The following is a 58,975-nucleotide window of genomic DNA, read 5'->3' as shown; positions in this document are numbered from 1 at the left end:
CCTGTATAGGAGAAATGCCCATTTCAAAAGGACAGGGAGGAATGGAGGTTTGTGAATGGGGAAAGTTATTATAGAAGAAGGTCTGGACCCTGCCTCAGTTGCCTGTCAGCCTGGGGGTGAGGTTAATTGCCTGAGGCAAGTGATCTCACTTTCCTAGCTCTGTCTGATCTAGTTGGGGCCCAGAGAGGTGAGAGGGAAAGCACTTATGACAATCTCTGCTCTTATCATCTTAGCCATCAAGCTGTGAGTGGGAGATAGTGACGATGTGACAGGAACTTTCCCTTGGCCCTTCTGGGCCACCATCCCTGGTAGAGAGGAGGAGGAATGAGATGAGCACTTTCTTCACTCCCAGGGCCATCTGGTAGAGCTGCTGCCGCACCTCCTTCTGCCTATAGGCATAGATGAGTGGGTTGAGCAGGGAGTTGCCCACACCAAGCAGCCACAGGTACCGTTCCAGCACTGGGTAGAGTTGGCACTCCTGGCAGGCCACCTGCACAATACCAGTGATAAGGAACGGGGCCCCAGACAGAGTGAAGCTCCCAATGAGAATAGCCACAGTCCTGAAAGCCTTGAAGTCGCTGGGTGTCCATGGAGGCTGGTGAACTCCAGCCACAGCTCCCATGTGCTCCATCTTTCGGATCTGCTGGTTGTGCATGGAGGCAATCTTGAGCATGTCACATAGAAGAAGACAAAGAGGAGCATGGCCAGGAAGAAACCAACATAGGACACAATCAGTATGAAGCAGGGGTGAAACACAGCGAAGAAGCTGCAGGATGCTTGGTAGGTGGTCTGCTGGAATATGGGGACTACAAGCGGGAGGAAGCCAATGAGGTAAGACACCAGCCAGAGCCCGGCAATGCAGGCCCCCACCAAGAGCCCACTCGTGATCTGGAAGTAGCGGAGGGACTGCTTGATGGCAAGGTACCTGTCAAAGGCGATCAGCATGACCGTGAAGACCGAGGCAGCTGAGGAGGAAGTGACAAATACCATCCGAAGTCTACACAGAGTCTTCTGAGTGGGCCGAGCTGGGCTGGCTGGAGAGGTGGTCTGTGACTAGACCAGAGATGGCCACGCCAATCAAAGTGTCAGCCACAGCCAGATTCAAGGTGAAGCACAGACCCACACCATCATTTTTGTGGATCAACAACAGCACAGCCACAGCCACTAGTGCATTTGCAGCAATGATGAGGGAGGCCAGGACAGCGAGGATCACTCCGAATGGGAAAGACAACTCCATGTCTTCAAGTGACAGGACATTCACCAGGGCATGCTGGCTCTCCAGCTCAAATTCTCATGTGCCAGAGGAGAAGGAACCATAGGTTTAGAGCTCCAGCACAATTGTGGCCAGTGCTGGCAGTCCAGGCTGGGAGCTTGCTATCTTTGGGATCCTGCAGGTCATTAAGGATCACTCTTCTTCCATCCCTCACTTCTTTCTTCTTGCCTCAGCTGCTCTCTGAAGGCAGCAATACCAGTGCAGACCTCCCCCTGGGCCCTGAGCTGGTCCCTCCCCCTCCAGCAATCAAGTTACCAGACAACTCCCAAGTACCTGGTGCACAGTCTTGCCACACTCTCTCCCTTCAATGATGCTTCAGGAACTTGGTTTGGCGGACATTTGTCAGGTCTCCTGTCTTGCAGAAGGTATAATTGATTCTAAGCACACTTTTTCTTCCTCCATAGCTTGATAGCACCTCAAATTCTAATTCTCTCAAATAACATGTGCAGCTTTTTTCCTATTTCATATCCCTTGGAGCTCAATTTGTTGAGGATCCAAAGGGTGGGGAAAAACAAGGCAAAGAATTTTCAATTACTGTCATTCCATTTCAAATAGAGCCCATTTCCCCAATAAAGCTACTGTCTGTTGGGCATACTCACAGAGAACTTTTTTTGCCCCATGTCGTGTCATGTCTTTGTTCAGTGAGTAGAGGCTGCCAGGCTTGCCTTTCTTGATCCTATAGAACCGAGGTGTCTCTGGAGGAGGAGAAGAGGAGATGTGTCTGATCTAATGTTTGGCTGTGGAATTTTCCATTTTCCAGGGATAGGACTTGTTGGGGTTAGGCCAAATGGCGGCTGAGGCAGCTGACATGGATTCAAAGAGGGTGGCTATGGAGGTTAGTCCTATTTTAGGTTGTATATCCATTTGCTCAGGGACATTAGAACTAACCTTTTGCCTGCTACTCTCATCTTGGATACCAAGAAGAGAGGGGTGGGGAGAAGAGTGGTTAGAAGCTTATTTACTCAGTTCAGGTGAGAGCACAAATGGGAAAGGTTAGTGTTTTAAGTGAGGGAATGGAGAGCAAGGTGCAGAGTTCGAGGCAAATATTATATTCCAGGATGTTTTGACAGTCTGAGAGTACCTTTGGCAGATGTCTCTTCCACAAATGATCAGAAAGGCTGGGTCGTGGGGGCTTGTTATTCCGGTCGCTAGCCTGAGAACAGGTCTTACTCTTTGGTGCACCCATTAGGAGGCTGAGTCCAGTTTCTTAGCACCTGGGCTAATTTTATACCCAGACCTAAGATGTGTTTTTGTTTCACCAGTTAAGCCTCACTTAGTATGGAGTTCTGCTTGGAGTCAAGCTGGCCCTTTTCAAACCCTTGCTCACACATTAGAGTGCATCAGAATCACCTTTAGGGCTTGTTAAAACTATAGATTGTTGGGCCCCACTCTCCCAGAGTTTCAAATTCAGTAGGTTTGGGGTGGACCCGAGAATTTGTATTTCTAACAACTTCTCAGGTGATGCTGCTGCTGCTGGTTTGTGGGCCCAACTTTGAGAATCACTGCTCTAAATGCAATTTTTTAAAACAAATTTACTGTGGTAACATTATTAACATAAAATTTACCATAAAATAAAATTTTAACCATTTTTAAGTGTACAATTCAGTGGCATTAATTTAATTTACAATGTTGTGCTACCATCACCACCATCCATTACCAAACCTTTTTTTTATCACTCTGAACAGAAACACTGTACTCATTAGGCAATAATTCCCCCATTGCCCCATCCTCTCATCCCCTGGTAACCTGTAATCTACTTTCTGTCTCCATGAATTTGTTTATTCTAGATAGTTCATATAAATGAAATCATATTATATTTGTACTTTCATGTCTGGCTTATTTCAATCAGCATAATGGCATCAAAGTTCATTCATGTTATAACATATCAGAATTTCATTTCTTATGGCGGAACAATATTTCTTTTTATTTGTATACCTCATCTTGTTTATCCATTCATCTGTTGATGGACACTTAGGTTGTTTGTATCTTTTGGCAATTGTGAATAATACCACTGTGAACACTGGTGTACAAATATCTGTTTAGGTCCCTGTTATCGATTCTTTTGGGCATATGCCTGGGAGTGGAATTGTTGACTGGTGCAATAGTGCAATGGTTCTATTTTTAAATTTTTATTTTAGTAACATATACAACCCAAAATTTCCCCTTTTAACCACATTCAGATACAAAATTTCGTAGTGTTACTATATTCACAATGTTGTGCTACCATCATCTTCACCAAAACTTTTCCATCACAGTGCAATGGCTCTTACTCTTAGCTGTACACAGGAATTACTTGGGGAGCTTTAAAAAATATTCATGCTTGGGTCTCACCTCAGGAGATTCTGATGTAATTAGCCCAGGATTTTGCCTATGCATCTGGTTTTTAATTTCTAAGGCAATTTTATTGAGATATATTCACATACCATACAATCCATCCAAAGTACACAATCAGTGGCTCACAGAATCATTACAGAATTGTGTATTCATCACCACAATGAATTTTAGAACATTTTCATTCCCCCCAAAATAATAATAAATAAAAATAAAACCCCCAAATATCCCATATTCCTTATCTCTCCCTATTTCTGACACCTAGCACTGATGTGGTATATTTGTTACTGTTGATGAAGGAATATTAAAATATTACTGTTTATAAACTATAGCCCATATCCTGCAAAAGGGGCATTTCCCCCATATACCACTTTATTATTAATTCCTTGAAATAATGATGCACATTTGTACTGTCAATCAGTCATCATCCACCCCAAGATTCACTGTTACTGAGTCCAGTGCTCTAGCCTTTAGCTTTCCTTTTAGTGACACACATTACTCTAAACTTCCCGTTTCAACCACAATCACACACGTAATTCAGTTCTGTTAATTACATTCACTATAATGTGCTACCATCACCTCTATCCATTTCTAAACATTTAAATTCAACCTAGTTAAAATTTCTGCATGTATTAAGCATCTGCTCCCTATTCTCTAGCTTCATTCTTTCTCTTGGTAAACTATATTCTAGTTTTTATCTCTATGGTTCATATTATTGAGATGATACCATATTTGTCCTTTTGTGTCTGACTTATTTCACTTGACATAATATCCTGAAGGTTCATCCATGTTGTCACGTGCTTCAGGACTTCATTCCTTCTTAATGCTGAATACTATTCCATTGTATGTATCTACCACATTTTGTTCATTCATTCATTGGTTGACGGACACTTGAGTTGTTTCCATCTTTTGGCAATTGTGAATAATGCTGCTATGACATCAGCATGCAAATGACTGTTCGCATCCTTGCTTTCAGTTCTTCTGGATATATACCTAGTACGGTATTGCTGGGTCATAAGGTAACTCTATACTTAGTTTCCTAAGGAACCACTAAAATGTCTTCCACATCAGCTGTACCATTTGGCATTCTCACCAGCAGTGATGGAGTGTTCCTATTTCTCCACATCCTCTTCAACAGTTGTAGTTTTCTGTTTGTTTTTAAAGCTCCCCAGGTGATTCTAATATGCAGCCAAGGTTGAGACCCACACTCCAATGGCAAAAATGCAGGATCTGGAGTCAGAATACCTGGGTTCCAGCCCCCAACCTCCCATCTCTTTAACTTGGGTTGTGCAAATGACTTCACCTCTCTGACTTAGTGTTGATCCCTCATGTGTAAGGTGGGACAATAATACCTACATCACAGGATTGTGGGGACAATAAAATGCATGATGGATGTGAAAAAGCTTTGTAAATTGTACAATGTTATATATATATATATAATTACTGAGTGTCTTCTAGGCTCTTGTTCATCAAAGTCTGTATCAAATCAGCAGTTTTGGCATGACCTGGGATCTTGTGAGAAATGCAGAATCCTAGGCCTTGCTTCAGAGCTTCTGAATCAGGGTCTGCATTTTAACAAGTTCCCTAGGTGAGGTGATCTGTATGCACATTAAAGTTGTCATACCCTCTCTCCCACCCCCAGGTGCCTGATTCTATTAGTTTACTATTGCTGCTAAAACAAATTGCCAAAAATTAAGTGGCTTAAAACAACACAAATTTACTACCTTGCAGTTCTGGAGGTCAGAAGTCTGAAATGGGTCTTACAGGGCTAAAACAAGGTGTCAGCAGAGCTGTATTCTTCTGGAGGCTCTAGGGGAGAATCCAATTCTTGCCTTTTCCAGCCTCTAGAGGCCACCTGCCTTCCTTGGCTCCTGGCTGTATGACTCAGACCTCTGCTTCTGTGATCACATCTTCTCTGTCTCTGATCCTCCTGCTTCCCTTTTATCAGGCCTCTTGTGATTGCATTGTGCCCACCCTGATAATCCAGGATAATCTTCCCATTTCATGATCCTCAACTTGATCACATCAGCAAAGTTCCTTTTGCCATATAAGGTAACATATTCACAGGTTCCGGGGATTAGGACGTGGACATCTTTGGAGAGCTGACCATTATTCTGCCTCCCACAGCTATCTTCTCTGCTGACAGGTCTTTTCCCCTCTGTCCCTCAACAGATGCTCTTCTCAGTCTACTCTCATTTTTCTCATTCTCTAGCCATCTATTTCTTTCCTTTTAGTCACCCAAATGTTCCTGTTTTATGTCATGGCCTCTCAGGAACCCACAGCTGATTCAAACTAATCTGGGCAGCCTTGGAAAATAGTGAGCTCCCTGATATTGGAAGTATGCAAGCAGAGGCCAAATGCCCACCTTTCATGAAGGCTTTGGAGGGAATTCCTGCAGTGGTACAAAACATTACTATTCCCATTGAGTTGTCTTTCAGGCCTTACACTGTTTATCTGTTTTTTTTTTTTTGAAGATGCAGACTTTTATTGGTCACCGGTTCCCCAAAGGGCACCCTGCTTCTGCTGCCTCAGTGCCTCAGAACTTTGGTGTTGTTGGTCTCAGATACCACTTTGCCGCCAAGATGATCCTGGATTATCCATGTGGACCAGTGATGTAATCACAAGGGTCCTTATAAAGAGTCAGCAAGAGACTGGAGTGATGTGAGGAAGGGGCCATGAACCAAGAAAAAGCTAGAAAAGGCTAGGAAATGGATTTTTCCTAGGGCTTCCAGAAGGAACCAGCCCTGCTGAAACTTGGACTTTAGCCCAGTGATGCTGACTGTGGACTTCTTACCTTCAGAACTGTAAGATAGTAACTTTGTGTTGTTTTAAGCCACCAAGTTTGTGTTAATTTGTTACAGAAGCCACAGGAAACTAGCCCACTGGGCTAAAAGGTTAATAAGAAGAGAAAGTTCAAAAAGTGGCTCCTGATTATATTGCTGCTTGGTAGTGGCTCCTGCCTGATGAGCATTTGGTTGCATTACTCTACAAAGGTTCCTACTTAACAGGGAAAGAGCACCTTGCCCACCTTCAAAATGCAAGTGACCAGGAAGTCCAGCAGAGGGCACTCAGCAGAGACAAAGCCATCCTTGGAAAGCCTTTTCTCCGGTTTAGCTATATTTATAGGAAGGGTATCTAAAAAGAAAGATCCTTTTAGGCGTTTCTGGGTTGTTCTGATCATGTTGCATTTTAGCTGTGCCTTCAAGCAGGCCAGAGGAGCTCTCCAAGGACCTAGCATGGTAAGTATGAAGACCTTTTTATCTGCTATTGAGGACTCAGAACTTTTTGCTCCTTTTATTTCTGTCATTGGGAATAAGTACATCAGAATCCCCCCTTCACCTGCAGAGTAGGAGTCTGGTAATAATAAGACACACATTTTGGTTAATGTCCATGGCTTGTGTAACGGGTTGGGGGAAGGGGAGAACAATATATTCAATTAATATTTCTTGCTTTTTCCAATGAAAATCTTTCTTGAAGTTATTCTTGGGTGGGTTGCACTCAAGGGGACAGTCTATGCTGGATTTTGTGTAGTAGTCCTCAATTCTTGGACAGCCATCAACAACTTTTTCCTGAGGAGGAACTGGTTTAATTCATTAGGGGGTAAGATTTTGAGGTTGCAGAAGGGGCACCAAGGGATTCATAACAATGGCTGGGATATTTAGATCCTGAAAAGAAGTAATACGTACTACTAATAATACCTACCTCTCATCAAGCACTATGCTGGGTAATTTACATGCATGATCTTATTTTTTTCAATCATTCAATTAATATTTATTGAGGTCATTCTGTAGACCAGGTGATGTTCTAGATGCTGGAAATACAGTGGTGAATAAAACAGAACAAAATTGTTGCCTTCATACCAGTGGGGGGAGACAGACAATAAAAATAATAAGTAGTAAAATATAGAAACTATAAGAAGGGTGATAGTGCTATGGGAAAAAAAACGTACAGGAAAAGGGGGATGGGGAGTCCGGGGTTGGGGAGGGAGGGTCCCACTGGCGTAATAATAAGCTATTATTAATATCAATGTTTATTGAAGTCAGAATTCACCCGACTCACAAAGTGGTTTATCTCACCTCTCCATATGTGGCCAACTCCCGTGACAACCCAGAACTATGTCAAAATGATGAAAGGAGATGAATGATCTTATTTAATCCTCGCAATATCCCTGTGAGGGGATATATCACTATTTCATAGACCGGGAAGCCGCCACACAAAGATGTTAATTGCCCAAGGTTCCACAACTGGTGAGTGGTGGAACTGGTATTTGAACCCAGGTCTGCGAAAGCTCAGAGTCTTCTCTCCAGAATGTTAAGTTGGTCACCAGAATTAGAGTAAAAGCTGCATGGCATCATCTACAGCTTTGACAACCTGTGCCAAGCCTCATGGAAGGACCAGCCCCCACTGCACATCAGAAATATGCTGCCACCCTAAATGCAATGTCACCATGACTTGAGCCAAGACAGTCCTGCACTGTTTCATCTCTGAGGGCTTTGTGTTGCCTGTCAGCATGTCTCCCTGAATACACATCTGCTCTGGTTTATACAGTGCTGTGTCTCAATTATCTGGCTTCTCTTCTTCATGACCCACCCACTCCTTTCCCTAATCTGCAGACTCTCTCCTATTCTCTGGATCAGTGCTTCATCTTGCACTCCTGGTGCCTGGCTTCTTCATCTTGATCATTATATGCCATCCTATGGTCTGGCTCAGCAACAGAACACAACAGAAAAGTCTGGCTCAGAACAGTGAAAATGACAAAAAGGGAAAAAGTGACAGGTGACCATGCAAGGAAGCCTTTGGAAAATAGGAGGTGGGCACTCATCCATCATTGGCTTAGAGATCGACCTGCTTAGGTCCAATTGTGATGACCACTTGAGAACTCCTGTTCTAGGTACTCTCCTATCATTCCTTGAAAATTGTTTTTCCACTCAACTGTAGTTAGATTGGCCTGGCTTTACTTCTCATCCTGCCAGATGATCTGATTCATGTTCCATAGGCCTGCATGCCAATGGTAACTTCACATTTTGAATTTATAGCCAATGTGATTTGTGATTATAGGTTGGGCTCTGCTTGGACCAGAGCCATCTACTTCCCCCAGCAATTTCTCTTGAAACTCCCTTCCTTACCTGGAACTGCTCTTGAGCCAGCTCATCATGAACCCTGGCAGCTTCTGAAATTTGTGCTGCTTGAGGTATAAAAGCTACTGTTTGGGCCTGGGCAGTGGATGAAAGGTGAAAAACAACAGCCAAAGGTACTTTTGTTATGTGTCTTGTAGAAGGCATACTTACTTTTGGAAACAGCTTTGCTCCTTCCTTATCAAGAATTTGGGATTCTCTGTCCAACTCCTCAGGGTTGTACTTAAGCGTTGGATTACCTGGGAGCAAGCAGCTGTTCTGAGTGCCAATGGGGATGAAACTGTGTTTCTAATTCATCAACATCAGACTCACATAACTAATTCTAATTCTCCTGCAACAGCTTCTTGCTGAGCTTAGCAGTCAGTTCTCAATTATCCATGGATGATGGGATTTCCCAGATAATTCTTAGAAGCTCCAAGGCAGTGGTCCTTAGTTAGCTGTTGTTTTTGAACCATGGAACCGTTTGATAATCTGTTGGAAGCTATGAACCTTATCCTCAAAAATGCATATGGTCATGGACTTACCCACTGTACAAATAAATTCAGGGTCCTCATAGACTTCCTGAAGCCCATGCATGTATGGTCCAGGTTAATATCCCTGGAAGAGGTGAAAAGATCCTCTGTTAACGTAAATGCGTCATTTCTCATTCCTTTTATTCCCCCAAGCAACCTACAATTAAGGAACAGTCCTTTTAAACAAATACATTTAATCAGCTTCCTTCAACTCAAGGAAAGTGTGACCCACATCCATGCTTTTAGGCTCATGTTTTGCATCAATCAGACAGCAATACCCCTAGGTCCCAGTGTGGGAGCTGGTAAACACAGGATGGCATGTTGGTTAGATTTATGGGTCCTCTTGAATCAACTATTCCTGATGGTAACATTGTTCAGATCGATTGAAATAAGTGGGTAAAAACACTGAAAAAATTAAAGGTGCTTCTACAAGAGGAGGAATTTTCTGTGGTGTCTGACAATGTTATTCACCTTTCTTTCTCTTATCTTCTTGAGTATTACATCTTTCTGTGTCTTCATTTTCTGCTGTCATCCTCCATCTCAGTCTCCTTTGTTGGCCCTTCAGGCACTTTTTTTAAAATTCAATTTTATTGAGATATATTCACACACCATAAAATCATCCATGGTATACAATCAACTGTTCACAGTACCATCATACAGTTGTGCATTCATCACTCCAATCAATTTTTGAACATTTTTCTTACACCAGAAAGAATAAAAATAAGAATAAAAAACAAAAGTAAAATAGAACACCCAAATCATCCCCCCATCCCACCCTACTTTCATTTAGTTTTTGTCCCCATTTTTCTACTTCTCCATCCATACACTGGATAAAGGGAGTGTGAGCCACAAAGGTTTTCACAATCACACCGTCAACCCATGTAAGCTACAGAGTTATACAATCATCTTCAAGAATGAAGGCTACTGGGTTGCAGTTTGACAGTTTCAGGTATTTCCTTCTAGCTATTCCAATACCGTAAAACCTAAAAAGAGATATCTATATAGTGCATAAAAATGCCTTTCAGAGTGACTTCTTGACTTCATTTGAAATCTCTCAGCCACTATGGACTTAATATTGTTTTATTTCGCTTCCCCTTTTGGTCAAGAAGATTTTCTCATTCCCACGATGCTGGGTCCAGGCTCATGCCTGGGAGTCACATCCTGCACTGCCAGGGAGATTTACACCCCTGGGAGTCAGGTTCCACGTAGGGAGAAAGCAGTGAATTCGCCTGCCGAGTTGGCTTAGCTAGAGAGAGAGGGCCATATCTGAACAACAAGGAGGCACTCTGGGGGAGACTCTTAGGCACAATTATAAGTAGGCTTAGCCTTTTCTTTGCAGTAACAAGCTTCATAAGGGCAAGCCCCAAGATTGAGGGCTCAGCATACTAATTTTTAGTCCTTACTCTTTGTGAGAATATCAGTAATATCCCAGGTGGGGATGTCCAACATTTCCACATTTTCCTCCAGCTCCTCAGGAAAAAAAAAATATTTTTATTTTCTGCCCAAATTACTTTGGGATGTATCGCTATTTCACACTAACCTGTATAAACCTACCAGATCTCACTTCCTATTCAAAGTTCCATGTAATTATGGTATTTGAATAAACTGGTCATACAAGTTAAATTATTTAGTGTACTGTAGAAGATATGTATCTGCACCAAATAAACATCTCTTCCCTTGGTCTCACACAGAAGTTGTTGTAAAACACAGTCAGTATCGTCCTTTATCCTTTGGCCTGAGTTGTCTTAGTTCTAACCAGATCTGCTTCATTCATATCTCTAATCCTTCAGGCACTTTTGACTTCCCAACTGAATTCATCAGTTTTCTCCCAAACCAGCCTTCCTCTTGCCTTTCTTGCATCGGGAAAGGGTGTCATCATCCAACTAGTCTCTCAAACCAGAGACCTAAGAGTCATTTTCAGATGTTTCCTCACTACCCACATCCATTTTAGTCAAAATGTGCCTCTGAAATCTGCTGACTTTACTCCTGCCCACCATAGCCTACTGGTCTCCTAACTGATCGCCTAACATCAAGACCTGTGTCCATTCAAGCCATCCACCATACTGGTTCCAACATGATCTGAAATAAAATTGATCACATCACTCCCATGCTCAAGGGAGCATACTGGGATTGCTTTTTTTCTCTCACATATCTTTTCCCTGTAGAGTGAGCATATTAACCCCTGTATTCTCAGCACCTAATGCAGTGTCTGTATATAGCAGGTCCTCAACCAAAGTGTCTGGCTGGCAGGTTGGTTGGTTGAATAACTGAATGATTAAACCATATGATTACTTCTTATTGCCTACAGGATAGAATCTGAACTTCCTAGCTTTATCTACAATGCTGGCCCTTCACAAAATGGCCTGAACTTTCCCATCCTCATCTTCAGCCAGTACTGCTCTGCCTTGTCCCATCCCCTGGCCACACCATACACTTTGTCACTTTGATGCTTTTGCCTCTGATGGTTCCTCTGCTTGAATGCTCTCTCTGCATGGCACCCTTCCCCTGTCTTCCATCTACATGGTGACAGCCTTTCAAGGCCCAACTCAACTGTCACCTGCCTCTCTGTAGCTTTCCCTGACAATCTGCTTTCCACCCCTAGTTCCCTCTGACCCCCAGAAGTCAGAATTAATTGCTCCATCATCTGGTTCCAATAGCACTTAATGCGTAGCTTCCTCATGACACCCATCACTTTGTATTAGAGTTGCTGATTTATGTAACTATCTTGCAACACTGTGAGCTCCTCAAGGGCAGGATCTCTCATGGTCTTGTTCACTTTAGTATCCCCAGCATCTAGCTCAGTGCCTGAGCACTGACAAACACGGATTGCCTTTATATGATGTCATGTAGGTTCATATTTTTATTTAAAAATATAGTTTTTAGTTTTAAAGGAGTAACAGCATGGAACACCCCCTCATTTGCTATCACCCTGAGGCAAAGCACCACCATTTCTTGCCTGAATTATTGCAGTAACTTCCTAACTGATCTTCCTGCTGCTAGGCACCACCCCTCTGCAAGTCTGTTATAAACACAGCAGCCCAAATGATCCTGCTAAGAGGTGAGTAAGATCAAAATCCCTCCGTGACTTCTTACCTCACACTGACATGGTCCTGCATGATCTTCTGCTCTCTTCCCCCACTTCTCTCATGTATGGTGGTTAAGAGTGCAGATTTTGGAGCCACACTACCTGGATTCAAATCCTTGCTCTACCATTTACTAGCTGTGTGATCTATGGCAAGTGACTTAACCTCTCTGTGCCTGTTCTCTCATCTGTAAATGGGGATAATTGTATCTACCTTATAGGGCTGTTGTGATGAGTACTCAGCAGAGTGTCTGGTATGTGGTAGGCAGTAAATAAGGTTTGGTTAAACACAAATCTACCATTTTCCCCCTCGCCTGCTCCCTCCAGCCACACTGGCCTCCTTGGTGTTCCTCAAATACACTCCTTACTTACTGCTCTCTTTACCTGGAACATTCTTCTTCCAGATATCCAATGGCTTGCTCCCCATCTTTTTTTAATAATTTTTTTATTGTAGAATATAACATATATACATAAAAGTGATAACTTTTCAAGTGCAATTTAACAAGTAGTTAGCAAATTTCAAAGAATATTATAGGCTACAATTCCACACTTTCAGTTATTTCCTTATTATGAAATATAACATATATACAAAAGTAATATCTTTCAAAGAATGATTTAACAAGTAGATATATAGGAAATTTCCAAAGTTATTATGAATTATAGTACCATAGTTTCAGTTATTTCCTTATTGTGAAATCTAACATATATACAAAAAGATAGTATCTTTCAAAGTATGATTTAACAAGTAGATATATAGGAAATTTCCAAAGTTATTAGGAATTATAGTACTATAGTTTCAGCTATTTACTTACGGTGAAATCTAACATATATACACAAAAGTACAGCTTTCAAATTACAATTTAACAGGTAGCTATAGAACAAATTTCAAAGGATGCTATGTGTTACAGTCCCACTATTTCAATTCTTTCCTTCTAACTATTCTAATACCCTAGCAACTAAGAAAAAGAAAATTATGTAAAGATTCAGTATTCATAATTCTTTGTTAAATTCCATCTTGTCTTTTGTTACCATTTCCTCTAGTTTAATCACTTTCCTGATCTTTAGGGATGTCTAGGCAGTGACCACCCTAACTTGTTCATGTTGAAAAGGGTCATCAACTTTATGAGCAAAGGGGAACATCTAGTTGATGTTCCTGAAGAGGCTATTGCCTCTGGGTTTTGGGACTTAGCTGGTACAGGAGCACTCTGAAGGATTTAAGTTTCTGATGAGTAAACTTAGTGAGTGAAACTTTTATAGAGTCTCAGATAGGGATCCGGGTGTTCTTTAGAGTTTTGGGGATTACTTTTGATTTGGGCTTATCATATTGTCATTTGGCATATCTAGGTGAAGCTTGCATAGGCGTAACCTCCAGGACAACCTCTTGACTCTATTTGAATTCTCTTAGCCACTAAAACCTTATTTTGTTGGCTTTCTTTTCCTACTTTTGGTCAAAAAAGGCATTCTCAATCCCTTGATGCCAGGGTCAGGCTCATTCCCAGAATCCATGTCCCATGTCACCAGGAAGGCTCATTCATCTGGGGGGGTCATGTCCCACATCGAGGGGAGAGTGATGACTATTTACAGAGTTGGGCTTAGAGAGAGAAAGTCCACATTTGAGCAAAAGAAATTCTCTGGAGGTGACTCCTGGACATAAGTATAGGTAGGCTTAGCCTCCCCTTTACAGCCATAAGTTTCACCTGAGCAAGCCTCGATACTGAGGGCCCAGCTTATAAAGTAGGGGGTTCCTAAGTTCACATAGCATATGTTATATCTACAATTATCCATCCATATCTCACACTATCATCACTCAGTTGAACAATCCTCATCACTTTCCATTTTAAACAATTCTGATGACCCAAAACATTTTGCAGCTCTTGTCAGCCCCCAATTATTTGTCCCTAATATTTGCATAATACTAGTATGGTATTCCTATTAATTATAGTCCCTAGTGTGCAATGTATAGATTTTTCCCATGTATCCTTCTGTTGTCAACTCAATGTGCCAGTGTCATACCTTAGAAGTGTATCATGCAAGCACCTATCTATATTTGTGGTGCTGATCTGTGGGAAACATGTCTTTTAACAACCCCTTTCATTCCTATTCGCATTCAATACAATTCTGATACCTATAATCCCATTAACAGTCGTCACCCTATCCATTACCACACCTTTGAATTCACCTTCATTAACTTATCTGAACATATTAGATTATCATTTTCCCTCACTAGCTACTGTCTATCACTAGGTCCCCAATATTTTTACATTATAACACATTGATTTTACATTGTTTAGATAGTTCATAGAAGTGGTAACATCTCTCCTTTTGTGTCTGAGTTATTTCACTCAGAATTATATCTTCAAGGTTCATCCATGTTGCCATATGTTTCAAGACCTTGTTACTTCTTACTGCTGCATAGTATTCCATTGCGTGTATATATCACATTTTATTTATCCACTTGTGTGTTGAAGGACACTTGGATTGTTTCCATCTCTTGGTAATTGTGAACAATGTGGCTATTAAAATAAGTGTACAAATGTCTGTTCATGTCACTACTTTAAAATCTTCTGTGTATATACCAAGAAGTGGAATTGCTGGATCATAGGGTAATTCAATATCTAGTTTTCAGAGGAACCGCCAAACTGTCTTCCAGAGTGGCTGTACCATTATACAGTTCCACCAGCAATTAATAAGAGTTCCAATTTCTCCATGTTCTCTCCAGCATTTGTAGTTCCTGTTTGTGTAATGGCAGCCAATCTAATTGGTGTGAGATGATATCTCACTGTGGTCTTGTTTTGCATCTCCTTAAAAGCTAGTGAAGATGAACATTTTTTTCATGTGTTTTTTAGCCGTTAGTATTTCCTCTTCAGAGAAATGTCTTTTCATATCTTTTGCCCATTTAATAATTAGGCTGTTTGTACTACTGTCGTTGAGTTCTAGGGTTTCTTTATACATGCAAGATATCAGTCTCTTATCAGATACATGGTTTCCAAAGATTTTTTCCCATTGCATTGGCTGCCTCTTCACCTTTTTGACAAATTCCTTTGAGGTACATAAGCTTTTGATTTTGAGGAGTTCCCATTCATCTATTTTTTCTTTCGTTGCTTGTTCTTTGGGTGTAAGGTCTAAGAAGCAACCTCCTAACACTAGATCTTGAAGATGTTTCCCTACATTATCTTCTAGGAGTTTTATGGTACTGTCTTTTATGTTGAGGTCTTTGATCCACTTTGAATTAATTTTTGTATAGGGTGTGAGGTAGGGCTATCCAGTTCTCCCAGGCCCATTTGTTGAAGAGACTGTTCTGTCCCAGTTCAGTGGATTTGGAGGCCTTATCAAAAATCTGTCAACCATATATACAGGGGTCTATTTCTGAACTCTCAATTCGATTCCATTGATCAATATTTCTCTCTTTATGCCAATACCATGCTGTTTTGACCACTGTAACTTTATAGTAGGCTTCAAAGTCTGGAAGTGTAAATCTTCCCACTTTGTTTTTCTTTTATAGGATGTTTTTGGCACTTCAAGGCCCCTTTCCCTTCCAAATAAATTTGATAACTAGCTTTTCCAAGACTGCAAAGTAGGCTGTTGGGATTTGGATTGGGATTCCATTGAATCTGTAGATCAGTTTGGGTAGAATTGACATCTTAACAATATTTAGTCTTCCTATCTGTGGGCATGGAATATTTTTCTACCTATTTAGGTCCTTTTTTATTTCCTTTAGTAAAATTTTGTAATTTTCTGTGTAGAGGACATTTTTTATTTTTTACAAATGAATATGTAACCCCACCTAGATCAATATCTAGAACATATCTAGTTGGCAGGATCGTCCCACATGCCCCCTCCTGATCACACCCACTCCTACCCTTAGGAGTCAGCAATATATAATTTTCATCATATTCAGAACCTTGTTTACTTTATAATTATCTGCTGATTATTCACCCTTAAGTTGTTTGAGGTTTTTTTAATTTTAATTTTATTTTGAAATAAATTCTAAGTTACAGGAACAGTTGCAAAAACAATACAAACCCCATACACAGCATACCCTGACTCCCCTTCCCCAATACCCCGATCCACCAACTTCAACATACTGTCACACTGCCATTTCTTTCTTTCCCTCCCTCCCTCCCTCCCTATGTATCATCCATCATCTATTGCTCTGTCTTCTGAACATATGAGAGCAAGCTGCTACGTAGAGAACTTCTACATCCTTGGTTAAGTTTATTCCTAGGTACTTGATTTTTTTAGTTGCTATTGTGAATGGAATTTTGTTTTGATTGCCTCTTCAGTTAGGTCACTACTAGTGTATGGGAACATTACCAACTTATGTGCATTAATCTTATATCCTACTTAATTTGTTTATTAGCTCAAGTAGCTTTGTGGTTGAATTCTTGGGAGTTTTCAAATATAAGATCATATCTTCTGCAAATAATGACAGTTTTATGACTTTCTTTTCAACTTGGATACCTTTTATATCTTTATCTTGGCGAATTGTTCTGGCTAGAACTTCTAGAACAATGTTGAATAATAGAGGTGACAGTGGCCATCCTTGTCTCATGCCCAATCTTAGGGGGAAGGCTTTCAGTCTTTCACCATTGACTACTATGCTGGCTGTGGGTTTTTCATATATGCCCTTTATCATATTGAGGAAGTTTCCTTCAATTCATACCCTTTGATGTGTTTTTATCCAAAGGGGATGTTGAATTTTGTTGAATGCTTTTTCAGCATCTACCGAGATGTTCATTTGAGTTTTCCCTTCTGATTTGTTAATGTGTTGAATTACCTTAATTGATTTTCTTATGCTGAACCACCCTTGCATGTCAGGAATGAGCCCCACTTGGTCATGGTGTATAATTCTTTTAATGTTCCTTTGAATTTGATTATCAAGTGTTTTGTTTAGGATTTTTGCATCCATATTCATTAGGGAGATTGACCTACAGTTTTCCTTTTTTGCAGTGTCTTTATCTGGTTTTGGAATCAGAGTAATAATAGCTTTTTAAAATGAGTTAGGTAGTGTTCCTTTTTCTTCAATTTTTTGAAAGAGTTTCAGCAGGAATGGTATCAATTCTTTTTGGAAAGTTTGGTAAAATTCCCCTGTGAAGTTGTCTGGCTCTGGGCCTTTATTTTTTGGTAGATTTTTGATGACAGATTGGATCTCTTTACTTGTGATTGGTTTGTTGAGGTCTTCTGTCTCTTCTTGTGCCAGTTTAGCTTTTTCATGTGTTTCCAGGAAATTGCCCATTTCCTCTGAATTGTCTAGCTTGTTGGCATACAGTTGTTCATAGTATCCTCTTACAATTTTTTTTTTGTAATTTCTTCAGGATCTGTAGTATTTATCCCCTTCTCATTTCTGATTCTGTTTATTTGGGTCTTCTCTCTTTTTGACTTTGTCAGTCTAGCTAAGTGTCTGTCAAGCTTGTTGATCTTCTCAACCAACTTTTGGTTTTATTTATTCTCTCTATTGTTTTTTTGTTCTCCAGCTCATTTATTTCTGCTTTAATCTTTGTTATTTCTTTTTGTCTACTTGCTTGAGGGTTAGTTTGCTGATTATTCTCTAGCCTCTTCAGTTGTTCGGTTAGGTCTTTAGTTTTAGCTGTTTCCTGCTTTTTGGTGTATGCATTTAGAGCTATAAATTTCCCTCTTGGCACTGCTTCACTGCATCCCACAGGTTTTGATATATTTTGTTCTCATTTTCATTTGTTTCTAGATATTTACCAATTTCTCTTGCATTTTATTCTTTGACCCACTGGTTGTTTAGGACTGTGTTGTTTAACCTCCAGATATTTGTGAACGATCTTTTTATTAATATATAGTGTCCTTCTTTATTTCTTATGACATCTTTGCATTTAAAGTCTACTTTGTCCAATATTAGTATAGCTACCCCTGCTTTCTTTTGATGGCAATTTGTGTGGAATATTTTTTTCCATCTTTTCACTTTCAGTCTCTTGGTGTCACAGGGTCTAAGATGAGTCTCTTGTAAACAGCATATCACTGGGTCATATATTTAAATCCATTTTACCAGTCTGTATCTTTTAATTGGACAGTTAATTCATTCACATTCAATGTTATTACTGTGAAGGGAGTTCTTGGATCAGCCATCTTATCCTTTGGTTTTTAGTTGTTAGATCTTTTCTTCTCTCTTTTTTCCTTTAAGTTACCCATACTAAAAACTCTTCAGTTCTGTGCTCTTCTCCAGATGTTTTTTCCTTTCTTTTTTTCTCATCTGGTAGAGCTCCCTTTAGTATTTCTTGCAGGGCAGGTCTCTTGCTAACAAATTCTCTCAGTGTTTGTTTGTCTGTGAAAATTTTAAACTCTCCCTCAAGTTTGAAGGAGAGATTTACTGGATAAAGAATTCTTGGTTGATAATCTTTTCTCTTTCAGAATCTGAAATATGTCATATCACTGCTTTCTTGCCTCCATGGTGCCTGCTGAGTAGTCACTACTTAGTCTTGTTTCCCTTGTGGGTAGTGAATCACTTCTCTCTTGTGCCTTCAGAACTTTCTCCTTCTCTTCAGCATTTGACAATCTGATCATTATATGTCTCAGAGTAGGCTTATTTGGATTTATTCTTTTTGGAGTTTGTTGGCCATCTTTAATTTGGATATTATGTCATTTAGAAGGGTTGGGAAGTTTTCCCCAACAATTTCTTCGAATATTCTCCCCAGTCCTTTTTTCTCTTCCCCTTCTGGAACATCAGTGATTCTTACATTTGTGCATTTCATGTTTTCATCATATCACTGAGATCCACTTCAATTTTTTTGAATTTTTTCACCATTTGTTCTTTTGTGCTTTCACTTTCCATCAACCAGTCTTTGATGTTGCTAATTCATTTCTGTACTTCTTCAAATCTGGTGTTATGTGTCTCAAGAATATTTTTAATTTGATCAACAGTATCTTTTATTTCCATAAGATCCACTGTTTTTTAATTTACTCTTGCAAATTCTTCTTTATGCTCTTTTAGGGTCTTCTTCATGTCGTTTATTTCCTGAGCCATAATATTGATATTTGTGTGTACTTCTTTGATTAATTGCTCCAAATTTTGTGTCTCTTCTGGATTTTTAATGTTTGTTTTGCTTGTCCAAATCTTCTATATCCTTCAAGTGCTTTATAATTTTCTGCTGGCTTTGAGGCATTTGCTTGTCTTGATAGGGTTATTTTGGGAAGTGCAGAAGTAATTGAGTATTTATATAAAATTTGGTTTGCTGGAGTGCAGTTTCCCAATTCTACCAGTAGGTGGCACTCTTGAGGCACAGATAGCTAGACTGTAGTTTCCCTAACCTACTTGAGGTGGCCTCTCAAGTAGGTCTTCCCGGAACTTCTATGTGGTGGGTGCAGTCCAAACCAGGTGGGGAACCAATCAGTGCCCTGGATCCCGGTGTGTTTGGGGAATCCCGGTCCTGGGGCTGCAGTGTGGGCCCCGAGCAGGTAGGCAGGGAGCCTGATCAAGAGCAGCATGCAGATGGGACGTGGGCCTTGCCTGTCAGTTCTCTGCCTGCCTTGCACCCGCAAGTCTCTGGGGTGTGGAAGGGGCTCCCGATTGCTGGTATGGTGCCTCTCCCTTCCCTGCTTCTCACTGTTGCAACCCCCTACCTCTCCACTCCCCCTCCCCCCACTCCTCATCCCCCCACCATTTCCACTGGGGGAGAGCAATTGCATTGCCCACTGAACCTAGATCTAAGCTCTGCATATGATGGGTATTACATGAATGTTATTTGTGGAGATCACTAATAGCCACCTTGAAAGTCAAACCTTGGTCCTTCTCTCAGGTATTAAGTTCTTTGTGTCCTCTGGACCTCTGTCCCCTTTTAACTCAGACTTACGGAAATCTGCAGGTATAATTTTACAATATTACCTACTAAATGCAAGCACATCCATGGAGAATCTGACTTCTGGCTTTTTAGAAAATTTACTTCAGGCTCTCCTAGGGTGACCAACCCTCCCAATGTGCACTGGACTTTCCAATTTTAGCACTGAAAGTCCTCAGTCCTGGGTAAACCAGGATGGTTATCAGATCTCTCAGCTTCAGAATACTTCTGCTGAATCCACCATCTTGAGAGCAACTGTCTTCTCGTGTTCTCCTAAACTGTAATTTCCCTTCCCTTTGGTTGGTCTTACCCTCCTCTTGTATTCCAGCTTCTTTATGAATTTGAATGAGTGGGCCCCATGTGTAGCCCTGACACTCTCATTTCACAGTCACTTGAAGAAGCCAACCAGATAATGCTGCATGCTAGCTTACCACTTTGCAGTGACTACTTCAACTGTACAACTAAGCAACCTGAGATTCCTAGGAGGAGATAAAACCCATATGCAATCTGTCACTGTTTAGTTTTCATTGACAAGCTAATTCTACAAAGTTAATGAATAGCTGAGTGCAGACAGACACAGAATGAATGAGGAGACACTGTAATAGATGGGCAGCGTCTGTTCTGCTGCTTGGCAGTAAATGGTACATGGTGAGCCACTTGAGGGTAGAGTTCTCAAAATTGTCATCATCATAGTCAAAATGCTTTTATGAAGGGCTGAACTTTTTTGGCTCTGAGCTAGGTCTACACAGAACTACACAGAGCTCTGGATCTTTACTTTTAAATCATCATGGTCCCAGATCAGTCACTGATTTGTTCACATGCAAGATGGATTCAAATTTTCGTGGCTTAAGTTACCCATTTTATACCACTATCCCTTCTACTGGGTCCTGGGTATTTCTGGAGTGAAGTCTATCAAGCAAATATGTCTTATCTCGTCAATTACATTATTAGCTCCTCAGGGGCAGAGGACAGTCTTAACACTCCTAGCTACAGGTTTTAGTTGTACAGGACAGAGAAAGGTGTTCAGTAAGGACTGATTAAGTCAACCAGAGCTGATGGGCAGAGACAGAGTATTTTTCAAGCTAATTAAATTCTTTGAACATCGGTTCTTCACGTATAAAATGGAGATGGTAATTTTATCTACTCATGGGGTTATTGTGAGGACTGAGAGACAATACATGTAAATTTCCTAGCACATAATCCGGCATTGTTTAGCACATTATCAGCTTAATTGTTAGCTATTAATCTGGCTGAAGTAGGAGAGACTATGGAAAAGTGTGAGTGTAGCAGCTCTCACACAAATTTGGGGTATTCAATTCAGCCTTGTTGGTTGCCAACGTATTGGGATTTGAGGGACGACAAAAGATTTACCCATTCTCAGATATCTTTCATTTTTCTGCCATAACTTCTAAACAGGGAGGCTTATGATGGTGTGTGTGTATGAGTGACTGCCTGGGAGTGAGGGCCCAAGCGGGACCTCGGAATGGGAACGGGGGCTGGGACTAAAGTCGCCACGTCAGGTCCATTCTTCATTAAGTAAACATTTACGGCTAAACCAATCAGTGCCACGTATCGTCCAGGAGCTGGGGACCCTGCGACAGACCAGGCTCACACCCTCGACCCATTTCACACAGGGAAGGAGAAGGGACTAGTGAAAAGTTCTTTTTCTCTTATTGGAGGAGACAAAGACACAGACCGAGGAAAGCTGCTTCCGGGCTTGAAGGCAGGCGCCCCATCCCGGCGCCACCGAGCTCTTCCGCCGCACGCTCGGGGAACTCCTCGGGCTGCAGCGCGGGGGCCGCGCATGCGCGATATAGCCTCGGCCGGAGCCTGACGCCGGGTTCCGAGAGCCGGTGCGGGAAGATGAAGTAAGGCCGTGGCTTCCCTCTGAGGAATCGGGAAGGGGCCGCTGTTGGTGGCACCCGAGGGCTGGGGCGGTAGAGCGTCTGTATTTCCGAGGGGCGGGAGAGGCGCGGAGACTGGAGAGTCTAGTCCCCTAGTTTTGCTCTCCTTTACCTCGGTCCCGGCTGCACTTAACTTGTCCCCTTTTCCTCCCCCCCGCCCCCCCGACAGCCCTTTGACCAAGGTGAAGTTAATCAACGAACTGAACGAGCGAGAGGTCCTGCTTGGGGTGGCGGATAAGATGTCCTGGCACGCCGAGTACAAGGACAGCGCCTGGATCTTCCTGGGTGAGGGCCACGTGTTTCTCCTCCATTGCTCCTCAGCTTCTCTCCTGTACGGCTTCCTAAAGTGTCAGTGTTCCCGCCCGCGCTCCACTCCTCCTCACGTTGTTCACCCGGTTTTACCCGTCAGCTAGCCACCCTTAAACCTGTTTTCTGTATCTTTTCCCTCGAGGCTCTAAAGAGTTATTATTATTTGTCATTCACTGTGCTAAGAGTTTGTCCGTGGCTTCTCGAGACCGTTACCGCCCCCCACCCCAAGATACAGTTGAGGAAACTGAGGCGCAAAGGAGTTAACTGACTTCTTTAAGGCCACACAGCTAGTAAGCCAGAACTATGGGATTCTAGAATTCATAGTCTTAGCCACTATCCCGTATTACTACTAACCGTTCCTTTATCCCATTCTCCTCAGAATTCGTTTTCCTCTTCTAATTAGTTCCTGCCTTCTGCTCATGGCCACATTGCCAAATACATATTCACTTTTATTGTAATGAGTAATTCTGTAGTTTGTTCGGAAGGGTTATTTATTGCACCAGGCATTGTGCTAAGCACTTTATATGCATTGTTTTATTTAATTATAAGAATTAAATAACAGTCCTGTGAGGTAAATACTAATATCCCCATTTCACAGATTAAGAAAGGAACATCTGGAGGGGAATTTGTTTCCTATGAAGTGCTTAACAGTTGTCTTTTCAATGCTCAGTCTGTGTGTGTGGGGGGGGTTAATATTAACATTTAACTGATTTTGGATCTTAGCAATAATTTTGCAGGTAAAGAGCAGATAAATTTGAGATACGTTTGTGGAAGCAGAGTTTTGCACTACAGACTATCTGCTTTGTTTGTAGGATTTTGGATTTGAGGAGGACTGAGTGATCAGTTCAGCTTGATTAATGATGACCCCGACCTTTGCACTCAGCCAATCAATCCTTTTTCTGTATTACTTTTACACCTTATGTATACTTCTGTCATTTCATCAGACCGTGGGTTCTCTGAGGGCAGGGCCTGTGGCTCACTCTTCTTTGTACCCCCAAAGCCTGATCTAGTGCAGGGTCTGTAGTAGACACTTGGTAAATATCTGTCAAACTGAAATGTGTTTTCCTTTTCTAGGAGGGCTTCCTTGTGAACTGACTGAAGGGGACATCATCTGTGTGTTATCGCAGTAAGTTCCCTTTCATTTCTTGCCTCCTGGGTCGATATAGTGGTTTGCTTCCATAATGCATTTTGGGGTATCGAAATAAAGCTGTTTATTTGAATTCTAAGCTGAATGGCATCACTGCATGGGGACGACTAGAGCTTCTGCTCTAGTCTAGAGCAGTCCTAGGACATTTGATTCTAGGACTCTCCTGTGTGGAGGATTTCAGAAGTTGGATAATTTGGGGGCTGTCTTGGGGGATTGCAGTCAATTTCTATTGCTTTTTCACTGAGGCTTGTTCAGCCTGGGCCTACACTGGAATAGACTGAAACTCCTTCCCAGGAAGGTACCATGTTGGACCTATCTCCTTGGCATTGTGTAAATTAGGGGTAACCCTGATCACAGGGCCCTTTTGGGCCCACACCTGAGTGGCATTGTAGGATTAGGGGCAAAGCACGACGAATTGGAGGAATGGGGAGGGTGGGGAAGAGGAAGGTTTAGGTGGTGGTTTGCATTCTTTGTTTTTAGATGAGTGTAGGGTTAGTGAGCAGAGCTGATCTCTTTATCCAGAGGCTGATGATCACCGGCTGATGAGGAAGAAGAATGAGAACCTTTGACTCTTCATTCTGCTATGGGATGGTAGCAGCAGCAACTGTGGGAAAGGATCTGTGCAGCTCACACTGGTAGTGTCGGTGGGTAGACGAGGGCTGAGCTGTTCACAGGAGCCATATAGGGCTAAGGGCTGTTGCAGAGAAGTTGGACAGTATGGCAGAGGACCTTGGCAAAATGGGCTGAGCAGCAAACACAGGCAGCATACCCCGGCAGAGGGATTGCCATGCAGGATGGTTGGGCCATCCCTTAGGCAGAGGACCATGGCAGAGAGGTAGGGCAATTTATGGGACAGTAGACGCTGGCCAACTGGTTAGGTGGCATGTGGGGCAGAAGGCCATGGGAAAGGATTGAGCAATACAAACGAGATAAAGGCCATGCCACAGGACTGGGCAGCCCACATAGGCAGAGCCCTGGCTGGGACAGAGGCTGCTTCCTCCAACTTCAGGGCTTCAGAAAGTTTACAGCAGCTGCAGCCTATAATTTCTACCTTTTTGTGGTACTGCATCCAGCCTTCCATCTTGGATTGAGTGGTGATCAGCCAGTGTGTGTGTTTATTCTGATTCTCTATTCTGGCTACACAGATTGCTCTCCATGAAGATTGCCTTTGCTACTGATACTAACAGTGGTTTTCAAATTGATATTTTTTTTCTGATAATGAAGGTAATGTATAGTCATTATAGAACATTTGGCAAGAAGAAAGAGTATAAAGTAGAAAATAGAATGTACTTGCCTACCCAAGGGAAAACTTAGCATTTTGCTGTATTTCTTTATCTTTTCTTCAAATGTTGGGCATTATTTCCAACGTTTTGCTATTATAAATTATACTGTAATTTATATACTGAAGTATATAAATTTTTGTATGCATCACTGATGATTTCCTTAGGGAGATTACTGGATCAAAATGTTAACATTTTTAAGATGTTTTATAAGCATTGCCAAATTGTTCTCTGAAAAAGTACTAATTTCCACTCTTACTAGTAAGCACATTTTTCTGAACCCTAATCAACAGTGGTTATTTTAAAAAATATTTGCCTTTTACTTTGATTTCATTTCATCATTAGTAAGGTTGAGCATCTTTTTATGTATTTACAGGCCATTTATATTTCTTTTTCTTTGTAAATTATTCTATTCATTGTCTTTACCTACTTTTTTCTATTGATATGTTCCTCATTTTTTAATTGATTTTATAGGAGCCCTCCATGTATTAAGGATATTAACTTTTTGTTATAACACTTTGTCATGTGTTGTATATTATGAGCTCATTAAAAAAAATTTGTTGTGTTACAATAAATTACCATCATTATTCATTCTCGATGCTTAAATTGACTCACTTTGAGGGTCACCAGGTACCCCTTCAAGCCCAGCTCCTGTATTCTTTTTTTTTTTTACTATTTATTTTGAAATAATTTCAGGTTTAAAACAGTAAAGTTATAAAACAGTATAAAGAATGTCTGTGTCCTCTTCACCCAGATCCTCCAGATGCTAACATCTTACCACATTTGCTTAGTCAGTATTTCTCCTTACATAGACATATCATAATTTGTTCTGAACCATTTGAGAGTCAGTTGCAGACACAATGGCCGTTTATCCCTAAATTCTTCAATGTGTCCCCCTCCCCCCCAAAAAAGGGACATTCTCTTGTTAAACCTCAGTACAGTGATCACATTCAGGAAATCACTGATATATTACATTTTATTATAACATAATATTACATTATGTAATAATATAGAATATAATATATTATTATTATTATTATTTAGTCTTTATTCAGCTTTCCCAGTTCTCCTGATAATGTCGTTTATAGCAAAAGGAAAAAAATTGCTTCCTAGTCCTCTATCTTTGATAGAAATTGTAAATATTTTCTCCTAGATTGTCATTTTTCTTTTGACTTTGCTTATTTTGATTTTTTGCTATGAAAAATGATTTTATTTTTATGTTATGTATTCATTTATATGTTTATATTATCATGTAGCAAATTTGACTTTTTGGGCATATACAGTTCTATGAATTTTAATACATATGTATAGGTTTGTGTAACTGCCCCTACAATCAGGATGAAGAATAGTTCTATCACTCTAAAAATCTACCTAGTGCTATCCCTTTGTAGTCACTCCCTCCAGTATTTTATTTTATTTTTAAATGGTCAGATTTATCACTTTTTTCTTTTATTGCTTCTGGATTCTGAGTCATAGTTAGAAAGCATTTCTCCCTACCCACCCATCCATGTTCTCTTCTAATACTGATATAGTTTCCCTTTTTACATTGAAATCTGTGATCCATTTAGAGTTTATTCTGGTATACAGTGTGAGGTATGGATCCAATTTTATATTTTCCCAAATGGCTATCCGGTTTCCCCAACAACATTTATGAAACAGCTCATCTTTTCCCCAGCAAATGGGAATACTATCTTTATGATATACCAAGTTTTCCATATATACTTGGGTCTCTTTCTTGGCTTTCTATTCTTTTCTGTTGGTGTGTCTGTATTCGTGTGCCACTACCACACTAGTTTAATCATGGAAGTTTTTCAATATGTTTAATATCTGGTAGGGTTACTCCTCCTAATTGTTCTTTTTTTTTATGTTTTACAGTTATTCATACATTTTAATTTTTCCACAAGAACTTTAGCGTCAACTTATCCAGCTTCAGGAAAATGAAACTTGTACTTTTATTGGTATACATTAAATTTATGTATTTACTTGGTTTTGATATCTTTATGATGTTGAATCATTCTATCCAAGAACAAAGGATGTCTTTGTATTTGTTCAAATCTGTTCTGTGTCTTTTGTGAGTTTAAAAAATTTTTCTTTACGTAGGATTTATGCATTGCTTGTTGTTAAGTTTATTTCTAAGTATTTTGTCTTTTTGTTTTGCTATTATGAATGGGGTTTTTCTTCCATTATATCTTCTGATTATTGTTTTTATAAGAAGGAGATTGATTTTTGTTAATTTATATCCTGCGACCTTACTTAATTGTTTTATTTTTGGCTTTTATCATTATCACTGATTCTCTTGGGTTTTTCAAATATACTATCATATATAATCTGAAAATTGCAATAGTTTTACTCCTTTTTTCATTTCCTACATCTGTTTTCCCTTGTCTAATTGCATTGGCTAATATCTCCAATATAGTGTTAGTTTCTGACGTTAGTAGAATTGCCTCTAGTATTTTCTATTAAGTAAGATGCTGGATTACAGCCTGAGGTATATGTGTGATTGTGTTATATTGTATCCATCAATTCCTATTTTATTTTCATGACTTTATTTTCTAATTTATAAAGCTTTAATGTATATGGGATTTATCTTCGCATAAGGAGTAAGGTAATATTTTTTTCTGTTGAATAATTTCTGCTTTTGTCTTTATTTCCTCCCATCTGCTTTCCTTAGGTTTGCTTTCTTCATTTATATTCATTCATTCATTTTTTTTAAACAATAAAGTTCTTTAAGGTTACCAGTTTTCCTGAGTATGGCTTTAACCATGTCCCATAAGCTTTGATATTTATTCTTCTCATTTCTGTTTTTATCTAAGTAGCTTGTCATTGAGTTTTTTTTTTCATTTTTATTGAGATTGTTCAGATACCATACAATTATCCAGAGATCCAAAGTGTACAATCACTTGCCCTTGGGTACCCTCATACAGCTGTGCATCCATCACACTTAATTTTTGTTCAATTTTTAGAAACTTTTCATTACTCCAGACAAGAAATAAAGTGAAAGATGAAAAGAGAAAAAAAGAAAAGGAAACTCTAAACCTCCCCTATCCCTAACCAGCCCCCCTCAATTGTTGACTCCTAGTATTGATATAGTACGTTTGTTACTGTTTATGAAAAAATGTTGAAATACTACTAACTGTAGTATATAGTTTGTAATAGGTATATAGTTCTTCCCTATATGCCCCTCTATTATTAACTTCTAATTGTATTGTCATACATTTGTTCTGGTTCATGAAGTGATTTCTAGTATTTGTACAGTTGATCATGGACATTGCCCACCATAGGATTCAGTTTTATACATTTCCATCTTTTGACCTCCAACTTTCCTTCTGGTGACATATATGACTCTGAGCTTCCCCTTTCCACCTCATTCAAAACACCATTCGGCACTGTTAGTTATTCTCACATCTTGCTACCAACACCCCTGTTCATTTCCAAACATTTAAGTTCATCCTAATTGAACATTCTGCTCATACTAAGCAAGAGCATCTACATTTCTTCCGCAAGGCAGGAGGGAGAGTCATAGAAGGTAGAGAGGAAAAAGAAAGAAGAAACAAAAAAATGACAGCTAGGAAGCAGCAAAAGGAAAAATAAACTTATATCAAAGTAGAATAAAGAATCAGACAATACCACCAATGTCAAGTGTCTAACATGCCTCCCCTATCCCCCCCTCTTATCTGCATTCACCTTGGTATATCACCTTTGTTACATTAAAGGAAGCATAATACAATAATTCTATTAGTTACAGTCTCTAGTTTATGCTGATTGCATCCCTCCCCCAATGCCTCCCCATTTTTAACACCTTGCAAGGTTGACATTTGCTTGTTCTCCCTCATGAAAGAACATATTTGTACATTTTATCACAATTGTTGAATACTCTACATTTCACCAAGTTACACAGTCCCAGTCGTTATCTTTCCTCCTTTCTGGTGGTGTCTCACATGCTCCCCACCTTCCTCTCTCAACCGTATTCATAGTTACCTTTGTTCAGTGTACTTACATTGTTGTGCTACCATCTCCCAAAATTGTGTTCCAAACCACACACTCCTGTCTTCTGTCACCCTGTAGTGCTCCCTTTAGTATTTCCTGTAGGGCAGGTGTCTTGTTCACAAAGTCTCTCATTGTCTGTCTGTCAGAGAATATTTTGAGCTCTCCCTCATATTTGAAGGACAGCTTTGCTGGATACAGGATTCTTGGTTGGTGGTTTTTCTCTTTCAGTATCTTAAATATATCACACCATTTCCTTCTTGCCTCCATGGTTTCTGCTGAGAGATCCGCACATAGTCTTATTAAGCTTCGTTTGTATGTAATGGATTGCTTTACTCTTGCTGCTTTCAGGATTCTCTCTTTGTCTTTGACATTTGATAATCTGATTATTAAGTGTCTTGGCGTAGGCCTATTCATATCTCTTCTGTTTGGAGTATGCTGCGCTTCTTGGATGTGTAATTTTATGTCTTTCATAAGAGATGGGAAATTTTCATGAATTATTTCCTCTATTATTGCTTCTGCCCCCTTTTCCTTCTCTTCTCCTTCTGGGGCACCAATGATACGTACATTATTGTACTTTGTTTCATCCTTGAGTTCCCGGAGACGTTGCTTGTATTTTTTCATTCTTTTCTCCATCTGCTCCTTTGCTTGTAGGCTTTCAGGTGTTTTGTTCTCCAGTTCCTGAGTGTTTTCTTCTGCCTCTTGAGATCTGCTGTTGTATGTTTCCATTGTGTCTTTCATGTCTTGTGTTGTGCCTTTCATTTCCATAGATTCTACTAGTAGGTTTTTTGAACTTTTGATTTCTGCCGTATACATGTCCAGTGCTTCCTTTACAGCCTCTATCTCTTTTGCAATATCTTCTCTAAACTTTTTGAATTGATTTAGCATTAGTTGTTTAAATTCCTGTATCTCAGTTGAAGTGTACGTTTGTTCCTTTGACTGGGCCATAACTTTGTTTTTCTTAGTGTAGGTTGTAATTTTGTGTTGTCTAGGCATGGTTTCCTTGGTTATCCAAATCAGGTTTTCCCAGACCAGAACAGGCTCAGGTCCCAGAGGGAAGAAATATTCAGTATCTGGTTTCCCTGCGGCTGTGTCTTAGAAAATTGCTCCACCCTTTGATGCCTCGGGTCACTGTGCTTTTCTGCCCAGCAGGTGACGCCTGTTAGCCTGTAATTCTTGACTGGTGTGAGGAGGTATGGCCGTGTTCCCCCAGGCTCTGGGGTCTGGTTCTGAATGGAAAGGGCCCCACCCCTTTCCTCCTAGAGAAGACAGACCCCTCAGGTGGAGGTCATTAGCATTTCAATGGTCTCAGTCTCTGCTTGTGGTGTCTCCACCCTTCCCAGAGTCACAACCCTGGAAACTGAAAATGACTGGGGCTTTCTCCACTGAGCCAAAAAAGAAACAGATAGTCCCCTTCAGACCCAGTCCAAGGCAACCCTCCGGCTCTCCCAGGTCAGTCGTCACCCAAAGCCTCTGTCTGTTTTTTGGGGCTGCCTACCTGTAGTGAGCAGTTCACAGTTGCTACTTAAAACCCCAGTTGGAGCTCAGCTGAGCTGTATTCGCTTGCTGGGAGAGAGCGTCATTGAGTTTTTAATCTTTATTTTGTTTCATCTCCTCTTTCATTCTGTTGTTTGCTAGCAAGGAGAATAGGTTTCAAGTTCTAGTTAGTTTTTCATTTAAAATATTATTTCTAGCTTTATTACATTGTGATTGGAGAACATGATCAATTCTATTTTTTTGTCGTTTATTGAGGTTTACTTTGAGAATAAATCTGTAGACACTAGTAATACGTGTTTCATGAATTCTAGAGAAGTTATCTCTTTGTGGAATTCAGTGTCCATATATTAACTAGTCTGACCTTACTGATACTTAATAATGTAATTATTACATTAATTACTGATTATTTATTTATACATGTATATGATTATATATTAATTACTAATGTTTTATTCCTTGTTTCTTCTGACCTTATTTTTTGTCAACTTCATGTATTATAAATTTAAAGCAGTGTGTAAAAATCTTCCATAACTTTCTCTAGTAGTTTCTCTTTGTATTTATAATAATTTTTTAATTAAAATTTTTGTTTTGTTAATTGATGCATAAAATTTCATGACCTAGACCTGTGTTACATATTATGTATTTTTTTTTTTTACTATTTTCAATATACAATAACCCTCTTATTATCATTTAATGCTTTTTTTGGCCTTGAACTTATCTTCTGTGTCAAGATTGCCACTCATTTTTTTGATTGGGTGTTCCTGCTATATATCCTTGTCTAAATTTTATTTTCACCCTTTCTGTGTTGTCCTGTTCTAGAAATGTCTCCTGTGTTAAGACTATATTGTGTGAATTTTTTTCATCTGATTTGAAAGTTTTTATATTTTTAAATCAGTAGTGTCTTACTCTTTTATAAAATATATAGATATGGGGAGATTGTTAACATTAATCTCGTGCGGGACAAGAAGACTGGGAAATCCAAAGGATTCTGTTTCCTCTGCTATGAAGACCAGAGGAGCACAATTCTGGCTGTCAACAATTTTAATGGGATCACGGTAAGCATGCTAATTAAGCAGGAGTTGGTTGAACTTTTTCTGTGGGTAGGGGTTAGATTTCACTTTCCACCTGGACGTTATAGGGCTCAAGGGCAGTACAGGCCAATGGGGAGTGCTGAGAAGTTTGCAGAGGTGTGGGGACACACTGGCCAGGAAGTGATTCCAGGAAATAATTCCGTTGGCTCATGGCCCTGTGGAGACTTGTTCCTTTCTCTCGTCTATTAGCAAACTCTCTCCCCAGGAGCATTGGTACCATCCCCTCCTCCCACCTCTATTTTCATCGTTCCTCCCCACCCCCACTCTCATCTTTGGTGCTTTGGAGAATGAATAGACTAGCAAACCTTGCTCTTTCACGTTGTCCTGTGTCAGGGGTTTGCCTTGGTGCCACATCATGGCTTTAGGACCTAGGTATAGCTGTGTATGTCCATCATGTATCTCCATTGACCCAGCACACTGGACCCTGGAAATTCCCGAGTTAAAATCCAATGACAAACTCTACAAGAGTCACTCATTCTTAAACTTTCTCTGCTCTCTTTCCTTTTACCCCACCTTTATAAGGGAGGCACTGAGCAGAGAGAAAGGGGATGGGGCAAATCAGGTTTATCTATGTTCCACATAGTCTCTGCACCCATTTAGGACAAACATTGCAGTTGAATGAGTGTTGTCACAGGGTGGGTAGGTGGGGTGACTCGACTTGGAGTGCCTGTCACTGATTAGACCACTATGGAACAGCCAGAGACTATAGGACAGGGTGGGATAAGGTCCTAAGCTTGACTTTTAAGGGAGAATAAAAAATAAAGAATAAAAATCTTTTTCTTGTATTGGAAAAATGGATAAAAGCCAAACTTTCAAGTTTTTTGATGACTTTGCCTATAGAGTGAGTCTGCTTGAAAATAAGATGTTTTTTGTTGTTGTTGTTATTCACTTGGAGAGTTGTTACACACACCAGAAATACCAGTATCAGCCAGTTGTCTCAGTGGTAGGGGTAGATCAGTGTAAAGGCTTAATAAAAGAGAAAGCAGTCTTTTCTAGATTCCTTTCGCCCTTTCAACTTTTGGGCCAACTTTGTCTCATCCTAATTGTTGTGCTAGACATCTGAGAAAGCAGTTATAGCACTGAGCTGGATTTTGGGAATTCTAGCAGCCGGCCTTTGCCAGGAGATGTTTCACTGTAAACTATGTTACAGATTGAGGTGAATCATTCATTGTGCATCTAAACTCTTGCAATATTCCCTGGTACTTGTGCTTTGGAGTAGTCCTTTCCAGCCCTTTTCACTTCATGGCCCATGCAAAACAGGGTGATATTTATATGGCACACTGGTGGAGATGGATGAGGCTGCTGGTACAACTGCCTCAGGGGCCAATATTGCCCTGGGCCAATATCTAGGTATACTAATGTGACCAGATTGACAGGTCCGCCTTAGAGATCTCCCCAGAAATATAACTAGTTAGAAGGTAATGATTGTGGTTCAAACCATGTTACTCTGCAACTGAGTACACATAGTTTGATATGAGGGCTGTCTTTGCTAAAACTTTGCCTATCTTGCTTAGATCAAAGGAAGAACTATCCGAGTAGATCACGTGTCTAACTATCGGGCTCCTAAGGACTCAGAAGACATGGATAATGTGACCAAAGAGCTTCAGAACAAGGGCTGTGGGGCTCACACCCCCTCACCAAACTTGTCTGAGGGCTCTGAAGATAAGAAACCCACGAAGAAGCACAAAAAAGGTAAGTCATTGAGACTTTGGAGAAGATTCTGGGTAATCTTAGTGTCTGCTCTTCCTAACATTCATTGATAATTGATAATCAACTCAAGTGTGAAAGGGGAAGGTGTGGGGAATCTTATTTTAACTGGGAAGGGGAATGCATCAGTTGAGGGTCACAACATGTGTCTAAGCCTAGGACTACCAGGGACAAACCTGTAGTCCAACCAATTCGGGTTTATTGACTTGTTGCATTGAGCAAAACTGGACTAGCATTGTCTCACTAAACAGCAGAAAAGTTAAAGTTACTACAGGATTTTAGGGAAGGGTGGAGTTTAGGTGAAATATCAATGAAGCAGAGTTTTTCAAAGGCTCAAAGCAAAGCAGGACTCTGAAAAGGAGTCAGCATCATGTCTGGGCTGCAAAGTGGACCCAGGGTCCCAATTCTTTGGCAACTGCAAAGTTAATATAAATAAATGCTGCTTTGTTCAGAAACCCTTTATCTTAAGCTCTGTACCTGTGTTGCCACTGCTTCTCTGTGTCAAAGTGACTTAAATCCTCCAGGCAAGAGCATGAATATTTCATTCTTATTGATATACTTTAACACAGAAAATGTTCAGATTGTCCATGCTTTTAGAGAACCAGTTTTCTTCGTGGGTAAGAAAGCAATAGTCTCTTAAAGAACACGGCTTAATAGACACTTTATAGCCATAGCATGTACTTGGGAGAATTATTGTTTCTTTTAACTTTGCAGCTGGTTTTATCTGTGTCTGTTTCCTGGCTTGATGTCTTGCAGGGCAAATTTTTACTTTCTCAGTCCAAGCTAATTTTTACTTTCTCAAATGTAAAAAGCAACGTTAATTTAGTCTCTTTTATTGGAGAAAGAGAAGATGTTTGATTTACCTACCTCTCAAACTTTTGAATAGGAGACATAAAAGTTAGATTATGAGGTCTGTAACTACTTTTGTCACAAGCTGCTTAATATTCAGAGTCATCATTACTGGAAATGTTGATTTGATTAACCACAGTCCGTAGCTCATTAAAGCTTGAGGAAGTTCTGTTCTGAATAGTGTAATCAGTGTGATATAAAGGGGTGGGATGAAATGATATTCTGGGCCCATAATACCCTAGTGATCAAATCAGATTGAGAGCTGGACCTCAACTGTAGGAAGAGGTTCCTTGCCCGGAGAGCACAGGGATTGCTTTATGCAGCAACTTGACATATCAGGGGTGCAGATACCCACCTTGGCTTTGCTGAGGCACTTTTCTGAAAGTGTTGATCATGTCTGCTTCATGCCACTGCCAAGGATGTTTTCCTTTTGCACATTCACCATCTCCAAGCATGTCAACAGTTTTGAACTGTACCACCTGTATTTTAAGAAAGGAACATTTCTGAGGGAGTTCTTTTGTTTTTCCTTCTCATTGATGGCCTCCTTTTTTCCTCCAGACAAAAAGGAAAAGAAGAAAAAAAAGAAAGACAAAGAGAAGTCTGTCAGGGAGGCACAGGCAGAACTGCCGTCCTCCTCCTTACCACCCAGAAGCAAGATGTTAAAGGAAAAAGATGACCCTGGCTCTAAAAAGCACAGCAGCAAGAACTCAGAGAAGGGTCACAAGTCAGAGTCCAGAGAGGGGTGGAAGCACTACTCCAGGTCCTCCAAGGCCAGGATTACTTCCCATGACAGAGCAGAGGGCCTAGAGAGGGAGTCAAGGAAGGAGAAACCCAGGCATGACCACAAGACCTCAAGCAGGAGGGAGGAAAGGGAGGAAAAGTACAGGGATAGGGAAAGAGGTCAAAGCTCAAACCCACATTCTAGCTGGCACAGTGGTCGTTCAGAAGGGCACATTCATAGAAGTAGAAGTAGGAGGCGAGTGAAACCCCATAGGTATAAAAGGGCCAGGCACTCCTGGGACCAGGAGCCCTCCAATGCCAGTGACCGAAAGCACCACTGAAGCTGCCGCTTGCTCAGCCGCTCATTAGATTTGGAAATGAACCAGTTATGCTTTTACTATTTCTACGTAAAAAGTCCTGGGGCTGAAGTTTTTTAATCCCTTGAATGTTAGAGTCATTGGGAGAAGGTTGTCGTTCCAACAGCCAAATAATCTTGAATTTTTTAACACAGTCCTTTGTCTCTGGGCACACACTTGTACTTAGAGAATTTATGAGGAGATTGCCAGCAAAGCGGAAATGCCAGCCAATTTTAGTCTTTGTGCTAGATGTTTTGAATCCAGCATTGTAGATCTTTCCAGTTAGCAAGTAGGACTGTAGAGTAGAGGAGTGTGGCTTACTAAGTTAGGACAGCTTGGTGCCACTGTTAAGATCAGCCAGCTCCCCACGCACCGTTTTCTTGAATTTTTAAATGTCATTTTTCTTTCTTTTTTGGGGGGAGGGGGAGTTGATATGTTTCTCCATCTTTTTTCCTTGTGATGTATTTATTTATTTTTTTATGAAGTTTATATTCACAAAGTAAATTAAATCATTTTAAAGTGAACAGTTCTGTGGTATTTAGTACATTCAGTACATTCGCGGTCTTGGGCACTTCTTCTATCTGGTTCCAAAACATTTTCATTACCTTAAAAGAAAACTCCATACCTATTAAACGTATCCCATTCCCCCCTCCTTCTAGCCCCTGATAATCACCAGTTTGCATTCTGTCTCTCTTGATATGCCTAGTCTGGATATTTCATATAAGTAGAATCATACAATATGTGTGACCTTTGTGTTTGGCTTCTTTCACTTACCATAATATTTTCGAGGTTCATCTATGTTGTAGCACATATCAGAACTTCATTCCTTTTTTTGACTGAGTAATATTCCATTGTATATACATGCCATAATTTGTTTATCCATTCATCTGCTGATGGACATTTGGATTGATTCCACCTTTTGGCTAGCCAGCTCCCTTTTTTATGTTCCATACATACCAGGTACCCTCTGGACTTAGTCCCCCTTTTAATTGGCTGTTCTTGCTGAAATGGGAATACTTGGTCAGCTCCACTGCGTATCTCCACCTTTAAACTCATTTTCCATATCTTTTTCCGTGATGCGTATGAGAATTACTGTTATTGCTTGCCATTCACTGTGTTAAAGAGCTTGTACATAGCTTCCCAGAGATTTACCATCACCCTCCCACCAACCGATACACAGCTAAGGAAAGTAAAGTGCAGAGACATTAACTGACTTCCTTAGGTCCACATAGTAAGCCAGAACTATGGGATTCTAGAACTCATTGTCTGAGCTACTGCCCCCCTCTTCTCTCCCAGAATTCATTTTCTTCATCTGATTAGCTCCTGCCTTCTGCCAGACTTGATGCAGGACCAACCTCTGTGGAGGAGAGAGGGAAGGAAGGAAAAGTGGGTAGGAAAACTCTTGGAATGCAGTACAGTTCTAAGTAAGTTCTGGCAAGGCTGATGGCAAGTCCTTGAGGCAAAGGTACCTGTCACAGGAGTCCTGCTAAATCAGCCTTGGTAAGCAGGAGTTCTTGCTGTTGGGCCTGCATCTCAGCTTCTGTGGCCTCTCTGTTCATATGCCCATCCTGCCAGTTCTGTGGTAGCCAGTGATGAAGGCCCACGTTACCTGCCTGAGTCATTTTGTCCACTTGGTTGTTGATCATCTCCTTCACGTGGGTGCTCTCTGATAGATGTTAATGTGTGATAGAAATATCTCCACACTTTGCCTACTCCCGTGTGTCCATCCACATGCCTTTATACCTGACCTCCTTGTCTCTATCTTCCAGTCCTTTTCCTTCCAGACTCCCAACTAGATGGCAAGGTTCTTGGCCACCGCCCAGGAGTCTGTATACACATTCTATAAAAAGTCTCACTTCAGACCACTTCAATACCAAATGATAGTCAAGTGCATCACCTACAGCTCCATCCATGAGGAAGATTTTCCCTTCCGCCCCCAAATGTGGCTGTAACGCAGATACCAGCCATCTTAAGCTTGTACCCACATGTTGAGCTGTCCCATCTGTAAACCAAGCTCAAGCTTATTCTTCCTTCAGCTGGTTGTATAGAAAACCCCATATGGCCATAGGTGCAGAGATATGTGCAGAGATATAATAGGGTCACCTCTTTCGCGTCTTTCAGGTCTTTAATAGTGGCATTGATCTATTCCATCTCCCCTGGTATATAATACTGCTTTTGATTTATGTATCCATCAGGGTTCTACCAGAGAAACATCTGGTAGGAGCTTAGATAGATTAGATACATTTTTTGTGAGAAATTGACAATGTGATTATGGGGTCTGACTAGGCAAGCGAGAAATCTGATAGGGCAGGCCTGCAGGCTGGAAACCTGGGCAGGAGCTGAGACTGAGTCCCCAAGTGGAATTTCTTCCTCAGGGAAACCCCCGTTTTGCTTTTAAGGCCTTCACCTGATTGGATGAAGCCCACCCACATTACTGAGGGTAATTGCCTTTAGTTAACGTCAACTGATTTTAGATGTTAGTCACATCCACAAAATACCATCAGAGAGACACTAAGATTAGTGTTTGATTGAATAATGCTGTAGCCTAGCCAAATTGACACATAAAACTAACCATCACAATTTACTATTTTGTCCATGCAGGAGGTGGTTGGGGGCAGTTTCAGAGGTTTCCACTTGGCTTTCCTCACTGTGATAGCTCTTATTCTCTTACCCTACAAACCAAGGACCCATGTGGGGGTTACACCAACCACCAGGTATATCAATTCCAATTATACACTGGGGAACCGGAAAAATAACCACTGGCCATGTCTTCAGAGCCAGCAGCGAGGACTTCAGTTATTGGTCATAAGCTTCCAGGCTAACATGAGGCATGGTGATGCTTCAGGGGGTTCAGGAACCAATGTCAACTCAGATTTTGAGTCCAGTGTTCTTGAAATGTTTGGGACTCTCCTTTCCCTGGTGTATGTAAACCAAGTAAGTGGGTATTGGTTCCAGATGGTTAAATCCTGTCTCTTGAGAAAGTGCTCCCAAGTCTATGAATTCTTGATTTTCTTGTCTTATATTCCAGCTGTCTTGATACTACACTGTCAAAATCCAAATCCAGGGTACTCCCTTGGCTCTTGCCAGTACATGCCAGCTAATTCTCATAGTTCTTTGGTGGATAACTTCTTTTCCTTTATTAGCTCCAGCACTTTTTAGCCCTGCTTATCAGCGTAGCAACTAGGGGGTGGGCATTGGGGGCAACACCATGGGGGTACATGTTGCTGTGTGGAGGGGTGGCTTCTGCAGCATTTTCCAACCCAGGACAAGTGCTAGCTCTTACTAGGGGAGAGTGGGCCTCCTGCAAACCAAGGGTTGGGCAGGGGTTACTGTAGAGCCAATGTCCAGCCAGATGTCCCCATCCCGTTTCAGGTCAGTCCCAGGTTTTCCCAACGAGGGCCCTGACTTCAGCAGAGCAGACCTGCTTTGTATTTGATGTTGAACATGTAGTCTGGTATTCTGCAAGATCTTCTCTTTGTTGCTCAGCTATGTCCACTTCCCCACTGTCGGAGATAAGGGCCTCTCTCTATGCGATCACAGAAGTCCTCTGGTCCTTATACTTAATCTTGAATTACTTGTTAACTGTCATTCATTTCTCATTATCCTTCTGCAGGGCATCCACACAACTTAACAGTATCTAGTCATTTCTGCTGTCTTTGTAGGCGTTATTCCTCCCATATTTTTCAAAAGTCTGAATCAGCAGGCCAGTAAGGTCATTCTCCTATGCTTCCCCAAGTCATCTCCAGAGAAATATTTTTGATTTGCTACCCTGTGCCTGGGATTGTCTGTGCCCCACATACCCCTCAGGACTGTGTCCATTTTGCCTGCTTGGCAGTGAGTGAGGCTGTCCCAGAACTCCACCTTACCCTAGCCTATTTTCTGGAACTACTCCTGGCACCATTTGTGTTAGTTTAGGTTCTCTGAGAAGCAGAAACCAAGACTAGATTAGACATGAAGGAGATTGATTAGGGAAAACCCCTGTGAGGAAAACTGAGAGCGGAGCAGAGGAGTCTGGGTGAGCTGGCAGATTCAATGCAGGTCTGACTTCTGTAGGGGAGACAAGCAAGAAAGGAAGGGTGGGTGGGAGAAGTCTTAGACTACAGTGTAGTTCTTAGAATGTTTTGGCAAAACAAATAGGGTGTGTGTTGGGAGAGGCAGTCCACCATGGGCCCTGAGCATCCCTGCATGTTCTTGGTGAGTATTTTACACTGCAAGGCTTATCTGCCTCCTGATACTGCGCCATTTCTGTAGCTAGCCCCGCAGGCAACCAAGTAGAGCAAGGTGACTACTGTGCAGCTGCTCACTTCCCAGGGGAGGGGATTGGTCTGTTTGCTCACTGCTCAAAAATGGCTGGACCCTTGGACCCAGGTTTCTCAGCTGTGGGGCAGCCCATTGTCTGTGAGCATCCACCTGAGCCTAGCACATTGCCATGAGGCACTTGGGGTCAGGGAAACTGGTGGAACTACCATACTCCTGCTGTTGGCTGTGCTGTGAGGAATAAACTGTCTTGTTCTAACCCATTAAGACTCACTGTCTGCTTTCAACACCTATAAATAGTGGCAGGCTTACTCCTTGCCAATCCTCTGTGAGGTCTGGGTTCTTCCTGACAGCATCCCTGACCTAAAGTTGCTTGTTAGGAGATTCCTGTGTCTCCCAGGAATGGCCTACCTTAATATCTCTGCCACACTCAAGCACTGGCTGAGGGCAGCCCTGGAAATTTGGTCTTGGTTGAAAATGCAGTGGTGGATTTCAGAGCTCAGCGGATGGAGCCATCAGTCGATTACGCCTCCTGCAGTCAGAGATCTGAGAGGCACATAGACACCCAGCACCTGGCCTAGTCTGAAACAACCAGCTGGCCAGTGGTTTTAGTTAACCTTCAGGAACAGTGAATTTCTGCTTGTTCCTTTCATGTTGGGGGAGGCAGGGTAGGTAAAGGGAAGGTTCACTTCGCAGAGGAGAGTTGGAATTCATTGGTGGGCAATTTCCCAGTGTCTTCAAAGCTAAACAGCCCCATTGAAATGACAAGCTCGTTAAGAATGCCCTTTCATGCTCGGCGTATCAATATTTATTTGATGTGTCCTAATTAACATCCAAGTCTGTCTGACATCCTGTCCTTTTTAGCTTCTTTTAGCCTATTGGGGCATGTACCTTTAAGTACCTGTCTGGGCAGTTTATGGACATATTGAATCCTAAATTGGAAATAATCTTTAGCTGGTACAGGACATCCCTTCTGTACACATTTTAAAACTCTTTTGGAAAGGTATAACCTGGTCATTGTCTAAATGGTATTCCAGTGAAGGATACAGTACTCTGTACTGTGCTGTTATGACTAAAGACTAAAGTTAAATGTTTCCTGGTATCTTTTTTGTTTGTTTGTTTTTGTTTTTTGAATTTTCAGCTACAGCTGTTACTTCATAAATATTTGCAAGGACATTGAGAAAAACTTTGATTTCCTTGCCTACAATTCATTACAAAATTCTGCATTCAGCAATGCCAGATCACTTCACAATCAAACGTTTTAATTTATATTTCATTAATGGTTTAGTAGGCAAAACAATGAATTCATGGTTGAATTGTGTTGTAAAGCATTCCTGTTGGATGTTTTTCCCAGTCTGATATTCCTGATATGAACTCCAGCTGAACACTTTTTTTGTTTTGTTTTGTTTTAAATTTAATTTTATTGATATTGTTCACATACCATACAATTATCCAAAGGTCCAAATTGCACAATCGGCTGCCCACGGTACCATCATAAGGTGTGCATCCATCACAATTTTTTTTTCAATTTTTAGAACTTTTCCATTACTCTCCTGGTATCTTTTATCTGAATATGTAAACTTAGAAGATTTAGTTTCGGGTATGATTATTTGCACTATGAAGGACTTAACCTGGAATTCTTCCTTTACTAAATAAGAGTTTCCTGATTTCTGCAAGTGTTACTGGAAACTCTATCATAAAATTGGTGATAAAAGCGGGTCATATTTTCAGCAGGAAATACTCAACAGTTATGTTTGTGATGAGCATTTGCTATTCTTTAAGTTAAGCATGAACAATAGTATGTCACCAAAGATACACTGGTCCCAAGATGAATCATTAAAAAACCTGAAATTACATGCTATGCCTATAAAGGGATAAAACCATATGGCACATGTTAAATAATGTTATTCTAAAGTGTACATCTGTCACACAAAAGTGCAGCTGTATATATGGTATGTTTAATCTAAAACTGATATACCCTCTGTAATAAACATTAGTTAAAAATTTGGTTATATTTTGCCCGCTTAGAATTTAGAAGAGTGTTTTGGAGCTGACTGAAGATGACTTGGCCTTTTTAAAGAAGCTGTTCAAACAAGTTTGAACCAATACTTTCTTTTTTCTCATGCTTCATAAGAAGCAGAGGCATTTGATACCATTCCATTCACCTAAGGTTAGGATTAGGATTTGCTTAAGAAGTGATGTTGGTGACCTTTAAAAAATAAAAATTATGCTGTTACATGTGATGAACTGCAGTATTAGAGGTGGGATTAAGGAGTGAGTAGATGAAGGCAGCCAGATTTGGCATTGGTGATATCTGGACAAAAAAACTGCCTGCTATTGTGCTTGCTAAAATTCAGTGAATATAACATGTATGGAATATTAGTGCTTCTGAAAGGAGATTTACTTGTCTAGGAATGTTTCCCTGGGGAGTTCTGGATAAGGCTGGGCTCTTCCTCTCACCTAACTTCTTGGATAAAGCTGGTGCATGAAAAGTGTTAGTTGAGTGAACATCTTTCCTGTTTATTTAGTGGATAGAGGGATTTGAGAGTGGAGGCTTCAGTACCAGAGTGGTAGTTCTGCCCACAGAAGCTATTTCTAGCCAAGCACTGTGTTGGAGGCTGGCTGCTGCAGGTTCTGATTTGCTTTGTGACTGGTTGTGCTACTTTGATGTCCGAGATGGGACCTGCCCTCTCTCCATCAATTGAGTTTTGGCAACTGCAGGGAACAGGTGTGACTGGAAAGCATGATCTTCCCCTTGGCCATGTTAGTGACTCATGCATCTTGAAGAGGACAGAAGGATGCTTGGAGGTTTCAAAGCCCCTATGAGAGTTCAGGTCTCTGGACTGCTGTAGGTGTTTGGGGCTAGACAGTGGAAAGGAACTGTTGGGAAACTCCTGAACTGGCTTGTGCCTGTGAGGTTGTGTGGCCAGGTACTAACTAGAACTGCAGTGTCTAATATGGTAGCCACTAGCAATATGTGGCTATTAAAATTAAAAATTCAGTTCCTCAATGACACTAGTGACTCACTAGCCATATGTGGAAAGTGGCTACTATATTAAACTGTGCATGTATACACCATTTCTATCATTTCTGTCATCCCCCAAAATTCTATTGGACAGCGCTGAACTAGACTGATGAGGCATGGTAGGATTATATCTAGCTGTGTTGTTCTAAGAGGAAAGTGCCACCATTTTCTCTTCTGTAAAATAGGACTTTAACACTTGCAGAGGGAGCATGACATGGTAACCTTACTTTAGTGACTCTGTTTCCTTATCAGGGAGATAGAGATAATCTTTCACAGGGTTGACGTGAGAAAAGCACTTGGCAGGATGCCTGGTACACAGCCAGAAACTCATAAATGTTCTGTCAAGGCAAGAGCCACTCACTCCAGGGTGGGTGAATAATCAACACTTCTATATTCAAAATGACATAACTGAGAGCCTTATTATACTAGTAGTTAAATGACATATTTTGTACCTGACATGCCATTATTTGAGGCATATGTACTGGCAAGAGCACTTTGTCTTCGATAGAGGGTAGTAAACTGCCAAGACAAAGGTGAAGTATTACCTTAGGCCCCTGCCTCTGTTGGGTGGGCAACACTAGAGATAACTAGAAATCCTCATGGGGTGGAGCATGACCATTGCAATACTGTGCATGTAACCTTGAGGCTCTGTAATCTGAGATTTAGTCTATTTAGAGGCATTACTTCTCATAATAATTATGATCCCCAGGACTGGTCCCAGCCATTTATGTCAGTCTTGGCTGCCCCAGTAGGATAATTTCAAGGTCTCAGGTATCCCAGTTCACAAAAAATGTCAGCCCTGTCTGCTCCCTCCTTCCTTGGGCTTGGAATAAATAAAATGTTCTAGATCTGTCTCTGAAAGAAGATGATAAGGGTAGGTGCAAGGGGAGGATGGGGGAAAGGGATGTCCATTCACTAGCCCAATCTCCTTTTGTAGAAATTTTAGCAATCATGGGGTATTGGAGTAGGAAAGTGGCAGGGTGGGGGTTGCAGGAGCACGGAGGTGGTAGGGTGGGATAGTGACTCTGATCCTGGAGCCTCTGTGGACTTAACCACCTCTGAGTGCAGAAGCGGCCTGGTCCCAGAGGGGCACAAAACAGGAGGGGCAGGTGGCAAGGCAGCAGTGGGGCTACTCTCTGGTGGTGGTGGTAGTTAAAAAAGAAAGTGGCCAATCAATGAAGTAAGGTCTAAACACAGGCAAGATGAGAGGAGGGCATTTTATATTGATTGTGTGGAGACTGGAGTATTAGTGTGAGAGTTTTACTCTATTTCTTCCAGGAGGATTTGAGGCCATTTCTGGCTTAAGACGTTGCAAAACAGGATACTTAAAGGGATGGACTGGGGCAGAGACAATATAAAGCACTAATTTTTAACCCTGGTGGTACAATAGAACCATCTGAAGAGATGTAAAAATATGGATGCTTAGGCTCTACCCCATTTGAACTGGAATACCTGAGGGTGGGGCAAGTATCGGTCTTTCTTAAAAGTGCTCCAAGTGGCTCTAATATATAGCCAGGCTGAGAAGTCTGGATCTAAAGGAAGCAGCAGGGGTAGATGCTACCAAGTGCCTGACATGAATAAATTATTTAAATCAGTGGTTCTCAGCATTGACCATACATTAAAATCATCTGGGGAGCTGTTAAAACTTCCAACGTCCAGGCGGCAACCCAGATCAACTGAATTACAATCTTTGTAGGTGGGACCTGGGCATCATTAATTTTTCAGTTTGCCAGATGATTCCTATGTGCAGCCAGGGTTGAGAACTTCTGCTTTGTGTGATAGTTGACAAATGTGACTGAACATCAGATTCATGGGGAGAGGTGTTTGGGAGCACCTAACTTAGAGACTAAATTTGGCTCTGATGGCTAAGGCATTTTCTCATTCAACAAATGTTTGTTGAACTTCTACTGTATATTAGTCACTGTGTTGGATACAGTTACAAATAGAACAGACAAGGTTATATTAAAATTAAGATTATAAAGATTAAGATTATGTTAAAGTAGATATACTGTCAGAGGGTGAGAGCAGGAATTTGTTTGTTTTGTTTACTGCTGAATCTCTGGTGCCTGGAACATAGTATGCACTCAATAAATAATCGTTGAATGAATGACTGATTGAATGGTGACTGAAGTGCTTTGAAGAAAAATAAAGCTGGATAAAGGGGGTAGTGTGGGTGTGTTTCTATTTTACATGGTGTGGTCAGGGAAGGTCTTACTGAGGTGACTTTGGAGCAAAGACCGGAAGGAATTGAGGGAGCAAGCCACACTGATACCTGGCAGAGAAAGAGCAAGTGCAAAGGCCCTGAGGTGGGAGCATGCCTGGCACATTAGGAGAGCAGTAAGGAGGCTGGTGTGGCTAGAATGGAGTCAGTAACAGAGGTGATGGGTGGGGGTGAAGAAGGAGGCAGGCAGTTCATGCAGGGCCTTGTAGTCCATGGTAAGGACTTTGGCACTGAGGGAAACAAAATGGTTTCTTTTTCTGACACTGGGAAGCAGAGGTATTCATACATTCAGAGACTACAGTTTTCCTGCAGCTAAATGCAAGCAGGAATTTCCACTGTTCAATAAAAGATGCTGAGCATCTTAATGGATCATACCTTTAACTGTAGTTTTACAATGGGAAAAAAAATCAGCAAGTGGCAGAAATTCTAGATGAGCCAGGGAATCAGCTTGGTAAAAGAAAGAGCCTGTCAGTAGGCCCCCTAGACTGGAGGTTTGGCCTCTCATCTTTATAATTTTACCTGGAAATTGTGGTCTCTAGGTAAAGCTTGAGGTTATTGAGTAGAGGTTAATACTGATAAAAGAGAAGTGGCTGGAAAACTGATGGGACTGTGTGTGTGTGTGTGTGTGTGTGTGTGTGTGTGTGTGTGTACATGTACACATGCTGGGAGGAGGCTTAAAGTGAACCAAGAAGGAAGCAAAGGTGATACAAAACAGGAGGTGAATGCACAAATATGATGATGCTGTGAGTGACTGATCGTATGCTGCTGTTGGATTGTGTGGTGTGTGAACATATCTCAATAAAATTGCCTTAAGAAAAGAAAACAGAGAGGAGGATCTGTAGCTTTGGCCCTCATTCGAGACTTCTTAAGAGGGTCTTAGGGAAGGGGAATTTCCTAACATCACACTGAGGTGTTGGCAGGCCTTATGGCAGTCCTCAGGAACACAGGGAAGTAGTTGGAAATAGCACCCATTTCCTGTTTCCTCTTCTAAGCATCTGTTCCCTCTCTGCTCCCACCAGGTCCCTTCCCTGGGTCTACCTGCCCTGGGTGGGCCATGTGACTCACACTCCCTTTCAGCTTTTCTCCAGAGGCTACAGGAACAGAGGAAATGAGTGGAATGCTACTAAAGTGCTGAGGGGCGACTGCAGCTTCCTCTGTGCACTTAAACAAGGTCAATAACTTAATGCAAAGGTGAGGATTTTGATACAGGGATTTGCAGGCATCCGGGGCTGGCCCCAGCTGGGAGATATTTGGGTGTGGGAAGTTGTGAACAAGGCAGTGCTTCCTAAAGCCCCTTCAAAGCATACCACAGAGGTAGTCCCTTATTTTCCCTTGCCAACTGGGCCATTCCCCTCTGCGCTGCCCTCCATCATAACGAGGAGCTGGGGAAAAATAGTTACCTTAATGCTACTTGAATTCTTTAGCTCTGGATCATCCAAATTTTCTGCAATCAAAACACAGTATTACAAAAGTTATTTCTGAGACATATAAAAATGTTGGGACCAAAACAATCCCGATAATTTAATCAAAGAATCGTAGAAATCAGGCAAATAGAACAGTTCTACTTTTTCCATGTACAGACAACAAGAATAAAGCTGAAAAGAGGCTGGGCACAGGTCTTGGCTCTTTAATTAGAAACTGGGAAAGATGGAGTGTGATGTGGTGGAGGGAGTACTGGCCAGAAAGCAGGAGAGGTAGGCTCTGGAACAAGCTGTGCACCCTTGCTCAACTTATTCAAACTGTGAATCTCTTTGCTCATCTGTAAAATGACATATTAGGCTGTGGATGATTTCTAGGGGCCCTGGAAACTCTGGTTTTAAAAAGTTTAAAAAAAAAATAGAACAAGGCTGCCAGCTAGCTAAAGGAATGCCAGAAAGGACGGTGCTGGTCTTGGGAAATCATTACTTCCTCTGAAAATCAGGACAGCATTGAGGCGCTACTCTGAGTTCCAGGAGATATCAACATGCCAGTAAGAGAAATTCAGCCCAAAGAGGTAGAAATGATATCGAGAGAAGTTTCCAAAAGATCCACAGATAGGGAGGCAGCTAGTAACAGAGAGCACCAGATTTGTTTGGAGTCAGAGAAACTGGGTTTGAGTCTTAGCTTTGCTACCTAGAGCTGTGGGAACAGTGGCAAATTACTTGTAACTTCTGTTTCCTCAGAGGTAAAATGGGCATGTGACTACCTTCTCACAAGAGGATCAAACAAGGTAATGTATATGTATTTTATGCATGTGTAATCATAAAGGACCAAGATGATAGGGTTCTCTTTGGATTACCCTTGGGGCCAAGGTAGGTTTTGGGGAAAAAATACTACAGTAAAACTTCAGTTACCTTGAATATGAGGGAGATCTCATTCATTGAATCATCTGATAAAATTGGTAAACTAGAATATCCTCTACATTTCATTACTGGTTGCTGTTCAGTGTAAAGTGTCCGAATGTACTCTCTTAACCTTAGGAAGTCTTGTATACTGCACATATTTGAACTGATTTTTTTTTTGATGACTGAGGACATTTGGATTTATCAGTGCTATCATTCCAAATGCCAGTTTTTTAAGTGTCTGAACTAAATGGGTATCAACTCCCCACAATATACCTAAGAAATTGTTTTGATGAAGTGGGCGCAGAAAAATTCCATGTATTTGAGGGTCCCAGATAATCAGAATAAACTTAATTGAGATTTTACTGTCTATTCTATGAGACTAAGAATTTGTATCTCTAGCCCTGACCTCTCCATTGAACTCTAGACTTAAATATCTAACTGCTTATGTGACATCTCCACTTGAATGTCTAAGGAACATCTCAATCTCAACACAGCCCAAAGAGATTTCTTGTCCCTTAGTCCTCTCCTAGTCCTTCCTGTCTCATTAAATGGCACTAGGAGCCACCCGGTTGATCAAGCCAAAATCTTAAGAATCAGCCTTGATTCTTCTATTTTCCTTACTCCCAGCATCCAGCCCATTAGCAAGTCTTGTTGACTCTACCTTCAAAATATAGTCTGTGTCTATTTAATTTTCACTGCCTCCACTGCTACCACCCTAGTCCAAGCCACCATCATCTCTTGCCTGCATTATTGTAATAGCTTCTAACTGGTCTCCCTGCTTTAGCCCTATCCCTCCTCTGTTCATTCTCCAAACAGTAGCCGGAGGGATGTTTGTAAATTCGTGATTTAAATTATGTCACTTGTCTGCTTAACACCCTCTTTAGGCTTCTTATTGCTATTAGGAAAATAATCCACACTCCTTTCCATGGCCTATAAAAGACCCTACATGATCTGGCTCCTGTTACTCTCTCCAACCTCATCTCGTAGCACTTTCCTTTTCACTGTGCTCCAGGCATTGGCCTTCTTTTCCTCTAATGTGCCACGTTCATCCCATCCTAGTATCTTTGTACTTACTGTACCCTCTGCTTCTAGAACGTCCTGTGGTTGCCTCCTTGTCATTAAAAGCAGGTGTTTCTGGGCTTCCTGAACCAACAAACTAAACTAGCCAGTCATTTTCATGTTTCTTCTTTTTTTTTCATATTCATTCATGAATTCCACAGATATTTACTGAGCACCTACTATGTGCCATTTTTCTAGGCACATGGGGATACAACAGCGAACAGACAAAAATCTTCACACTCACAGAGACATAGCAAATACAAATTAAAAAATGCTGTCTTTCAAATGGTGTAAGTGATAGGGAGAAAAATGAAGCAAGGGAGGGGGGTAGGGTGTGCTGGGATGGCAGCGAGGTTGCAGTTTTCAAACAGGTAGCCAGGGAAGGCTTTTCTGAGAAGGTGGCATTTGAACAAAGATCTGAAGGAGGTGTGGAGTGAGCTATGCAGATGTTCGGGAGGAGAATGTAGCAGGCAGCTCAGCAGGTGCAAAGGTCCTGAGTAAGGAGATTGCCTGGCATGTCTGAGGTGAATGTGGCTGGCGTGGAGTGATTAGGAGGGATCACAAGGAGAGGTGGTCTGAGGGATAATGGGGAGGGGCTGTGGTGTCCAGTCCACCTAGGGCATTTTAAGGTGAGATGAGAAGTACTTATTCCTGTCCAGAATTATCTTGTTTTTACCCCCTCCCCCGACCACAAGTTTAAATGGAAGTCCTGTGAAGGCAAGGACTTGTCTTATTCATAGTTACATCCTCAGCACTTAGAGCAGCATCCAGCAAAAAGAAAGTGTTCAGTCAATCTTTGTTGAACAAATGATTGAATTGGACAGGTGCAATATTACCAAAGGATATAGGAACTAAGCATGATTCAGTGCAATGAAGCTGAAGGAAACATTTACACTGGATTCAATTTTGGGAGACTTGGCTCTATACCCTGACTCATGATATGATCTTGGACAAGTCACTTCCCCACTCTGAACCATGGTTTCTTCATCTCTAAAATGAGGAGGTTATGGTAGATAGCTTATTTCTGGCTCTAACAGGCTATGGCTCTATAATGCAGGAAATCCCTAGTGATACCTGGCTATGGCATGTTCATGGGATTTTGGCATACTTACTGCTATTCTGTGGTTCATCTTTTAATGAATATTATTCCCACTTCCAAGTTGAGAGGATAGCTTTCTTCAGTAACCCTTGAATGGGTTTCAGGTTTGAAGCAAGGTAAACTCTAGCCCTGTTGTCTGAGTTTCAAAGTTGCCTTTATTATAAATATGACACTCCTACCTCTTTTCCAGTGCTTTCATTGTTAGAACCATATTGATTCTTTGAGATTTCATCAAATAGAGAACCAAAAAGTTAACTCATAAATGTTTTAATGAGACAGTTCTAACAACAACAAAAAAATAAAGTAGGCTCTACCCTAGTCAGATTTTAATATAAGCAAATGAATTTAGGTTTAATCTTTAGCTTTATATAGCCTTTTTGTTTATTTTAGTAGGGCCAAGATATTTATACAAAGCAAGGAAAAACTCTTAAAGAGATGATTATATTCTAGTAGCATGGGCTCTGGGCCACATATATAAACTAATAAAAGTGACTGTAAACTTGTAATATCACATTGCATACTCTACTCTGAAATCATGAATGAAATCTTAGGAGAGATTCAGAAAAAACAAACTAGTTGGCTCATGTTAACTAGTTAACTGACCCCAGTATATCCCCAAAATAGATCAACTTAGTGGGGAACCCAGTATTATCTTTGGGTTAGACATAGGAAAATTCATCAACACAATGAACAAAGTCTCCTTTAAAATACTATCTAATTCAAATTAAGGAAAAAATCAATACAACCTGTTATTTTGGCACTTGGATCTGGGGGATGATCATCACTGAAAATAAAGGTAGAGAACATTTCACTTTTTATGTATTTAATAAATGAAGAGATTATTGGTTAAGCAAAAGAACAGTCTGTCAGTCATTATTCATATAGAAGCAAACCTGGAATGGTATGTCTTTGCGTTCTCCAATCAAATGAAAATGATTGCTAGATTGACTTTTATTTGGCCTTATATGTGCCCCCTCCTCTTCTCCATTGAGACAAAAAATAGAGTTTCCTGCATTACTTATGTTTGCTATGATTATGAGTGGAGATAAGATCCATAGTGGGCCAGGAGTAGATGTCCCATAATGACATCAGATCAAAAATGATACATTGCCTGCATTGTACCAAGTGGAAAAGAAAGTAGTTACAACCAGGTAGATTTTTCTCCTTATACTCAGTTTCTCCATGATATTAAATGCTACCCCTCCTGGTTTGTGAATATTCTTATAAACTTAAGAACAATTTCACACAAGTTTTAGCTACTCTAGAAGAACATGTTAATCATACTTCAAGTCTACAGTGTTTTTTCTTTCTGTCCCTTGTAAGTACTGCATAGCCAGCCTTTGCTCCTGCAGTCTTCCCCAACCTGGATGGTCTTCCTCTTGGGTAAATCTTACCCATCTTTAAAGGTCCATCTCAAATTCCACTGCTTTTGAGAATTCTCTGAATGTTTCAGCTTATACTTGTCCCTCTATTCTTTGGATTCCTGTGACAGTGCCACACTCTTGAACATTTAGGTATTTGAAGGAACTGAGCAGAAACCCTTTTGGGCAGACCTTGAATGCAGGGATTAGTGCTGATTCAGTGCTTGCCTCCCAGGTTCAAGAACCTAACCCATTAGCCACAACCTAATCTAACTAAGCATGGCTAACTATATCACTATACTAGAAAGCAGAACCCAGGAGGAGAAAGTAGAGAGCAAGTAAATAGGAATGGGAGACCAGTGAATATGGGAAGGGGAGGCCCAGGAGTAACCACAGTGGCGAACCAGGAGAGGGAGTGAGGGAAGGGGGTGGGGCTGAATACTGGCTTCCTCACAGGTTTACTCAAGGGTCCCATTCTTCCCATAAGCATAATTTTCATTACAGATTTTCATTTTCTGAGCCAACTCATACTGCTTTGACTGTACCTAGAAAGTGAAATCAGATGATCTTCGTTGTATGAGGATGAACTCATAAGTCTGTGTATAAAGTAATGTGTTGGTTCAGTAAAAGATTCTCTTTCTTCTCCCTGGAAAAGTGCAAGTCAGGCATTATACAAGGGAGAGTTTGAAATAAATCAAATAAAGTATACTGTGACATTCCCTTAGCTATCTATGTAGCCAGACTTTGTGACTATGCTGCCCAGAGAAACTGTCCTGCACACTGTATGTGTTCACGAAATAACACATGGCTTCGCAGTACCTAGATCAGAGTTTGGGATAAGGCTGTGGACCTGGTAAGCTCCTGAACTGACCTGCTCTATCTTCATTTTGTTTTCTCTGATTCACTGCAGCTCCTGGGTTAACCTGGGAATCCTGGAAAGTAGATAATCTAGAAATTGTCACACTAGGAAATCCTAAATCATATATATTCTCCAAACACATGGTATGGTACAATTTTTTGGGTAGGGCCAACCCAGGAGGCCAGTGGGACCCAGATCATTACTAGAGGGATATGGAGCCAGGAACAAGAGTTTTATGTCAGAGTGATAGTGGGGTTTATGGGGTGTCGTGAGAGGAACATTCAATATATTTTGACTAGCTTGCTGTATTTGGACAAGTTGATTAAGTGTGGTCCAAAGGTACCATAGCTAGTATGTGGCAGAGGCAGAATTCAAACCCTAGATAGTCTGATTTTGTGTGAATCTTTTTATTCCCCTCTGGCCCACCTTCAGGTCCTGCCCACAAGCATGGGGTTTCTGTGCACAAAACTTTCAATGAGTATTTACCAGCCAGTGTACAATATAGGGATGGTCTTAGCTTGCATTTCTCCTGTATTTTCAATTTTCCATTTTTCATGTGCTTCTAACCTAGAACTTTTTCCATGATTTATTTTTCCTCAATTGAGGTTCCTGGCTTTATCAGCTAATCATATCCTTTTTATTGTAAATATCACCAGAGGTGGGAGAGACTGCCTGGATCCAGTTTGGTACCTTTTCCTTCCCAATCAAGGTACATTACTTGGACTGTTTGTGAAGCATGCTACCCTTTCCATAGAAATCCTGTCACTGAAAGTCACATTTTTGACTTACACTAAGCTGGGTCTTTTTATCCCATACGGAACAGTCTGTGTTGGTGGAGGATTTTGCGGTGGCTGTGCCAGCCTCTGAATCAGTTCTTTTCTTTTGCGTTTTCTCAGATGCTGTCAACCAAGTTGAGGATTCTTTGACACTTTTTATAGTTACGCTGGCTTTGGAATGACAACATTTGCCTAGTGACAAAAATTTTTTCAGACTGCTCATGCTCATTTTTGGCTTGGGAGAAGCTACTGTGCCTTTTACTGGCTTCATGTCTTCTTTTACTTGACCTTCGACTGGGTCTTCTGCAACTTCTTTTACAACCTCTTGTAAAACAAATTCCTCTTCATCAGAAGCTGGGTCCTCTTCTATTTTATTTTCTGAATATGTTTTATTAATATCATGAGCTACCAACCGAATGATAAGATCTTTTTTATTCTGGACATCTTTTAAAAGCTCCACCCTGGTGATGTCAGGCTTTCTTAGATTCTGAAATGAATTCCTCCTAGCCATCTGGAATTGAAGAGACAATGAATATTAAAACTGCCACAGGAATTTTCCCTGTGGTTCTGTTGTAAAAAGGAAATTTTCATATGCTCTCTAGTTTTAATTTAGTAAAATTATCTTCAAATGCCATTTACTTATACATTAATGATATATTTAACAGAAGAGATAAATGAAAATCTTAAGGAAGAGAATTGTTGATTTCTATATATTTTTTGCATTCAGAAATTTTATTACTCCAGTACAAAGAAGAGGGCCTAAGAGTCTTTCTTTTGCTTCAAATTGTACTTCTTACTTGCCAAGAAATGCCAAATGCACAAATACTTTAATTACAGTCTGTTTTCCTCAGTTACCATGAAAGTTTTCTAACAGACTTAGACATACAGCGTTTCAACTCCTTAGTAGGGAGCTAATCATAGAGTAATCTAAGTATAGATGCTTTCATGAAAAAAGACAAGATACTGGTTGACCTGGATTTAAAATAATGATAAATAATACTCAAAATTGTGAAGGCCTTTGAACTTCTTATCCCTCTATGCCTAATCCTTTAACATATTTTCCAAAAGAAGATTCCAAGAGTATATCTTCATTTCTCCTCACCTCCCTAGTCAGCTGTCACTTTCCATTTTGCAATGTTAAGGACAGATCAAGGAATAGACATTTATTGTTAAGTAAATGACTTTTCCCATTTCTGTAGCCTTTGATGATGCCACAGAACCATTAAATTATCAATTTAGATCTCAAGATCTCTTTGTAACACTGTAAACCAACTTTTCAGATAAATGCTGCTCTAAAGGAGTATCTTTTGTGTAAAACAAAATGAAAGAACTTCTGTAAGAAATGGAAATAATAGATTTTGATGATCTGTATTGCTGGAGGTGAACAGTGAGTGGTTCAAAAAATCCAAAATCATTCCATATGACTTTGCAGTTTGTTACTGTATGAGCTTTTAATAGACATGTGTCTAATGTGTTGGGAATATGTGGTACCTCTGAAAGCAAATGAAGCCTTGCTTGTGGCTTTCCAAATGAGGAGAGGAACTCATGAGCTGTATGGGTTCTCTAAATTGATACACTGTTCTTTCTTCAAGTTAAAGTGCAGATAAAAGATGTAAGTGAACAGAGTAAGTAACCAGGAATAAGAACTGCAACAGAGAGAACCTAAGATGGCAGCTAGGTGAGACAGGGCAAAAAAACACCTCCGTGAAAAATACTACATAAAAGCCAGAAAGTAACCCAGAACACCAGTTCCACCGATGCACGAGCTGGACAAGGTCTGCTATATCCACAGGGACCGTGCACGAGGTGAAACCAGGAGTCTGTGTTCTGAAACAACTAATTGCCCTGGAGCTGGGAAGGCGGAGCTGTGTGAAAAAGGGGAAATTGGCATGCCCCAGACAGCCATCCTTACAGTAGGCTGGGAACGCACCTACACTGCCCAGTGGCCCAGAACTTCCCCTGAGGGATGGTGTGCACTTGTGACGTAGCACAACCTTCCCTCAGCAGAGGCCCTAGATGGGTACAGCTTGGAAGAGGGACCCACTCGGAAATCCCAGGGTACCATACACCAATACCAAAGACTTGTGGTTCAGTGGCAGAGACAATCTCTGGTGAGACTGAAATGAAGGTTTAGACTCTTACAACAGCCTTAAATCTCCAGGAACACCTGGGAGATTTGATTATTAAAGCCGCCCTCGCTCCCTAACTGCTCAGACACACACCCCACATTCAGGGAGGACAGCACCAACAACACACTCAAACTTGGTGCACCAATTGGACCCCACAAGAATCAGACCCGCACACACCACAAAGACAAAGTTGGGGAGAACTGACTTGAGGGGAACAGGTGACTCACGGACACCATCTGCTGGTCAGTTAGAGAAAGTGTATGCCACCATGCTGTAGATCTGACAAATTAGAGATTCATCTTTGAATAATCCTACATATCCTAAAAGAGCCCTATCAAGTAAAGCAAATGCCAAGAGGCCAAAAACAACAGAAAAATTTAAAGCATATGATAAAACCAGACAATATGGATAACCCAAACCCAAACACCCAAATCAAAAGATCAGAGGAGACACAGTACTTGGAGCAATTAGTCAAAGAGTTAAAGATGAATAACCAGAGCATGGCACACGATATAAAGGACATGAAGAAGACCCTAGAAGAGCATAAGGAAGAAATTGCAAGAGTTAATAAAAAAATTGATGATCTTTTGGAAATAAAATAAACCGTTGACCAAATTAAAAAGATTCTGGATACTCACAGTACAAGACTAGAGGAAGCTGAACAACAAATCAGCTACCTTGAGGACCACAGAATGGAAAATGAAAGAACAAGAGAAAGAATGGGGAAAAAAATTGAAATGGACCTCAGGGATAGGATAGATAAAATAAAACATCCAAATTTAAGACTCATTGGTGTCACAGAAGGGGAAGAGAAGGGTAAAGGTCTAGAGAGTGTATTCAAAGAAATTGTTGGGGAAAACTTCCCAAACCTTCTACACAATATAAATACACAAAGCAGAAATGCCCAGTGAACTCTAAATAGAATAAATCCAAATAAACCCACTCCGAGACATATTCTGATCAGACTGTCAAATACTGAAGAGAAGGAGCAAGTTCTGAAAGCAGCAAGAGAAAAGCAATTCACCACATACAAAGGAAACAACATAAGACTAAGTAGTGACTACTCAGTGGCCACCATGGAGGCGAGAAGGCAGTGGCATGACATATTTAAAATTCTGAGAGAGAAAAATTTCCAACCAAGAATACTTAATCCAGCAAAGCTCTCCTTCAAATTTGAGGGAGAGCTTAAATTATTCACAGACAAACAAATGCTGAGAGATTTTGCTAATAAAAGTCCTGCCCTACTTCAGATACTAAAGGAAGCCCTACAGACAGAGAAACAAAGAAAGGAGAGAGAGATATGGAGAAAGGTTCAGTACTGAAGAGATTCAATATTGGTTCATTAAAGGACAATAAGAGAGAGAGGGGAAAAATATATCTGACAAACATAAACCAAAGGATAAGATGGCTGATTCAAGAAATGCCTTCACAGTAATAACACTGAATGTAAATGGTTTAAACTTCCCAATTGAAAGATATACATCGGCAGAATGGATAAAAAAATATGAACCATCAATACAATGCATACAAGAGACTCATCTTAGACACAGGAACACAAAGAAATTGAAAGTGAAAGGATGGAAAAAATATTTCATGCAAGCGACAGCCAGAATAAAGCAGGAGTAGCAATATTAATCTCAGATAAAATAGGCTTTAAATGCAAGGATGTTAGGAGAGACAAAGAAGGCCACTACATACCAATAAAAGGGGCAATTCAACAAGAAGAAATAAACATTTATGATTGTTTCAACACATCACTCTCTCCACTCTTCAACACATCACTCTCTCCTACAGGTAGATCAACCAGACAGAAGACCAATAAGGAAACTGAAAACCTAAACAATCTGATAAATAAATTTGATTTAACAGACATATATAGAACATCACATCCCAAATCACCAGGATACACATTCTTCTCTAGATATCATGGAACTTTCTCCAGAATAGTCCATATGCTGGGACATAAAACAAGCCTCAATAAATTTAAAAAATTGAAATTATTCAAAGCACATTCTCTGACCACAATGGAATACATTTAGAAGTCAGTAACCATCAGAGACTTAGAAAATTCACAAACACCTGGAGGTTAAATAACACACTCCTAAAATAAATGGTTTATAATGTAGAATGTAGGGGAACTAGCGATAGAGAGCAATTAATGAAGGGGGAATGATAACCCAATAAGAACAGATAAGCTGTTGTGGGTAAATTTAATGTTCTGGGAATGCCCAGGAATGACTTTGGTTTGTTAATTTCTGATAGGTATGGTAGGAACAAGTTCACAGAAATGTTGCTATATTAGGTTATTTTTTGGGGGTACAGTAGAAACATGTTGGAAGTAAAGTAGTTATTTTAGGTTGGTTGTCTTTTTCTTACTCCCTTGTTATGGTTTGTTTGAAATGTTTTTTTATTGTGTATCTTTAAAAATTTTTTTTGATATAGTTAATTTAAAAAAAGAGTTAATTAAGAGTTAATGACAATCAATGCAATATATGATGGAGGAGAAAAGCTCAAAGGGGGCATAAGGAAAAACTGGAACATAGAATTTAAGCTTTATATCCATATTAATTTTCTTGAATTAATTGCAGTTAACTACATAAGTAAATATCCTTGTTTGTAGGAAATGTACATGGAAGTGTTATGAGTTCAAGGAGTATGATATATGCAACCTGTTCTCAAATGTTCAGAAGATGATAAAGGGTAGATAGATAATTGATAGAAAGATAATAGATATAGTTGACAGAAAGCCGGGGATGGGAGGAGGGAGAGAGGAAGGAAGGAAGGAAGAAAAGAGAAAGAAAGGTACTGCAAAGGTAGCAAAATGTAAAATTGGTAGATATGGATATCAGGGGGTGGGGGGGTGTTGGAGTTCTCTGTATGGGGTTTGTATTTTATTTGCAACTGTCCTACATGTTTGAAATTATTTCAAAATAAAGATTAAAAAAAACTATAGGGTTCCTATTTGAAATGATAGAAATGTTTTGGTAATGGATGGTGATGTTGGTAGCACAAAATTGTGAACAAATTAACAGCACTGAAACATATTCCTGAATATAAGAAAAGGGGAAATGTTAGATTGTATATAGGGTAACAGAATAAAAATTAAAAAATGAATCCATGGAACTATATTACACAAAACAATGAACCCTAAGTTAAACCATGGACTTTAATTGATAGTACAATTATAAAAATGTGCTATCATCAACTGTAACAAATGATCCAGTTGGTGAATGGGGATGGTGTACGGAAATCCTGTATTTTATGCATGAGTATTCTGTAAACCCACAACTTCTCTAATGAAGACAAAAGTTAATAATCATGAAAAAAAAAAAAAAGAACCGCAACAGATAATTCTGCAGATGATTAATTAAGAATTGATGTGGGGTAATGTTCTACAGTTTTTTTCACCCAGATCTCATGCCCAAGGAAGTACTTATATGTAAATGAAGACTACCAAGTAAGCACTAATTTAATTGTGAGAATGTAGAGAGAAAGGGATTATTTTAGAGCTGGAAAGGACCTTCATATGGTCCAAAAATCTAAGGACCAAGGAGATTCAACTGATGTCCTAGCCCATGATAATCTCAATTATTTGGGACTGAAAAGATTGCCCCTTGATGTACTAACCAGTTCTTGAGACTTAGTTCAATGGGTTGGAAAATAATGCTAAGGAAAACATGCTCCTAGGTTTATGCTCCAGGCAGGTTGGTGCTATAGAACTTTGCTCAGTTTCCAAGCCACAGGCTACATCCCATAGTCTGGTCAGTCCCCTTCTAAGTGTACACCATCAGTACAAGATGCTCATTTATACCAAAGTCCTTTGGTATAAATGAGAAGATAGAGCTGGATCAAGTAACTCCATCTCTGGGCAAGACCATCCCGGTGCCCTAAGATGGTGTACATTTCAATAGCTGCCAGTATTTTGATGGTTCAAGTTCCTGTTTTTTAAGTACTTTTGGGGCCCACAAATGGGGCTGTGAGGAAACTAGTTCATAAAAATAGCCACATTGAGACAACTGGGTCTAGGAAAAGGGTAGAATAGGAAAGAAGCTGGAAACATCCTGAGGATGTTAAGAGTATAAATGATCTGGGAATGTCTTATATAATGACAGTGAAATCAAAAGAAATGAATGACATCTAAGAGTTTGCAGTCTAATATCTGTTTATGAATGTTGCTAAGTAAAAGCAATACTGCCGTGGATGGAGCCTTAAGTTTGAGGATTTAAACCTACTGGAGGCTGGTTTGTCTGATATTCTATTTACTGGCCCTTTTGAACCCTTATAATACTGTGATAATGTATATGCTTAAAAAAGAACTGCAGGGATTGTAAAAGACTGCATTTCTTTTGAAATTGCCAAATGAGTACAAATCCATTCAGCCAGGTTTGCTGTTAAGGGCATTTCCCTGGATTCCCATTCTTCAAGAAATGGCAGTTCAATCTGACTGGCTAATGGAAACCAGCCTGACACCTTTACACTGAGCCACAGTGCTGCTGTGCTAAGCCCCAGGAAAGCAAAGGACTTTATTGTTTGGATCAGAGTACTCAGCTCTGCTACTGGGCTGGGCAAGAGAAAATTGACTATATTTTACAAAGGCATTCTCATAGACCTACCCGAGAAAGGAAATCACAGGAGGACAACTGTGTTTCCCTAGTCACACTTCTTTTCACCACTGCCATTTGCACTTACCTCTAAGGGCTTTACATCCAGTCGTCCAGTCTTATCAAGTGAGACGCGTCTTTCTCTCTTTCTCTTTCTTGCATCAGTTGGGACTGAGTAACTCCTCCCACTTACCAACGCTCTTCTCAGTTCTTCTATGCTGTGTCCTGTTGTTGCCAAACACTGCATCTGCAGTTTCTTAAGAGGTTGCGTTTTTATAGAAATGACTC

At 40.6% G+C, this 58,975-nt stretch overlaps 1 protein-coding gene and 1 pseudogene across 1 annotated transcript; one reads left to right on the top strand and one right to left on the bottom strand.

Annotated features, from left to right (window-relative positions):
• Positions 1–229: 229 nt before the first annotated feature.
• On the bottom strand, positions 230–1,237 carry LOC119523962 (annotated as a pseudogene).
• Positions 1,238–2,060: 823 nt separating this feature from the next.
• LOC119523977 (RNA-binding motif protein, X-linked 2-like) lies at positions 2,061–34,961 on the top strand. Its single transcript, XM_037822681.1, has 8 exons — positions 2,061–2,108; positions 6,079–6,218; positions 21,812–22,000; positions 22,206–22,321; positions 23,420–23,471; positions 31,179–31,308; positions 32,859–33,036; positions 34,459–34,961. Exons 1-8 carry the CDS (start codon positions 2,061–2,063, stop codon positions 34,959–34,961), a joined length of 1,356 nt encoding a protein of 451 aa, XP_037678609.1.
• The last annotated feature ends 24,014 nt before the right edge of the window (positions 34,962–58,975 follow it).

Source organism: Choloepus didactylus, chromosome Y (genome assembly GCF_015220235.1).
Source record: "Choloepus didactylus isolate mChoDid1 chromosome Y, mChoDid1.pri, whole genome shotgun sequence".
NCBI classification, from domain to species: domain Eukaryota; kingdom Metazoa; phylum Chordata; class Mammalia; order Pilosa; family Megalonychidae; genus Choloepus; species Choloepus didactylus.
This window is presented reverse-complemented; position numbering and strand designations above follow the sequence as displayed.

Excerpts from the sequence above, each read along its gene's own strand:
- LOC119523977 (XM_037822681.1), top strand. The coding sequence starts at position 2,061 with ATGGCGGCTGAGGCAGCTGACATGGATTCAAAGAGGGTGGCTATGGAG. Across the intron at positions 2,109-6,078 it reads CAAAGAGGGTGGCTATGGAG|ATGCAGACTTTTATTGGTCA; the intron begins GTTAGTCCTATT and ends TTTTTTTTGAAG. Across the intron at positions 22,322-23,419 it reads CAGCGCCTGGATCTTCCTGG|GAGGGCTTCCTTGTGAACTG; the intron begins GTGAGGGCCACG and ends TTCCTTTTCTAG.